Below are 68,489 nucleotides of genomic sequence, written 5' to 3'. Positions count from 1 at the left end.
TCAGAATTTGGCACCAACAGCATGAACCCATGGACCCAACCTGCCTTGTGTCAACAGTACCGGCTGGTGGGGTTGGTGAAATGGTGTGGGAAATGTTTTCTTGGCACACTTTGGGCCTGTTAATACCAATCAAATACTGCCTGAATGCCACAGCCTGTTTGAGTATTGTTGTTGACTATGTGCATCCCTTCATGGCCACAATTTACCCATCTTCTAATGGCTACTTCCAGCATGATAAAGTCATCTCAAACTAGATTCATGAACAGGACAATGAGTTCAGTGTTCTTCAGTGGCGTTCCCAGTCACCATATCTGAATCCAATAGAACACCTTTGGGATCTGGTAGAACGAGAGATTCGCAGCATGAAAGTGCACCTGAAAAAAACATGATTGTGTGATGCAATCATGTCAACATGGACCAGAATCTCAAAGGAATATTTCCAACATCTTGTGGAATCCATGCCATGAAGAAATGAGGCTGTTTTGAGAGCAAAGGGAGGCCCTAGCCAGTATTAGTATAGTGTTCCTAATAAAGTGCTTGCTGACTGTAGGTCAGGGGTGCACAATTTCAATTTCAAAAATTACAAGTTAATTCCAACCAAGCATAAGCACACCAACTATTAAGGATGATTTATGCTTTCAGTATTGTGTATCACACAAATGAGACTGGAAGGATGCGGCCCTTGCAATAAAAAAAGCATTTACACACATTTGTAAATGAACATTTGCAATAAATAAATAAATAAATAAACATTCACCACTTTGTAAATAGCATAGTTGTATAATAGGCAATAGGCAATGTGTGCAAGGGCAGGGTCAAAGTTGGAGAGAAGAGTAATTGCTTATCAGAAAATGGCTGTTAATGATCTGTTATTTGAGGAATTGGAATTGAGGTGTGGCTACTTTTTCAGGTTAAACAGAAGAAGAGATGATCTGTTAGGCCAATTAACAAATGGAGATGAGACAATGGAAATCATAACTTTCTTGTAATGTCAGTCTGCAGAATAGATTGTTGTTATAGTCTCTCATGGAGACTCTGTGCTGTCCACGTCCACACAGCCATCTAGTTATAAAAATGACAAGTGCATTGTGGTGACCTGCTTGTGCCTGAAACACAAACTGAAAACACCCCCATTTGTAGATGGTCCAGGTGAACACTGTTGCTCCCTCACCCGTGATATTGTCAAAGAGCTAACTGGAAGCTTGTTCTCATACGTCTTGTCCATAAGCGAGGCCAGTTTAGCTGAAAACGATAAATGAAAACACTGAAGATAAACAGTACAACATAATCAACTTGCAAATAAGTCAAGCTCAAAGAACACCTCCAAAAAGTGAGGACTAAAGTCAAAGCTTTAGTATCTGCAATGACATGAGAAGAGACGACTAATGTTTTTAAAAGTCTGTTAAACAGTCTTGCATGGATGAATACTTCTGAATGTGGAAGAGCTTACCTAGGTTTTGGGGGTCGTGTTCTCTTTGCTCCCAGACTCTGGTGTCTGTGTATGCTGCTGAGAGCAGACATCTTCTGCCTGTAACGTACACAAAGGTTCATACCCAAATGCATGACCATACAGTGATCCACAGCTGGAAAGCTATTATTAAAAACCATGTTTTAAAAAGGGTTTAGGACAGGAGTCTTCAGTCTTATCCACAAAGGGCTGGTGTGGCTGCAGGCTTTCATACTAGCCAAATAGAAGGCACATTTGACAGTTGATTGAAGACCAAGATGAACTGATTAGCCAAGTGGAATCACAGTGGAAGTGGCCTGCAGCCACACCAGTTTTTTGTGGATAAGACTGAAAACCCCTGGTTTAGTTAATGTTTGGGATTCAACGACATTGTGGCCTGATGCAGCTAGCAACTGTGTCTTTAGCTAACAAGAACTACCTTTCCAACCAATTGATCGAAAATGAGTCTTTGGCTAATAACTGGGGTTCGTATTTTCCTAGTTTAGCATTTAACAGATTTATTTGCCTGTTCTTCATTGGAGATGCTTTAATAACTACATATCAGTAGCAATGCCATATTCTAGTATAACATTACTAGCTAGCTAGCAACCTTGGCAACCAAATCATACTCTATCAAAGTATTTACAATGAATAAACGCTTACAGATAAAAGAGAGAAAAGCCAGTTATCATAATGAAACTAAACGCTGAATTTAAAACTCACCACTTAAGCACGGAGTTACACATTTCAGCGGAGTCCTGACAGATAGGAGAAAGCGTTGCAGGATGGAGGCAGCCATGTTTGGGTTGTACCATCTCACGCTAGTGGGGGGGAGCTGTACGCTGTTTTTATATTTCTTAGCTTTTCTGTTTGTGCCTCTTCTGTTTTCTTATCGTATCTCATCCCAGACAACGAAATACATAGAGCCAATAGATTTTAAATGTGAGGGCAATTTATCCAGGGGAATTTATCGCGGTTTATTTTAAAAGTGAAATACTGCAGTGTGCCAGCAGAGGGCGCTTTTAGCCCGCGTTCGTAGCCTCAGGCTCCAACGTACACGTGTGGCGCCCTAGAAAAACCCTTGACAGCGTTTTACAGTGGAAAGGAAAAAGGAAAACATCGAAAGATCCCATTCCAACTCCACTGAAAGCGCCTGCACATTAATTGTATAAACATTTGACTGACAAATGCAACTACTATTTATTGATTTAACTTAATAGTATTTTTTAAATACCAACCTTTATTCATAGCCTACAGACTAATAAGTTATTTATCGGTCCAGGCCAGCTAGTAATTATTCCATTTTAATAACAAAAGCCTTCATGTTATCTTTAAAAAAGAGCAAATAGCCATTATATACTATTAAAATTCACTGTATTTACATTACAAACTAGATTATGAATCCTAACTTATTCTTTCATCTGTATATTATCTCATATTTAATCTTATCCTCAAGAAAATCTCTGCATTTCCCATTTTTAATTAAAGAATTTGTTTCAACTTTGTCTGCTTGAGATTTGTGTGGAGTATAAAGATTATGTATAATTTAATAGCTGGTATTTATACCGTTTACCAATGAAATCTATTATGTTTATGCTCATTTCGCTATTCACATATCCAAAAACGTGAAAAAGCATGACATTCAGTGCATAAGGAAAGCACACTAAATATGCAAGCTAGCAATTTAAACATCTTTAGGCAGACTGAGCATTTTTCCAGCCACATTTGTTAAACTGTCTCCTTATCTACCAAAGGTGATAGATGGCCATAGCTCTACAGATATCTGTTTTCACTCCTCTAACACACCAAATTTAGCCCACAAAGGCGTAGAAAATTAGCTGATGATTTGATATTGTAAACTGTGCGGTGCTTTGGACCCCATTTTCTTCACTTTGTTAATCTAATTGAGCAATAATTTTAACAGTGAAATGCAAGATTATAATGCTGATTAGCATATGTGAAAACATGTTAAAGACTAATGCAATTCTTTGACAATATCAAACAGGACTGAATTGTTTTCAGAGCTATATAAAATAAACTGTTCCACTTGTCTAAATGAAATACTGTAGCTGCTTTAGGCAGGAAATACAGTTATTTAGGACTTAGCTACTGGATTCTGCCAGTGCTTTGTGGCTTAAGGATAACTCGTCCTTTTATAGAAGAATTTTGTTCCACAAATGGAGAGTGGAAAGGAACATTACAATTTACTTCAACTAAGAAAGTGTGAATGGTCAACTGTTTTAACAGACATTATCACGAGTCTCGTTAAGACATATACATTTCCTGTGTTTAAATGATTCTTCTTTTTTTTTTTTAATCAGCCTCATTAAAAGTGCCTCATAAACCACTCGAATATAACAAAATGAAATGAAATCTTTACTGCATGGTGAGTAAGGCCAGTGGACGTTGTCACAGAAACAGATTTGCTGTAAACAGATAACAACAGCTTAGAATGAACAGGGATATAAATGACCTGATAGAAATAAAACACATGACACAAATAGAAAATATTCAATACAGAATGAAAACGAGACATCAGACACACTACACACACACTACACAATATAAATTCCTATGCAAAACAGTTGAGCAGTAAAAATGCAGGCTACAAAATGAATGAAAAAAGTGTACATAATAAGAGCAGTCTAAATGTAACTCAGTGATGTTTTATTCAAATGTTTACTGTAATACATTTTAGCTGTAATACAGGTCTGCTATTTTAAGAACAGTGTGTTCAAATATTATGTTTGTGAAGCCTCTCATGTACCTTCCCACTTATGTAGCAGAAGTGGAACTAGTAGGAGGAGAAAAAAACAACAGTGGTTTTATTTTCCACTTTGTTGCACCTTTCTCATGATGAAGACAGTTACAGATTATTCTTTGTCCTGACTCATCCAGAGGTTTCACTTCAGCAGACCTGAGTCGCAGTACCTGATTCTGCGGTGCTGCGTGCTTCCCGTTGGTCTTGGGACTGAAACATTGAGGTGGATGGAAGAGAGGATGAGGATATGAGTACTTCCTTTCCAGGTTCATGGTTTCACAAAGGGCTACCACCCAATAGAGGTGTGTGGATAGCCTGAAAGGGCTGAAAAACACATACAAAAAAGGATATTTAAGTCTGTGAGGAAGAGTTGAGTGTGGTTTTACACAAACCTTGCGTGAGATTATGAGATTTGTAAAAATGGAACTTTTTGTGTGTTTTTGGCGGCTTGTGCAGATAACACGCAGAATTGTGTTATCTGCATGTGTGATGGAGTATTAGAGTGTAGACAACACCAATGTCATAACAGTAAATAACTAAGTAAAACAAAACAAGAATGGTTTTTTGTGTTGCTTCTCCTCAAAAAATCTCAGTAACATATTGAGAAAGAGGACCTCTGGCAGCAGATATTTGTTTAGAAGGCTTTACGTTTAAGCTTTCATTATAGATCCAGTATTATAAGCAATCTACTAGTTTAGACGCACTCTACTAGTTTAACTAGTTTAACTAACGAACTTAACATTTCAGAATACAAGTCCTGATGGAATTATGGAATAATGTGCTCCTTCCAACAAATTTGCATAGTAAGGTATGATGCAGTATTTGCAATAAATACTGCTATCATACAGCCATTTCTCCCTTTCTAATGCTTCCTTGATACTGTCAGTGCTACAGGTGACCCAGGCCCAGACTGGCCATTAGGGAGATTCAGGAGAAATTCCAGAGGCCTGGCCTGCTCACTTATTTTTCCCTGAAATGCCACAAAGTGGCCTTCAAAGCCTGCAGTTCCCAGAAAATTTGGTCCATATAGTCAAACATGATTGGTTAATAAATCATGACCCCATAGTCATGCAACACTATTGGTCATCATTCACCTCATCTCTGTCCAGCTTCTGTAAGTAACGAGAAACAGCAATGTAGACACCCTAAACAATGAATAGCTAGAAAAAAAAGAAAAGCCCTGCAAGAGGAAAATAACAGACATTTTTAAAGTAACTCAAAGAGCAGTTAAGTCTGATCTGCAAACACAACCTGAGTATCACTATCTAGCAATTAAAGCTGCAACTGACTGCATAATTGACATTATTAGGTTATACAGCCTAACATATTTTTGTTATAATTAAATACTGTCTCTGAGAAACCTTGCTTTAAAAATGAAGCTCTTTCATAAGCAGTAAGCCCTGTCACATCCCCATATACCGCAGGGTTATCTAGCTAGCACCAATCACCTAAACTGAAAATAGTAGCCAACATTGATAGTCAGTGAGTGGTTAGCTTGATGGAAGTTTGCTAGCTGTGACAGAATGATCAGCCAAGAACAGGAAGTGAAATTACAGGTACAAAACAGACAGAAAGAAAAAAATAATAAGCTATTTGTCTAAGGGTCAGTCTCAATATTTCAATATTATGATAGTGATCTTGCACTAAAGAAATTCCATGATTTGATTTAGTAGTGTAGCTTATAACCTTATTCGCATGGTGCTGTGGCTTCTGTACACTGCAGTACTGGTGTTATAGATTAGATAGATGAGGGAAACTGAGACTGAGATATTGAGAATAGTATTTCTAAAAAAAAACCTGTGCATTCTGAAATGAAAGAGTGGTTATTTGGGGTACTGCAGCCTTCCTGTCAGCTCAAACCAGTCTGTCCATAAACCCTATAGACTACTGTGCATGAAAATCTCAAGATTTCTGAGATACTCAAAACAGCCCATCCAGCACCAGCATCCATGCCATGGTCACTGAGATTACATTTTCCCCCCATATTGATGTTTGATATGAACACTAATTAAGATCTATTTGATTAAATAAGCAGCTGTACAGAAGTTCCTAATAAATTGGTTGATGACTACATTGCAGTAGGTGTCACCCCACAAAGTCTGTGCTGCTGCTACCTGGGTGTCCCCGTACACTTTCTCCACCCCTCATGGTGGTGTGAGTATGGCGGTCATCTCTGATCACCTTACAGGTTAGTTCTAAGGTGAATCCTGTTCCTCATGGCACTGTTGGCATACATTGTCCAGGTGATTAACACCAACCCCTGGTGGTTAGGAAGTGTGAAATATAACAGTAGTTATGTATGTAACTGTAGTTTCATGAGCACCCCATAACTGTCAGGGTTCCTTGTCATTTGGAAAATGTGCCAGCTCCATGAGAAGGTTCAAGGAAAAGGTAGCTGCATGATGGAGGTATTTAATGCAAGTACTGTCATATGTCACTGCATTACTTCAGGTCTCAGCAAGCATATGCATGTGTACAAGTGTTTCACACTGCCCCTTGCTGCTATCCGGGGTTAATATATGTAACTAGGAATAAAAGTATAAAAAGATGAGAAAATGCATTTTTTCAAATAATTAGTTGTGAAATCAGTGCATTCTTTTAGCTTAATAGACCACTGCTGACAAATAGTGTGATGAATTGCAATGGCAAGTGTTACAATTATCTTTGTATGGTGAACAATTGCATATTTTCTTTCCCATAAGAGCATCAATTACGATAAACAATGGCAGATACCAAGTATTACAGAAATGACTGTGATCTAGACCTCCCACAGAGTTCAGACAAGGCTTGTTTGATCAGGTTATGTGATGCATTCTGTTGTACTTCCTTTCTTTTTCCAAGAAGCTAAATATGTTTCAAGAAAGTTAGAACAAATAATATTAATATAAAGAATTAGAAAGACAGTTAAAAAGACTTGTCATCTTCATTTTTTTGTATTATTTAGAAAAGGAATGAAGGATTTATCACCTTTATTACACCTAAATTACCCAACTAATGTTCTTAGATATTAATGAAACTGAATGTGGTTTGCCTTCGTTCTGAAATGCAGTAGGTGGTCAGTCAACTTTGGTGAAGCTTTTTTTTTTTGAAGCTCTATACGAAAGTTACAGGAGTTTATTCAAAATTAATAGGCTGGTTTATAATGTCTTGAACTGAAAATACATGCATGTAAATGAAAGGTGATGGCAGAGCTAGACAGTATTTTTAAAACTTATTTATTATTTATAAATACAGATTAGGATTCACACATCACAGAAAAAAACACAATCACAGCAACTTCCTTTTAGAATTATTTACATGTTATTTCTCAAAAAACGTTATCAAATGTTATGAAAATATCAGTACATAAAACATTGATTTATCAGTCATTTCTGAAATCATGTTCTTTATTAATTGTAAATCTCCTTCTTACAAACTATACAATAGGTTAAAGCATGCACACTGTTAGAGATTATGTATTAAGTAACATTTGGGGAAACAATTATATTAATTACTTTAAATAATATGCTGTTATTAGCAAATTCATTCATGCTACAACACTACTGGAAATGAAGACTGTTTCACAGATTTATTTCACTTTTTTTCTTTTCCAAAAGACATTTTAAGGATATCTTTATAAGACTTCATTCACAGCTTAATTTTCTATCCCGATATGTTCGACTACAGTAGAGCTCTCCATCAGAGACTGAGCCTTGCTGACTCTCCCTGTAACGTATGCACTGGAGCTCCTCTTTGCTCAAGTTGAACTGCTTTCCACTCCTCTCCTCTTCTTCTTCATGGATCATCCCATCCTCTTCCTCCTCATCTTCATCGTCTGCCTCTCTGGCTCCTCCCAGTTCTGTCTGGTAACGGTCAGGGCTGTACTGGCTCATCCTGTACAAGCTGTCCTCATCTTCCTCACGGCTCTCACCATCTGACTGAGAAAGACGGAGTTGGGGATGGCTCTTCTGGGACAGATCGAAAGGCTTGTCCTGACTGAAGCGAGACAGGAGACGGAGAGGGCTGGAAAGACATAACCGTCCTCTGCGCCTGAATACTTCAGAGAGAAGACAATATTGGATGCAATATTATAATTGTAATTTGTAATAACTGATAATTATTTTAAAAAACATTCTTGATTTGCAATGAAAAAAAAAATAGGTAGCTTAAAATGACCCAAATGCTGTTGACTGTAATACTCTGTACCTCGTGCATCTAGTCCTCGGTCCATGATGCCGTGTTTGACCTTCATGTGCCGGGTCAGATTCCCTTTCAGAGTGAACTTGCTGGGGCAGTACAGGCACTTGAAAGGTTTGCTGTCTGAGTGCAAGTGCATGTGTCCCATCAGATTATGCATTCTGTTGAACTCCTTCCCACATAGCTGAAAAGAGAATATAACCATTCAGGCTGCAGATAATTAATATAACTGGAACTTTATAGACATAGTAGTAACAAAGCTGTTATTTCTGCATTGTACATTGAAAGGAACACACAGAAATTCCTTCCACCATTTGCTCCACTTGAGTTACAGATTTAAGTAGAGTTCAAGGAAACACAGAGAAAACAGTGCAGTAAATTTAGCTGTTATCAAACACACTTGGAGCTAAGAGTAATCATGAATGGGTGAGCAGAGCAGCAAAAGGAAGAGGCCAGCAGTAAGGGCCAGAAGCCTACTGGGAAGGGCACTCCTGTGCTGTCCTTCCTCTACATTATTTTTTTCATTAGGGTGGGCCTTTCCTTCAGGAGGAGAGAGGGACTGTAAACTGTCCAAAAGGACCGTGAGAAAACAGGAAGTACTCCCAAGCGCAAGAGAAAGCGAGATGAAATCTATTTGTGGGGCCTTTTCTCAAGGGACAAGTGCGCTATTGTTACAGGGGCAGTTTGTGAGGAGATATCCTTCCTATGAACAAGGAGACATAAGGTTGCCAAAAACGAAGCTATCTGGTCATCGCCTCAAGCCGCCCATCTCAGCCTAAGGTCAGAAGCATTCCAAAACAGCAAGGACCCCTAAATGACTTGTTTTGGTATTACCTGTTCAAGGATTTGCATTTCTGCAAGTATGTCATATTCAATATGCTACCAATGCATGTCAGTTTGCTTCAGTGAGTTAATAAGAGCAGGTAGAAATTTAACCAAAACTGAAATGTATTCAACTCCTAACACTTTTATGATGTCAGCTGAAATGATGCTATTCATGTTGTAATGACCAAATACAGCCTCATCTGGAAACTGAAGATTTTACCCGACCTTGGCCTTTACTAATTTTCTTTATTTCCCATGTTATGAGAGTCAGGCTCGCATAATAATATCTCTCTTTGGGTTTGGTTGGGTTATGCTGTGACTCACCTTGCATTTGTAAGGCTTGATGTCTGAGTGGACAATCATGTGGGCCTTGAGTGTCTGCTTCTGGACAAAGCTCTTGTAGCACAGGTGGCACTGGTAGGCTCGGATGTTGGTGTGGATTAAAATGTGGCGCTTCATGTTAGCCAGCAGGGTAAACTCACGGCCACAGATGCGGCACTTATGCTCCTTCACTCCCTGCAAAACATGTTGAAATTACTTCATGAAAAGAGGAGTAGGATATGTTAAAGGTCCTTATACATCATGCAGTTGATGTGACACTATAATGAATGCCATTATCTTAATCCAAAATGTTGACTTTATTAATATCTAAATCCAAATTTTAAAACTGCAAGGTTCTCAGTCTGCACATTATAAGGCTTACTCACTTTATACATGGTCTGATACAACTAAACTGCAACATTTTGTTGTATTCTGCAACTACTTCATCTTGCCCTTATCTATCCAAGAATATTCACACTTACCTTGTGGGTAAGGGTGTGCTGCTTGAGGTGATGGGACTGCACAAACTCCATACCACACTCACTACAGATGAATGGCCGTATGTCCTTGTGCTTCATCATGTGGTTTTGCAGCTGACTTGGGTACTGGAAGCTCTTGCCACACTCGCTGCAGTTGTACTGTGCTGGTCCACGGTGGACTGTCAGATGTCGTTTCAGCTGCGCAAGTGTTGGAAAGTCGAGGCCACACTCAACACACACATTTTCTTGGCCCCTCTCATGCTTAAGCTCGTGAGCCTTAAGCTCACTGGGATAGGCGAAGCCTCGAGCACACACACTGCAACTGTATGGTTTGATATCACTGTGTTGCATCATATGTCTCTTCAGGTGACTTGTCTGAGTGAATGCCTTGTGGCACACCTGGCACTTATGGGGACGGGCACCTTGGTGGGTGAGCATGTGTGTGTGCAGGTGGCTCAGCTGCTTGAAAAGCTTCCCACAGAGGCCACAGCCATGTGGCTTGATGCCACTGTGGCCCAGGATGTGCGTAACAAGATTGTACTTAGAAGTGTAGGACTTCTCACACATTCGGCACTTCCAGCGTTTCTGTTCACCTCCTACATCCACATAGTAGCTGTCATCTATGTGGATGTTCAGGCCAAACTTCTCAGCACTGCTCAGCCCAGCTCTGGAGCCATCCGCGGTTCTTCTGTAGTATCTTGGCACCTCACGTTGGTAGAAGGAATTGGGAGAAAGGTGCATGACTGGGCCTGGCATCAGGAACGGGAAAGGGACCAAGCTTGGGCGGAGGGGTGGGAAGTATGGAGAAGGAGGGTGCAGGAGAAGAGGGGATGAAGGCCATATTGGCATGGGTTTCACTGTTTCTTGTTTGACCTGCACTGTATCGTATCTGCCCAGGACTCTATGAAACTGAAGCTTGTTGAGATCAATCATCTCTGGGATATATTTGTGTGGTAGAGGTTTGGTAGGGACAGGTTGAGCAATAGGGTAGGGTAGATGGGAGAGGTCAACAGTTCTGGTAATGGAATCATCTGCCCTTTTGGGCTCATAATCATTGAGGTCCATATTGAGAGGGTTGAGCAGCTGGTCTGCCAATAAAAAAACCTCTCAGATAGAAAGATGTTATGGTTATGGGTCTGGACAAGTCCTCAGATTAGTGTCAGTTGGGTTCTTTCTTTTACCATAAATTATGGATTTGTCCATCACGTGCCTGGGAAGATAAAAATCAAAAGTCATTTATGTAAATGTAAATTCATAGTAGTTGACATGGAGTAGAGATTCATTATATTTGATATTGACAATAGATATTTTTTAAAAAAAAATCAATATTAAAGACAAACTGTATTGAGAAAGTATCAATGCTCATGACCAATATTCAAACAGGAAGTGTATACAGATTGATGAACCACTTTTGTCACTTTTTTGTCACATTTTTCGCTTCTCCATGTTGGTTTACTGAACTCATCTTTCACTTGGCCACACCAAGCACTTCTCTCTTTGCACCAGACTTCTCAACAATCATCTGTTTGAATTTTTTTAGGTGAAATGTAAACGTACCCTATCTCTTTTCAACAGCGTATAGCAGTTTGCCTTTGGCTAACATTGCTAAATAGAGGGAAAGTGAATGAGGAAGATATAAAAAAATATAAAAGAGAAATACCGGAACTTCAGCAGTTCTTCTTCGTGTTGGTATTTTGGGTTTGTGACATTGTTATTACTCTGAAAAGAATTTCCCAAAAATACCACAATTGGTTTTAAACTCATGATCTTAACTGTAAAATAAAAACCTAAAATCTGGCCCCAATTAAGCAGAAAATGCTGTATATGTAAAGAACACATCATACACTTTTGTCCCATAAATAGGTGGTTATAATGTGAAATACATGTGGTGTTTTGAAGTCCAAGTCATGTCCAGTATTCACCGAATGTAGACGGGGGTAAATAAAATCGACCTTTTTTGCGCCTAGCATTAAGCAGATAACATACATGACATGAACAGGGAGACAATTTACTAAGACACAGTGAAAATCTACATTATATGAAAGTATACATGCTTAGCATAGAGTATATTGCATGGCCAAACAAAAGGAGCAACGACAAACAACTCATAATACACCCATCAACACCCACATAAACACCTGTAAAAACTAAATAGACTCACTTCAGTGACCACAAGGACTCTGCCCAGCTTGCTGTCCCTGATGGATTCAGGTAATAAACTCAAGCTCCTCCTCGCTCAATGTTCCCCGATTAAACACTACACTAGCCTCTGTCTGCGTGTGAGTGTGTTAGCGAGCCATGCGCTTACCTGTCGCTTGCCCCGTGCTCTGGACAATGAGCCTCCAACACAGCAGACAGCATTTGAAGTGACTTAAGAAAGAGAACAGGAACAATCACTTTGTTCCCATTTTTCAGATGAGTACCTTCGGAGAGAAGGAAGGAAGGGAGGGGAGAGGAAGTCAACAAGCCTGTGCCTTCCTGTCGAAAAATAAGGAAACATTAGATAGACATCTCCATTCCTCTTCAAACTTTTACACTTGTGTGGCTTAGAAAAAACTAAATATGTTTATTATTTACAGATGAGTAGATTTAGAGTTGATCGTCATAGGAATGTTGTACACATTGTGGATGCTTTAGACAAGCACTGAAGGAAGAACCTCATAGTGCATAGGGGTTTAACTCCTCTATCGGTTGTCTGTTTTGATGGGAATGGAGAAAGCCTCAGAGTTCCAGTAAAGATACAGTGAAGGAAATGTTTTACTCTTTGCCTTAAGTGCAGTATCATCACAGTTTTATTCAGGAGGCAGAGTACAAAACCTGACAAAGGAACTAATTTAAGACTGAGAGCTCATTTAAGACTGAGAGCAAGAGTAGTATATAAACCATATAAGATTAAAGCTGAATTAGATACAGTATGTTATCACAATACAAGGTCTTTTACAATGCATTCTCTGCTTCTGAGCAAGTTTACTTCTGGGCTCAACAGAATTTTTTTTTTTTAAATCAAGTTTTGTTAACTGTAGAACCGAATGTCATGTTTTTTGGTATTTCACAAACTGCGACATATCTGCTGACAGCTTCACATTTTCAAAGAAGAAATTTAATGAGATGTACTAGAGGTGTCCAAAGTCCACCCCAGGGTCAAACGCGGCCCACGGACAGGCGTTAATTGGCCTGTGGTTTCTGTCTTAGAATGTATGATATGTGGCCCGCCGACCATGTTGTGATTTTTCCTTTCACCTGACAGTGGCAGTAAACTGTAGCTTAACTGCAAGAGCCTTTTTTTTCTCTGACTACACCTGCAAATTAATTTAGCAAATGCGTGCACAAATGCATGTGCCTCATATGTCAAGAGACTGTTGTGGCAACTAAGAAATTTAATTTCATGAGACATTATGATATCATGGGCATTGCAAAAAACATTCAGAGGATGAGAGGGCAGAGAAACAGCAACAGCTGGAAGCTATAATGACAGAAGTAACTTTTTATCAGAGCAAATGGGACACAAAACATTACTAGAGCTGATAAATGGCAATGCTTCCAACCAGTAAGCATGGAAAACCTTTCATGAATTCTTGAAATAGTCCTTAACTATGAATATCATCTTGTGTCTCACAGCTACATCTGTCAGGTGATACCCTGCTGCAGTTATTCCACTAAAATTAAATTCACTATATTGAAACAAAAAAAAATTATTTTGGTGACTTCCCCCTTGGGTCTTTTGATGGGTTTTTGATGTGTCCCCCTGTGAAAAAACTTTGGACACCCCTGAGGGATACCACTACAAGAGCACTATGTATTACTAAGTATTAGTACTTTGAAAGGTGCTAGAATTAATTTTAATGTTGTAAAATATTACTCTCGGCCTTCAGTAGTTAAAGTAGTCGATCAGGGTTTAAAGTTGTATTATTGGCTCCTATTATTGTTCTTTAAAAAATAGCATCTTCTGTTTTAAAGTACTTGTCACATGTTAAAGAATGCGCTAATAATATAACATCAGTAAGTATATCGGTATAAACTAGTGGTATAACTGTTTCAGATTTCCTTTTCACAGCCATACTAGTTTATCAGAACAGACATATTCTGGAACGTTTGGCTAACGTATCTATATTCTTGCATTTTACTCAGCGGAAGAAGCTAACTGAACAAATCAAATGGTAGAAGAAACATCTTTAATTATCATGATCATCATCACATCATGTCATAACTCTTATTACACCAGTTAACCTGCTGACCTGACAGAGGAACAATCATTTCGATTAAAGATTTGGTGTGTGTGTGTGTGTGTGTGTGTGTGTGTGAGTGAGTGTGCATACATTCACAGTGCGATTCATAGGTAAAGGGTTCAGTGACACCCATGTTTTAAGTAGGCTCATGTGTATATATTCCACATACGTGTAATGTGCTCAGTAGATTAAAAGTCACATTCTGAGTGCCTTTTGCAAGAACATTCTTTTGTACAGCAGACTCACAGAGCTTTTGCTGATTACATTCAGCTATAAATCACCATGAAGCAATATGTTCAGACTTGGTGATAGATCATTAATGAACTAAACAGCTTTTGCCCAGTTACTGATATTCTTAATTATCATTTGCCTCTTCTTGAATCTGAGACTTCAGCCATGACAAAAATAGCAGACAGTTCATGTCTACATATAAGACAATTTGAAAGGGAAGAGCGAAACTACATGAAGTCTGTTTTTCATTTGACTAAGCTTTCCTTTCTCGTCATTATACTGGTCCCCTCCTGTGGTAAATGCAGGATCACGCACACGAGACACAAGTCTGTAGTGACCTCTGCTTGACATTAGGCCATGGGGCCTAATGGTTCAAATCATTCACCTAATTAGATTATTAACTGCTGTGATTAAGATTAAATCATTAGATGTTAGATGTAGCGGTGTACATGTGGCACTTGCTTTATTCATCAAGTGAGTATAAAAAGCTGCTCTTTGTCTCCAACCTCCAACATCTCTTCTGCTCTCTTTCTCAACGGTCAGCGTCAAAGGCTCATCAAGCAGTAAGTAACTATGTTTTGCTGGATATGTTGCTAATAATTTAGATATGAGGTAGTTTATGTGTCTCTAATTGTGTATTGTCTTGTCTTCAATTGTAGTTTATGTTTACATGTTTACATTTTGATCATTCCTTTCTTCTAATTTCTGCAGCTATGTCTGGGACTGCACTGTATGTGTCTTTGCTGTGCTTTCTTACGGTCTGCTCAGCCTGTTACATCTCTAACTGCCCAATAGGTGGCAAAAGATCCTTGATAGATGCACCAGCTCGCAAGGTATAGATAAATATGTCACCTGAGGTACCATGAAATCACCTAATGATCTAATAGAGATGACTGTTTTCTTAGACTTGTTTTGGGCATGGTGAAAATATCCCACTTAATGGTTACTACCATGCATTTCTTTATTTGTCTCATTTTGTAGTGTATAGCATGTGGTCCCAGGGACAGGGGCCACTGCTTTGGTCCCAGTATTTGCTGTGCAGCAGGTTTAGGCTGCTCTGTGGGCTCTCCTGAAGCGGCAAGCTGCATGGAGGAGAACTACATTCCCACTCCATGTGAGAATGGAGGAAGAGCATGTGGATCTGAGGGGGGGCGCTGTGCTGCTCCAGGTGTCTGCTGTAACTCAGGTAAAAAGAATGTTTAGATTTTATATATTAAATGTCTTAGACTTTGTCTGAGTCTATAAAACATTTTAGATTTCCAAACATCACTTTACAAGAAAAAAATGTAATGTTACAGAAAACCGTTTGTATGTCAGCAAAGAAAGTAGCATATTACATAATAGACATTTTTTTAGACAGAAAGGCTGTCAGGTTTTATCTTAAAAAACACAAGTGTGACAGTCAGACTCTCCAGAAGAGCTGTGGCAAATTCACTACAATGCTTAGTAAACCTTACCAGCCAATTTCCTTACAAAACTGCACAAAATATGTTAGAAAAAAAAAGTTTACCTGAGACTACGGATGAGACTACTGATGCCTAAAAATCAAAGGGTTGTTGCACCAAATATTAACTTTGTCACATCAAATATTGACTTTAGTTTTTATATATATATATATATATATATATAATGTTTGAGACCACTCACAGAGTTTATAGCTGGAGCAATTACAGCAATTACTGAAGAATGTCACTTTGGAGTAAACTAGCTGGTTAGCTATGGACTAAAACACCTATCGTGAAAATTATTAAACTGTAGGATCTCAATTCACGAAAAAAAAAAATGTTTTCAGGCTTGGTAAGGACCAAGACAAGCTTGAGACAAAATGGGCTTGAGACAGAACAGAACAAAATCAGGGTGCAGTGATCTTAAGAATCCTCCTATGACCTTGTCAGAAAACCAATATAGCCATCAGGTCATTGGGGCTTTTGGTGCTTAACTGAGTCATCTACAGAGATAAGGTCAACTTTATTTTACAACTCCTAATAAACTGTTTGGATTGCAACATCGGATAGATGATCGGTTTGCTGACACAAATTGTGTAAGCTGATGAATGATTGGGTAAATTTCCTACACTTTGATAGATAGATAGATAGAGAGCCTTCATTTTATTATATGTTTGGATTAATTGCATGCATTTTCTTTTACAGAGGGCTGCAGCACTGATCTGACATGTCTGGGTGATGATGAATCTGATCCAGAGAGCAGTGATGGCCCTGGTGGAGATCTCCTCATGAAGCTGCTGCATGTGACCAGACAGCATTTGGCCAGCAGAATTCACCAGTGAGCCTCTGTGAAACCAGCGCTGGATTTGTTTGATTTTTATATTATTGGCGCTCTTCACTAGCTCTTATACACTATAATGCACTCCTATTTAAAATGGCTTTGTGTCCACTATAATTAGGGTATCATTTATGGATTAACATGTAGTGGCTATGATGGTTACTGACTGATTATGGTTATGCTGATAATAAATGTAGAGAAAACATGTTTTGTGTAACTAGGTTTCTAAGAAGCTGATGTCATTTTGATTTGATGGCTGTAAAAATAACTATGTTGTAAAAGTACACAATCACTTGACGAGGTCGACTTGTTCATGTGTTATCTTTCTTAACACTGTTATCTGGGTTAATGAGTTTAGGTCAGGCAGTTCACCTTAAAGCGTTATTAATTAATATATTTTATATATGTGAAATTTTGATTTATGCTTAGGTGGGATGTTTTAGATGCATGTCATGTACATCTCAGTATCACTTTTCAATCTGCACATTCATGTGTGCACTAATTTATATATGAAACAAGACTTGTTTCTGATAAGGCAAAGTAATGAAGAACTGATAACCATTGACTGAGAGGAGAAGCTTTAAGTTCAGATTCCACCACCACACCAGTGAAAGAATACAGATTTACTAAAGGCTGACCTCTATAATAATCTTTAAGATGATTAACTGAATGATAAGCTGGGAGTTTTAGGGGTTGATATAGAACTGTGGTATAATTAAAAGTAAAAACACAGACAAGCAGGATCACCATGCTGGTGAAATAGTAGTGTTTCATAAGCTTTCCTGAAGAGGTGAAAATGGGTAAAATGAGTGTCACTGAGATGACTGACTGGAGAAAAAAAATTAGACATAGATTAATAGATATAGATTATAAATTAAGCATAGTTAAAAGCACTTACCTTAGTGCTGAATCATAACAGCATTTAAACTCAATTGTTTTTGGCATTAAAATGATGTGTAGGGTTTTTTTTGTATCTTAGTATGATTTGTGCCACAAAGTCAAACAGAAATATGTGTGCATACATTCTTAATGAACACTGAAAAAAAGATTATAATCCAGATAACATGAAATAAGGTGAATAATGTTGATATAATGCACTACAAGTAAACCAGTTGTAATTAAATGTTTTAATTATCTTGAGATGAAAGATAAGCTGAGTAAAGTGAATGCTGGGCTAAAGGTCAACATTGGATCTACATAAGGCCTTGGCCAGTATGACCAGAGAGCCACATTCACTCTACAAACCTTAATAGGCATTGTGTGTACTAACATGTTAACCAATAAGAGTCATTGTAGTACAAACATCAGACGGAATCTCCGCCCTCTTCGGTTAATCATTACAGCACTCTATGATATATAAAAAGTCAGAAAAGTTGGAATTTCCCCTGTCATTGGTCCTGTCACAATGTCCTTCTCTGGAAAATATCAGCTGGAAAGCCAAGAGGGCTTTGTGCCTTTCATGAAGGCTATGGGTAGGTGTGCTGAGGAAATGCTTTACACTTGATCCATGTAGCTGATCCATTAGAAGATATGCAACATGTCTGTTCTGTTGTTCATAATATTTCAATCAAACAAACTAAACAATTGTTTTTTTGTTTTTTTTTATTAAGAAAAAAATGGGGGTGCTAGATTTTGGGTTTAGACTGAGATGTAGCTGGACTGAATTAATATTGAAAAAACTCTTCTTCTAGGTCTTCCTGATGACCTCATCGAGAAAGGCAAAGACATCAAGAGTGTCTCCGAGATCGAACAGAATGGAGATAACTTCAAAGTGACAGTAACCACAGGGAGCAAAGTTATGGTTAACTCCTTCACCGTAGGACAAGAGTGTGAACTGGAGACAATGACTGGAGAAAAAGTCAAGGCAAGACCATCATATTTCTGTAGCTCTGTGTCTCTGTGCATGCATTCAGTGCTTCATGCAATAAAAGATCAGGTTTTGCACTATTTCATGCGTTAGAATGTTCAGGGCCGGCCCAGACTCTGTTGGGCCCTAGGCGAGATTTTAGATTTAGATGACATAGCTAAACTTAAATGATTGCAATTCATGAATGCTTTAGACTACAGGCCTAATCATTTTAAAATTTTAAAAGAAGACACTTAAGAGTTTTTTGGTGAAGTGAAAGCAAGCAGCAACATAACTGAAATTAAAACATTTAAGTTTATTTTAAAGAAAATACACCTCACTTAACTTGCACTAAACTTAAACCCACTCACAATCACACACACAAACTCTTGTGCTGCGTTCCTCTGTCATTTTGCACCCTAGACAACCACCTATGTCGCCTATGCCATTGGCCGGCCCTGAGGATGTTGGTTCAAGCACTTATTACTTTTCATAAACAGCCCGTCATGATGTGCTTATTAAACATGGCTTGCTATCTTCTAGGCCATAGTGACGAAAGAGGGCAACAAGCTGAAGACAAATCTGAAGGGTATTGACTCAGTCACAGAGCTTGTGGACGCCAACACAATTGTGCATGTGAGTACAGATTGAAGATATCCCTTCATTTAATACTGAGACATAATTTGATATTTTCAATGGATAAAGTAAAATTGAGATTTCGCTTTATTTAACAGTCAGTTAAATTATCAAAGTTTATTTTTCTCTAAATGTCTACTTACATTTCTTAGGTGTGCTTAATTATTTACCAAAGAGTCATCTGACCAAAATGTGGTGCTCTTTTTTCCTTTCAGACCATGACTGTGGGCAACGTGGTCTTCAAGAGAACCAGCAAACGCATGTCATGATAAACACTGGTCTTTTTAAATAAAATTGAGTACATTTTTCCACAGCTGTCATGACACTCTTTCATTTATAATTGTGCTATGTGACACTAACTTAACCACTGTAGATTTCAGCTGAATTAGACACATTGAAAGTGACATTTGGGTTCTTAGAATAACACACTTTGAACATAAATCTTTCAACTGGTGATGACTCTTTATTTACAAAATACACAATTCAAAATGTGTAGGCTATTAAATCAAAAAGAATTATATGACCTATAAAATACAGCCTAAAACCTATGCTTTTGATTATATTAACTAATAAAATCCAGAAAAGTACTGCATGTGGTTTTAAATAGCTGTCAGTTATACTGATAACTGGTCTGAGTATCTTAAGTCACAGTGATGAAATCCATACTGAGTAATAGTGAGGATGGTAATGTGTGAGCTGTGTGAGGTCACTTCTTGCGGAAAAGACTCTTGATTCCCTCCTCAACTGGTTCTGGCATCATCTGCATGGGCTGGTTTTTAAGCGCTGCCTCACGCATGGTGTGGTAAATGTACTCATTCTGCTTAAACATGCGCAGCTCCATCTCTGTCTGCGTGCGCATAGCCTTTAGAGGAAAAGCAGAGGACTTAGCTGCACCAAGCTGATTACAAAGATCGAAAGTTTCCAGTTTCATGGGTTTTGCACATGTGGCAATGTTGCACCAACAAGTAAATTAAACAAAAGTTAACGCTAATCAAGGATTTGTTGGGCTAAATTTAATTTGAACCTTAAGCTATGGTTAAAATCTTAACCCCTAATTAAAACCGTGATGTATTAATAATTCTGATTGGCCACTATGAGGAATTTGCCCATCTAAACATGTAAATCCACAATGTTACCTCAGAACTCTTTCCTTTTCAGTGAAAACTAGCAGAAAAACTCTTTTTGAGGATTTCTTTTTCAGCAGTCCATCTAATATATGCTGCCATTTTTGAAATTTAATCTACCGCTGGTGCAATATTAAAATTAATCACTAACTGAAATTTAAAGTAATATAGTAAAAGGATTAATCTACATTTACTGTAAAACTAAAACCAGAATTAATGATGGCATAAGTGCTTAAATAAATCCTGATTATTTTAAACAAGGTTTAAAGTTAGTGCAAATGGATTTATAGATAATCTTTGATTTAATCCAGATTAAAGCTTAACATTTGTTGGAGCAACCAAATCATGGAGAACTGTAACAGGTTATAGGTTATTTTGTATAACATAGGATATACGTTTACCTCTAAGTCCTTAGTAATGGGATGTGTGGGCCCATGAGTCACCAGGAGAATGGCATATGCTTTGCAGATCATGCCATGTGCCACCTCTATATGTCCAGCCTGCCAGTGGGTCACTCCTGCTCTCATTATAGCCATGCCTAGCTGGGCATTGTTTGGATTGTATAGTTTCCTATTTTGGGGTCACAAGAAAAACATTTACAAAAGTACAAGAATATAAGTGCACATACACTATTAGTGTTTGTCATGGACTCTCATTTCACTCCCAAAAGTCTGTACTTACGTGTATCCGTCCACCATCTTGCGCGCATAAGTAGCTGCAGTAGTTGCATCTATACGGGCCTTCTCCATCTTCTTCAGCATCTCCTGACTATATTCTGTTATTTCCTTCACCTTCTCGTCTGGTACCTTTGATGAAGTGAGGTATTGATTGAACCAAATCAGTCAAAATGGAACATGTTGAGACCCTTGAATTATAAGGTTCCATCAATTCTGTGATATAATATATTGGGTCAAATCAGATAAAACTTTTTATTTGTGTAAAAAATCTTACGTATATTCAGTGGTATGTACACAACATATTTATAAGAGTAACAGTCTCAGTCTTTGTGTGGGGAAACAAGTGCACCATGGTGCACACAAATTTAGGATTTGCCATGTCTGCAATATGCCTTTTTGTCATAGCCTAGTACACACAGCCACAGACATAACCCCATTTCCCTCTCTTAATCTTTACAGTATATTGTACAGAAATGGTTCTGTACATCAAAGATGTCTGCACTCTGCATCTGTGTTTGCTATAGCCTATGTTTGCAGAAAGTGGTCAGATATAATTCTGATTATTTACTTTAAAACAAGATGTTGGTGACCACAGACTATTTTTAATGTGGCCCAAAAAACACCACTCACAAACTAGCCCAATTGAGTGTAAATTGGGTATGCTTGTACTGGTCCAGCATAATAAAGATAGAGGGTCTAAATATAGCACAAATGTGCCTGGACATCAGGCCCGTAGGTCTACAGATATCTACTGATAGTAAGGCTATTTTCTCATCTCTCACTCTGTAAGTCAAAGGAGTCAATATGCATTTGTATAGCAGAGTTCTTGGAACTTTAAAGAATGGGAAGCCCTGGGCCATTCACCAATGAGTGCAATTTGGATCAGATAACTGACTGACTCTTTTTTAAATAAAACAAATATCTGTAGAGTCAAGCTCAATGAGCTATTACCCAGGGCACGTAGCTGGAATTAAGTGATGGTTAAGAGCATGATGGAAACAGATGATGGAAAAATGGACCAACCACCCAACAGCACTAGCCATCTTGGTTAAAACAAAAAAAGTATTACTAGCTTTGCAAGCTGGGTTAATACAAAATCAATTGGATATAACCTAGAAGTACCTATTTGTGTTAAACTGTACTTTCAACAAATCAGTTACCATTTAGGCTAATCCTGAGCTGAAAATTGAAGCGTTTTCATTTTATGCTGTTGTTGGTTACTTGAAGATAGCTGCATTTGGGCAGCTGATCATCATATAGTGTGATTAAGTATGTGATAGTGAACAGAAGATAACAAGAAACGAAGAACTTGGCCGATTAATTGTGGCCAAGCAGACCCACCTCTTCTGAGTATGATACATAGTATTGGTGGCAGAGTGACTGAAAGACAAAGTGAGAAGCAAATTGCAGAACCTGGCTATTTCAGAATGCCTATTCAGAAAACCCTCACTCACTCAGCTATTGAACTGACTACACTTAAGCTCAACTAAACTGCAAAGGAAGAAATGTATAACGTTATTAAAATGAGTAATAGTACAAGTCAATATATACATGACAGTTTAGTTCTTTTAACATGGTTACCCAAGAATACCACAGCTTTAATGTAAAGGAATATGATACAGTCAGCAGATGGTGATCTCTTGGCTACATGCTGCACATGATTTCAGTGGACCACAGGATTTCAGTGATACATAATATATACTCCATGGTTAATCTACCACATCACATGAGCAATTTTTCTATTCTTAAAACTACAGTAGATTTGTTTCAGTCTTCCCCTAAATCCCCTTCCCCTCATGTTCATTTCACTTTCTTACGTCCTTTAACCATCCACTTCCTCATCCATTATCCACAGCCACTGACTTGTGTGTGCTGTCTTTACACCTACCACTAATGATATTTTGTGATGCAGATAGATAGTTAGAGATAGTGAGCATTGATTGCACTTACTTGCCGTTGTTGAGGATGACTGTGCAATTTGGCCAGCAGTCATGGTTGACCAGACAGAGGTTGGGGAAGAGACCAACACCCACCGCCTGCAGACCTTTATGATCACTTACCATGAAGCCATTGCAGTTGATCTAGTGTAAAGCATGTTAAGTAGTGGAGAGAGTGTTATTTGTGGATCTAGTAAGGAATGGCAATTGAAAAGGAACTGGGATTTCGAAACCAAGTGTCCACATTCTTACATACCAATCCAAAGATGTGTGAGATGCTGTCAACGGTGTGTTGCTTGTTTGTTCTGGGCCAGTAATCCAAGAAGTTGTGAATATCTACTTTGAGCTCCTTCATGTCCATCTCAGGGAGGTCTGAGATATGGTCTTCCAGGTCATTCAGTTTAGTGAGCTGAAGCTCTGAGATCACATCTCCATCCTTATCAAGACGCCACATAATACGAGCAGCAAGTCTACCCAAAGACAACAAAGAAGGGAATTCGATATTGCTATTTTTTCTTTCTATTTCTGATAAACATGTACCCTCTCATGTATGTAAATTAGTACTAAAGCCAGTTTTCTCACTAAATAGAGATAAAAATGGGTAAAATGAGTGTCACTGAGATGACTGACTGGAGAAAAAAAATTAGACATAGATTAATAGATATAGATTATAAATTAAGCATAGTTAAAAGCACTTACCTTAGTGCTGAATCATAACAGTATTTAAACTCAATTGTTTTTGGCATTAAAATGATGTGTAGGGTTTTTTTTGTATCTTAGTATGATTTGTGCCACAAAGTCAAACAGAAATATGTGTGCATACATTCTTAATGAACACTGAAAAAAAGATTATAATCCAGATAACATGAAATAAGGTGAATAATGTTGATGTAATGCACTACAAGTAAACCAGTTGTAATTAAATGTTTTAATTATCTTGAGATGAAAGATAAGCTGAGTAAAGTGAATGCTGGGCTAAAGGTCAACATTGGATCTACATAAGGCCTTGGCCAGTATGACCAGAGAGCCACATTCACTCTACAAACCTTAATAGGCATTGTGTGTACTAACATGTTAACCAATAAGAGTCATTGTAATACACACATCAGACGGAATCTCCGCCCTCATCGGTTAATCATTACATCACTCTATGATATATAAAAAGTCAGAAAAGTTATTAATTTCCCATCTCATTGGTCCTGTCACAATGTCCTTCTCTGGAAAATATCAGCTGGAAAGCCAAGAGGGCTTTGTGCCTTTCATGAAGGCTATGGGTAGGTGTGCTGAGGAAATGCTTTACACTTGATCCATGTAGCTGATCCATTAGAAGATATGCAACATGTCTGTTCTGTTGTTCATAATATTTCAATCAAACAAACTAAACAATTGTTTTTTTTGTTGTTTTTTTTTTGATTAAGAAAAAAATGGGGGTGCTAGATTTTGGGTTTAGACTGAGATGTAGCTGGACTGAATTAATATTGAAAAAACTCTTCTTCTAGGTCTTCCTGATGACCTCATCGAGAAAGGCAAAGACATCAAGAGTGTCTCCGAGATCGAACAGAATGGAGATAACTTCAAAGTGACAGTAACCACAGGGAGCAAAGTTATGGTTAACTCCTTCACCGTAGGACAAGAGTGTGAACTGGAGACAATGACTGGAGAAAAAGTCAAGGCAAGACCATCATATTTCTGTAGCTCTGTGTCTCTGTGCATGCATTCAGTGCTTCATGCAATAAAAGATCAGGTTTTGCACTATTTCACGCGTTAGAATGTTCAGGGCCGGCCCAGACTCTGTTGGGCCCTAGGCGAGATTTTAGATTTAGATGACATAGCTAAACTTAAATGATTGCAATTCATGAATGCTTTAGACTACAGGCCTAATCATTTTAAAATTTGTTCTTTTTTCACATATTTTTGAAACGTATGATGTTTATGCGTAGAGTATAATAGCATAGCACTAGCGGCGTAACTAACGCGTTATCGTGATGTATCATAATCACGTCATGATGCAGGCAGTGTTTAAATTAGTCCAACGTGATATGTTGTCAACTCATAAGTTTTTTTTTGTTAATGTAAACTTGATGTTAATGTTACCATTTAAATTTAATCAGTAATGAACGGATGCTAATTGGCACAATTAATTTTGCTCAGTATATGGGTGCACAGTCATCATGAGAGGGCGCACTACGGACACACACACGCATAAACGCACTCAATCACACACACACAAACTCTTGTGCTGCGCTCCTCTGTTATTTTGCACCCTAGACAACCACCTATGTCGCCTATGCCATTGGCCGGCCCTGAGGATGTTGGTTCAAGCACTTATTACTTTTCATAAACAGCCCGTCATGATGTGCTTATTAAACATGGCTTGCTATCTTCTAGGCCATAGTGACAAAAGAGGGCAACAAGCTGAAGACAAATCTGAAGGGTATCGACTCAGTCACAGAGCTTGTGGACGCCAACACAATTGTGCATGTGAGTACAGATTGAAGATATCCCTTCATTTAATACTGAGACATAATTTGATATTTTCAATGGACTAAGTAAAATTGAGATTTTGCTTTATTTAACAGTCAGTTCCATTGTCAAAGTTTATTTTTCTCTAAATGTCTACTTACATTTCTTACGTGTGCTTAATTATTTACCAAAGAGTCATCTGACCAAAATGTGGTGCTCTTGTTTCCTTTCAGACCACGACTGTGGGCAACGTGGTCCTCAAGACAACCAGCAAACGCATGTCATGATAAACACTGGTCTTTTTAAATATGATTGAGTACATTTTTCCACAGCTGTCATGACACTCTTTCATTTATAATTGTGCTATGTGACACTAACTTAACCACTGTAGATTTCAGCTGAATTAGACACATTGAAAGTGACATTTGGGTTCTTAGAATAACACACTTTGAACATAAATCTTTCAACTGGTGATGACTCTTTATTTACAAAATACACAATTCAAAATGTGTAGGCTATTAAATCAAAAAGAATTATATGACCTATAAAATACAGCCTAAAACCTATGCCTTTGATTATATTAACTAATAAAATCCAGAAAAGTACTGCATGTGGTTTTAAATAGCTGTCAGTTATACTGATAACTGGTCTGAGTATCTTAAGTCACAGTGATGAAATCCATACTGAGTAATAGTGAGGATGGTAATGTGTGAGCTGTGTGAGGTCACTTCTTGCGGAAAAGACTCTTGATTCCCTCCTCAACTGGTTCTGGCATCATCTGCATGGGCTGGTTTTTAAGCGCTGCCTCACGCATGGTGTGGTAAATGTACTCATTCTGCTTAAACATGCGCAGCTCCATCTCTGTCTGCGTGCGCATAGCCTTTAGAGGAAAAGCAGAGGACTTAGCTGCACCAAGCTGATTACAAAGATCGAAAGTTTCCAGTTTCATGGGTTTTGCACATGTGGCATGTTGCACCAACAAGTAAATTAAACAAAAGTTAACGCTAATCAAGGATTTGTTGGGCTAAATTTAATTTGAACCTTAAGCTATGGTTAAAATCTTAACCCCTAATTAAAACCGTGATGTATTAATAATTCTGATTGGCCACTATGAGGAATTTGCCCATCTAAACATGTAAATCCACAATGTTACCTCAGAACTCTTTCCTTTTCAGTGAAAACTAGCAGAAAAACTCTTTTTGAGGATTTCTTTTTCAGCAGTCCATCTAATATATGCTGCCATTTTTGAAATTTAATCTACCGCTGGTGCAATATTAAAATTAATCACTAACTGAAATTTAAAGTAATATAGTAAAAGGATTAAAGTTAATCTACATTTACTGTAAAACTAAAACCAGAATTAATGATGGCATAAGTGCTTAAATAAATCCTGATTATTTTAAACAAGGTTTAAAGTTAGTGCAAATGGATTTACAGATAATCTTTGATTTAATCCAGATTAAAGCTTAACATTTGTTGGAGCAACCAAATCATGGAGAACTGTAACAGGTTATAGGTTATTTTGTATAACATAGGATATACGTTTACCTCTAAGTCCTTAGTAATGGGATGTGTGGGCCCATGAGTCACCAGGAGAATGGCATATGCTTTGCAGATCATGCCATGTGCCACCTCTATATGTCCAGCCTGCCAGTGGGTCACTCCTGCTCTCATTATAGCCATGCCTAGCTGGGCATTGTTTGGATTGTATAGTTTCCTATTTTGGGGTCACAAGAAAAACATTTACAAAAGTACAAGAATATAAGTGCACATACACTATTAGTGTTTGTCATGGACTCTCATTTCACTCCCAAAAGTCTGTACTTACGTGTATCCGTCCACCATCTTGCGCGCATAAGTAGCTGCCTCTTCAAAGAACTGCAAGTAGGAAAGGACCTCACTGAGTGTACTCCACATCCTTAGCTGGTAGATGTGGGTATCAGCCAGGACGTTTTCCTGCTTTTCCACACACTCTCGGCAGATCTTTACCACCTACAGAGAGCGGACCAGAAGAAAAACATGAAAGTGATGCTCATAGCTAAATGACAGCATCTTCATAAAAATAACCATGTTTTATGATGGCTAGCTCCTTATAGAGTCATTTATATTGTTAATGAAGTTAATGAAATAAGGAAACACTTACTACATGTTGAGGTAAAGTTGCACAGAAGCCAACTATGTCATTCAATTTAAAATAGACGTGATTAAGCAGAGCTTTTGTGCAAAGAAGCAATACACATGTGTAAATCTGACAAACCTCATTGTAGTTTGCATCTATACGGGCCTTCTCCATCTTCTTCAGCATCTCCTGACTATATTCTGTTATTTCCTTCACCTTCTCGTCTGGTACCTTTGATGAAGTGAGGTATTGATTGAACCAAATCAGTCAAAATGGAACATGTTGAGACCCTTGAATTATAAGGTTCCATCAATTCTGTGATATAATATATTGGGTCAAATCAGATAAAACTTTTTATTTGTGTAAAAAATCTTACGTATATTCAGTGGTATGTACACAACATATTTATAAGAGTAACAGTCTCAGTCTTTGTGTGGGGAAACAAGTGCACCATGGTGCACACAAATTTAGGATTTGCCATGTCTGCAATATGCCTTTTTGTCATAGCCTAGTACACACAGCCACAGACATAACCCCATTTCCCTCTCTTAATCTTTACAGTATATTGTACAGAAATGGTTCTGTACATCAAAGATGTCTGCACTCTGCATCTGTGTTTGCTATAGCCTATGTTTGCAGAAAGTGGTCAAATATAATTCTGATTATTTACTTTAAAACAAGATGTTGGTGACCACAGACTATTTTTAATGTGGCCCAAAAAACACCACTCACAAACTAGCCCAATTGAGTGTAAATTGGGTATGCTTGTACTGGTCCAGCATAATAAAGATAGAGGGTCTAAATATAGCACAAATGTGCCTGGACATCAGGCCCGTAGGTCTACAGATATCTACTGATAGTAAGGCTATTTTCTCATCTCTCACTCTGTAAGTCAAAGGAGTCAATATGCATTTGTATAGCAGAGTTCTTGGAACTTTAAAGAATGGGAAGCCCTGGGCCATTCACCAATGAGTGCAATTTGGATCAGATAACTGACTGACTCTGACTGACTTTTTAAATAAAGCAAATATCTGTAGAGTCAAGCTTAATGAGCTGTAGCACACCCTAGCCTTTATTATACCAGGACAAATATATAACTGATTAAATCATTCTATTAAGCAATCTATAAAAAAAAAACGTGTGAAAACCGACCTTAACTCCATCTACTACTGCACCAGCCATCTTCAGGTCATCTTTTGTTTTGTTGGTGCAGTGATCACAGGTGCAGTCAAAGAAGTATTGCTGCTTAAGCATGCGTTTGCGGTCCTCAGACAGATTCAGGTAGTCCACATATGCCACGGTCAATTCCTCCCCCACACTGATCTTACCCAGGGCACGTAGCTCAATTCTGAGACAAGAAACGAATCAGGTGAGATCCAAAAGCTATTTCTGCAAAAGTGCATATCTTGGAGTGGCTTTTAGTCCTGCTTTCAGCCGTCCTCTCGTCATTACAGATGAAAGTGTTAAATCTCTCACAGTTCAGTATCAGTCATCAATGCACACAGCTTATCCCATATACCAGGGGTTCTCAAACATTTTGCAGCCAGGGACCCCTTTAACTGTAAAATAAAAAAATTAAAAGTTCCGCTGATGCCCTCAGTACAGATTTATTGTATTTTTTTTAGGTATATAATCTAGCCTTTCAAATATTGGTTTCATTGTTTAAATGTGCACAATAATATTTTGGTTATTTATTCAAGCCATTATTGAAGAGCTTTTTTCTTTCTGAACTTTTTTGCTCAAAGAACACATTTTTCTTAAGATTGCCATAAGTCTAAGTTGACATTGTTTACAGGCACATAGAAACAGGCAAATAACTATCATAACTCAATAATATATAATGAAAACTTTGATCATTCCATTTTTTTGTGGTGATTTCTACATCTATAACAAAATAAATAATGCCAGATCCCCTGGCTCTGCTTCATGGACCCTTGAGGGTCCCCAGACCCCATTTTGAGAACCATGGCTATATGCACTGTCATTCAGTGAAGTTCTCCAGATATTTTCTACAGTAAAATACAAAATTTCAAACAGCAGAGATGTCAGTTCTGCATGTCAATGAAATTTGTGTATTGATCATATACAATGTGTGACTTTGATATGAAAGTAGTTGTAAGTAGACATAAGGAGTAGCCTTCAGCTACTGTGAAAGAAGTAATGAAACATATAGAAATGCAGAAAGGATGCTACAGTAACAATAGTAACAAAGGATGAAGACAGGAGACAAAATGTGTAGTTTTGCAAAAAAGCCAAGACATCCACGTGTTGGCAAAATCTGGAATTAAGTGATGGTTAAGAGCATGATGGAAACAGATGATGGAAAAACAGACCAACCACCCAACAGCACTAGCCATCTTGGTTAAAACAAAAAAAGTATTACTAGCTTTGCAAGCTGGGTTAATACAAAATCAATTGGATATAACCTAGAAGTTCCTTTTTGTGTTAAACTGTACTTTCAACAAATCAGTTACCATTTAGGCTAATCCTGAGCTGAAAATTGAAGCGTTTTCATTTTATGCTGTTGTTGGTTACTTGAAGATAGCTGCATTTGGGTAGCTGATCATCATATAGTGTGATTAAGTATGTGATAGTGAACAGAAGATAACAAGAAACGAAGAACTTGGCCGATTAATTGTGGCCAAGCAGACCCACCTCTTCTGAGTATGATACATAGTATTGGTGGCAGAGTGACTGAAAGACAAAGTGAGAAGCAAATTGCAGAACCCGGCTATTTCAGAATGCCTATTCAGAAAACCCTCACTCACTCAGCTATTGAACTGACTACACTTAAGCTCAACTAAACTGCAAAGGAAGAAATGTATAACGTTATTAAAATGAGTAATAGTACAAGTCAATATATACATGACAGTTTAGTTCTTTTAACATGGTTACCCAAGAATACCACAGCTTTAATGTAAAGGAATATGATACAGTCAGCAGATGGTGATCTCTTGGCTACATGCTGCACATGATTTCAGTGGACCACAGGATTTCAGTGATACATAATATATACTCCATGGTTAATCTACCACATCACATGAGCAATTTTTCTATTCTTAAAACTACAGTAGATTTGTTTCAGTCTTCCCCTAAATCCCCTTCCCCTCACTTTCATTTCACTTTCTTACGTCCTTTAACCATCCACTTCCTCATCCATTATCCACAGCCACTGACTTGTGTGTGCTGTCTTTACACCTACCACTAATGATATTTTGTGGTGCACACTTTTAGAGATAATGAGCATTGATTGCACTTACTTGCCGTTGTTGAGGATGACTGTGCAATTTGGCCAGCAGTCATGGTTGACCAGACAGAGGTTGGGGAAGAGACCAACACCCACCGCCTGCAGACCTTTATGATCACTTACCATGAAGCCATTGCAGTTGATCTAGTGTAAAACATGTTAAGTAGTGGAGAGAGTGTTATTTGTGGATCTAGTAAGGAATGGCAATTGAAAAGGAACTGGGATTTCGAAACCAAGTGTCCACATTCTTACATACCAATCCAAAGATGTGTGAGATGCTGTCAACCGTGTGTTGCTTGTTTGTTCTGGGCCAGTAATCCAAGAAGTTGTGAATATCTACTTTGAGCTCCTTCATGTCCATCTCAGGGAGGTCTGAGATATGGTCTTCCAGGTCATTCAGTTTAGTGAGCTGAAGCTCTGAGATCACATCTCCATCCTTATCAAGACGCCACATAATACGAGCAGCAAGTCTACCCAAAGACAACAAAGAAGGGAATTCGATATTGCTATTTTTTCTTTCTATTTCTGATAAACATGTACCCTCTCATGTAAGTAAATTAGTACTAAAGCCAATTTTCTCACTAAATAGTGATAAAGTAATGCAAGTATATATATACTACTGATTTAACACTGGTGTTTTTCACACCCTTCTCCAAATCCACAGACTCTCACCGGATGTTTTCATTGGGCGCTTTGCCACAGCTCTTAATGGCAGCACACTCCTGTTTGTGCTCTTCCCAGGCTGCACGCTGACATGTGCGATCACAGTACTGGGCAAACCGACATTGGCCACAACGCTGCAGCTTCTGCTGCCGACGGAAACAGCTGTGACACACATGAGCTGCAAAACTGGAGGCCAGAATATACAGAGAAAGAGAGAGAGAGAAAGAGAAGTTATTTATTTCATTTATTTATCTCATTTCCTGACAAGATAACAAGAGTCTAGCACTCTTTAATATGCACTATTAGGAGTCTGTCTATCTCGGTAACTGTCTATCTCTGTACCTTCAAGTCATGTGAAGTCTAAGTTGATATGAATAACTTAAATACTTTTTAAGTAATAACAACAGCAACAACAATAAGCATGTTAACTGTAATAATAACAAAGCTGATCAGGAGTCAGAACCAGGGTGAACGTGATAGTAGGACATTAATTAAATTATTTATAAATCATTGATTGGTGGGTCAAGATGGGTTCAGTTCCTTAACTACAATCATTCATCATCACTACAATCATCCTGATCAGGCTGGTGGTGGCTCCGGAGTCTATCCAAAGCACACTGGGTGGAAGGCAGGAATACACCCTGGATGCTAGTCTCTCACATGACACAGTGAACACACATTCACACATTCATTCAATTTCATCTGTGTATAACCTTGCAGTGTGGTGTTGATTTTATGATGAACAATTAATAATTAATTAAGAAATCTTGCTTCCATATTCTGGCTTCCATTTTGAAATTTAAATTTTATTTATTTATTTATTTATTTGTTAATTTCAACAAGGTTTTTCTGGGAGGTAATGTGAAATATACAATGGCAGACATTTGAGCTACAATATCTCTCATGATACAGGGAGAAATTAAACTTATATATTCCAGCATTATTTTTTCATATATAACATTTTCAATATACTGTAACTATACTCTAAATTTATAAGAATAAATCTAGAAATAGTCTGATGTAAGAATGAAAAAAAAATGCCATCATGACATCATACTATATCCAATGACCACATGTTTGTTTCTGCACTTACAGTAAGGCCTGATGTGGGTGGTGGTGCTGCTACATCTGCCAGTTGAAGCATTGAGTGAATCTGAACATGTTCAACCAGTCACATAAAGACTCATGCTTTGTAAAAGTTTTCAGTTAATATAAAACATAAAACTACTTACCTATCAAAAACAACAGCCGCAAAGCAAGGCTCTGCAAACAGTACATCCCCAGCCCATACTTCCTTTGTGGCCCTTAAACCACGTCCCTTTCCTGGTGAGTCAAACACTTCCACGTTCTCCATGTTTGTAGTTGTGCAGTCTCTGTAGATCTATATTCTCTGTTATAATGGCAGAGTGTCCTGTAGGTCATCAGCTTAACAGCTGGACATTCCACTACCACCTTCTAAAATAGCCTGCACCCTCAAGTCATACCATCTTGTGCTCAGAAGTGGGGGGTGAATTTTTTAGTGGTTAATCTTCATGAGAGTATTCTAATGCCAGCACATACCATAAATCTATTGAAAAAGATCACAGACAATGTCTCCTGACTCTCCTGGTTCTTGGGTGGGTTTCTGTTATGTTAAATAACCTCCTATGATGTAGCAAAATGGAACATCTCTATATGGGTGAATGGCCATTCAGGATCCTGGGGGATATTTTAGTCTCTCAGTTGGGCCTGTCAGTCATAGATTGGGTGTAGAGACGAAAGACAGCTGCTCCCACCTGGGCACACACTTGGCTTCATGTGATTGGTGTTTGTTTCCAGCACTTTCCCAAGACCACCTTCTTGTTTCTCGACACTTCTCGACATTCCACAAACCTTGTACAGCAAATTTCCTGTGTTTCTGTTTCTTTTTGATAGTTCACATTTATTCCCACTCCCTCAGTTGAAACTATAGGATGTTACAATTGCACAAAATACAGAATTTGCTTTCTTTGCGTTCTTTCTTTCTTTTTTACATATAAATTTAATACTAGTTAATCAATAAATATAATACAGCAAATCTTAACACAGAGTCTGAATTTAGAATAGTTTGTATTCACCTTTTTGAAATTCAGTGGAAATTTCAACATTGCCATGAAAACTCAATTTGTAAACACTTAAAAGTTCCATAAAACTCAAAAAGAACAAACAAACCTGAATTTAATTAAAACAAGCACAACATTATAGTTCACAATTATTTAAATGAATGGGAAGCCTACCACTGCTATACTATGATTTGCTCTGTGAGTAGGGGAGAGTGGGGCACAACTTAACACATTTTGGTTTTCTCTAAGTAATTTAACAAATATTTAAGTTACAATAATCATGTTTTTATACAAGAAACATATACATCTCTGCTACATGAACACTTGAACTTTGTTTCCAGCACCTACTGGTCATGTACAATTCCACCAAAAGTGACAGGATGTGCAATGCTACAACTTACCCCATGGGTGGGATTAATTGTAACAGACAGAGTGTTAGCTGTAACACTTGCTAGAAAAGTGTAATAAAGCCTAATAACAACACTGATTCAATATAACCAAACCAAGCATTCTCTCTCTCTCTCTCTCTCTCTCATTACAATTATCTCATTACTATATATTATCTCATTACAATGGCACCTGTCAATATTAGGCAGCAAGAGAACAGTCAGTTCTCAAAGTTGACGTGTTGGAAGCAGGAAAAATGGGCAAGCATAAGGATCTGAGCGACTTTGACAAGGGCTAAATTGTGATGGCAAGATGACTGGGTCAGAGTAGTATATACAGCCAGAGGTCTGGCTCCAAAACAGCAGGTCTTGTGGGGTGTTCCCGGTATGAAATGGTTAGTACCTACCAAAAGTGGTCCAAGGAAGTGAACCAGCAACAGGGTCATGGGTGCCCAAGGCTCACTGATGCACGTGGGGAGCAAAGGCTAGCCCGTCTGGTCCAATCCCACAGAAGAGCTACTGTAGCACAAATTGCTGACAAAGTTAATGCTAGCTATGATAGAAAGGTGTCAGAACATACAGTGCTATGGATGGGGCTGCATAGCCCAAACCGGTCAGAGTGTCCATGCTGATGCCTGTTTATACACTTTATTACACAGTTTATGTGCAATTAACTTGTATTTTCTTGTTGTCACTGTTTGCAAAAGGCGGCTTAGTTGTAATACCTCGTAACAACTACCCCCACAATATGGAGGTTGTACTTTACCCTATCTAACAATTGCTGTGAGTTGGTCACATGTTTCAAAAATATTGCTACATTGTAGGCAAGAAGACTGTGATAAAATAAAATAAGGTTGGATTTCATTTACACTTACAGCTCAGTAAGCAAAAAAAAATAGTGATGAAAAAAATTACTTATATGCCCTGAAAACACTTTTTGACACAGATTTCTTGAGAACACAGGTGACTTGTTCTGAAACTTGACTGCAGATCTTTGCTAGCAAATGTGGAATTGTGGCTAGAAGTGCACGCTGCTTGACACTGTGTAATAACATAAAAAGTTCATGTTATATTTTGCCCCACGTTAGTTTGTTCCCCGCACTCCCATACAGGAGCTGGTCAATTCACAATGTACGATTAAGACTTCACATACAGTATTGACCACCACAATGCAATACTTGTAATTTATCATACATCGGTGACTAATATAACACAACTACCTTCTTTATGATCAGTGAGATTGTGTTTTTCTAGCAGGTACTGCTTTCTCATCCTTGGCTTAACTCCACAGCACACCCTAGTGCTACTAACTGTCCCTTGCTTTATCACATGCCACTGAACACTCTGAGGTCAAAGGTTTATGAGCATGTGTCTATACAGTCACAATTATTGTGTTTGATTAAGATTTTCATGAAGTTTGTTTATGTTGTAAGCCCGTGTTCAAATTTGTTTAAGAATAATTGACTGTTTTAGCTGAGCAGTGCTATTATGATGTTTTGGCCAAAGTATACATAATGTATCAGAATCTACTCAAGTGGAAATATCCAGCCAAAAATTTACATAAGTGAAAGGAAAAAAAAAACAAAGAAGAAGAAATTGTGGCTTTTACATGTACTTAAGTAATAAAAATTAAAAAGTAAAAGCTTTTAACTCGTGAAAAAAATTAAGTGAATGCCATGTTTTCTGTGAAAAGTAGCTTTTATTACTCATCTAAAACAGATTATTTTCATTTTAAAGCAACTTCACTATTTTGCCTGAAGACATCAATCTCTGTAAGTTTGCTGGTCATGTGCATTTTTTCTTGATTGGATGTTTACACTGAAATGACTGCATGCTAAAATGAGCCCATTTGATTCATAGCCATTGGGTGCATGAGAGAAGAAGAGACCTTTGTGAGTTGTAACAAGGACTTTGAAGGTATAAATAAAAATGTAAGGAAGAAAAAGTAAGTTCTTTTCTTGGAAATGTAATTACCTAAGAGTACAAATGTTCAATTTAAACAATAATCAAGTAAAGTCTAAATACACCAGAATAATACTTAGAAGTATTAGTAGTAGAAGTATAGTAATGAAGTGCAATTACTCAAAGTATTTCCACCCCTGCCTCTTAGACAAGAGCACTGGCACTGTAGTTCATAGCATGTTGGGGAAATGATGTTTGTAAACATGTACTGTAACCGATGCAGTATTTCAGCATGAAATTATAATATATAAATGCAATTATAATTCTTGTATTTATTCTTTTTTTTATCTTAAGTAACTGCTTTTTCCTGGTCAGGGCAGCAGTGAATATGCGGATCACTCTTCACGCCTAGATGAGCATTTTAGTTTAGTATTTGGCAAAATAAGAATAGTAATTAAAACAGACACTTCTGAAATTGAGTATAGAAAATTAGTTGATTTACAATTAAGCCTTCACAATCAGTATAGACCACCATGGACAAATACTGTCCACATCTTGGTAATATCTTTGTAGGATTATACCATGCTACAAGTAACAAATAAGTACTTCACTAGCAGGTTATTTTACTGCCTCAACAGCACACCCTGGTGCCGTTATAACTTCTACGTGTCACATGACATTGTACGCCCTGAATTTGATGGAGCCCGTTTCCATGGTAACTGCTACGTGTTGATGTCACCAGTGAATTTGTGAATGGAGTCTGAGACCTGTTAAATGATATTGTCTGTGTGGATGCATCAATCCTTACCAGATGTTTAGAAATGCCCAAATAAAGGTTTTAAGAGCTGAAAATCATAAAGAATATAGAAAACAGGAAAACATATCTGTGGTTATCATTGATGAACGGTCCGCCATGCAGAATATGGCTATTTTCCCCTGAAATTCTAAAATATTTTATTTAAATATTGCTACTGGTTTGCTCATCTTGCAAAAATATTTGACTAGGCTTGATGATCACGCTCGAGTTAACGTTTTATTCTCAAGATCTTAGTAGGCCCATGTCTCATCAAAACTAGCAGGTCTATTATAACTTTACTCCTGATCATAATAGGTGTCGAGAGTGTCCCACTGTGCGTCATCACTGTTTTATTTCTCTCTAAAGTGGATGCCCAAGTCAATAGTTAATTACTGGGAGGTAAATCGCTCACTCGATCGTGCGTTAAGAAGAGCGCCAGCTGGATGGTAGCCACCTGGCTGCGGGTGATCTACTACTCACACGCGTGTTGCCTCTCACGGCCTCCAAGGGGCGTTTCCAGCGTGCGACAGAGGGGCGGGGTCGAGGTGGGCGTGTGGCCCAGCTGATACGCGCATCCGCCGCTTCCATCATCCGATTCCAAACCAAAGGCGATAATAAGAGATTTTTTTTTTTTTTTATCTCAATGAGCCTGCGGTGTCCGTGAATATTTCGCTCATCGTCGGTGCTCTGAACAGTAAGTACGCGGCACACGAGCATGGCTTGAGACAGAACTGGTAAACCTCACACAGGGATTCATAGCTACGTACCTACGTGTCACGCATAGCCTATCGTTCTCTTCGAGCATCCTTCTTTCAATGCCTGGAACGGCATCGCATGTAGACGACCCACTGCGGTTTCAGTCGCTATTGTTACAGAGACGCGCGGGCTGGAAGAAGTGGAGCGTTTACAGTCGCTGAGCCTCAGTGGAGTGGGAGTAAAGCGGGCGAAGGAGCGCGGGAATGGCACACAAACGCTCCGAGGAGAAAGAGCGAGCGATGCGCCCTTTCTCTCCCTTATAATCCTACAGAGGACGGATCCCGACGCGCATTATGTAATGCACATGCAAGCGGCGAAGAGAATAAAGAAACACAGAGTGTAAAGGGCCAGGTTATCGCTCGTGATGCTCCTGTAAGTGTTTTGAGCTCACCATTGTGAGCACTGCTGGGTCTCTGTGTGTGATAGCAACAAAGTGATAGCACAGTATCACTAGATCGGCCATGGAGGCCTCATTGGTGGAGGGTGTAGAAAATAATGTGTGTATGGCGCGTTTCATAATGCATGGATAGTGATGAAGAGAGAAGCAAATATGAGAGCTATAAGAAGACACCTTTTCTTGATTTTCCGAAGCATGTGGTGTCTAAAGAGGTGGAGATGTTGATTGGGATGTTAGATAACTCTGGGAGGTAATAACAGCTATGAGTTAAGTATTCTTAAGGGCATTGTGCAAACACTTGTCTCCTACTGTCTGTGCTTATATGATACTGTAGTTAGTACAGGCAATTCTTCATACTTCATACAAGACAGTCAGTAATCAGCAGTGTTAGACTGATTTCTGCAGAAGGACACTGAAGCATATAGCATGTTAGTAGGAAAACTAAAGTTTTAAGGCCTCACTAACTTTCAGGAAACTGAAGTTTCTTGCAACTATGAAGGTACAGGCCCGGGCAGAGCTGCTCAGCAATCCTAAAAACAGGGATCAGAGCTATATTTGGTATTGTGGTACTGAAGAGTCTGTAGCTGACTGTAAATCAGAGTCTGTATGCACACTGGGGTTTGTGTGTGTGTGCTTGAGAGTTTAGAGGAGAGGTGAGAGATGAGGAAATGTAAGGATTCAGGAAAGTGTGGCGGGGGGGGGGGGGGGGGGGGGGGATGTCATGTCTTACAGTTATGTATATTACATCTTCATCAATTAGAACATGTACATACAATATATGTACATCTGTCTAATCTGCCAGGAACTGTCATTCATCAGCACAGATCTTACCCTGCAGGGAGCTAAATACGTTATCCAATCTCTCTCTCTCTCTCTCTCTCTCTCTCTGTCCAGTGTATGTGCCCACTAGCTGATGGTACATCCTTCACTACAATGGCCCGTGTAAGGGGTTGTGGTGCTGAGTGAGAGGCAGACTTTGACCACGATGGGCAGCGTTGGCAGTGGGGTGGCTGGCGAGCAAGAATTCGCCATGAAGAGCGTTGGCACACGTACCACCCTCCCTCGTGGGCCACCCCTATCACGTAGAGGCCCCTCAGATCGCAGTTTCAGTGCTGAGCGTCTCAACCCTCCACCTTCCATGTCTGAATGCACAGGCTCCAGCGATGAACGGGGGGGTAGCAGCACGACCACAGACCGGCCCCAGCTTGCTGGCTGTGAGTCCACCACTGCCTCCTCCAACCTAGAGAGGGTGCCCTCCATCTGTGAACGCCTGGAGAGCAACGTTGCCAGCCGCAGGGTGGCACCCCGGCCTCTAGGGGACATGAGTGTAGATGCCCGCAGGAATGTAGTTGTGCACACTGGAGAGAAGAGTGGTGACAGCATGGCTGCCGTGAAAATCAGAGAGGGGAATGCTACAAAGGCAAATGGCCGAACGCCACCCAAGATTCTGCCCATGTCTGGAAAGTCAGAACAGGTACTTGTGAGCTGAAGAATGTCATTTCAAAACAAACGGACCACTATAATTATGGAGATGTTTTTGGTTGTTATGGCTGTTCACAGATGAGAAAACAAGAAGAAACAAGACTAGGCAGGCTTAGTGACCTATGACTTTCTGCCAGTAGTTGTTTCATTATTGCAAACCTTAGTAAACCCAACTGGATTGAACAGCCATCTTATAATATTTACTATTTTCTGGCAAAAAATATGCATTTTACTGTTACTGTTTACTGAGTTAATTTCTTATATTGTGTATTAACCTGTGCCATCATCTTTACACACACTCTCAGAACAATTCCGGATTGGTGCGGCCATCTGCCTTCAAACCTGTAGTGCCAAAGAGCTTTCACTCCATGCAGAACCTAGTGGCACATGCTGGAGGTGGAGGTGGGGCTGGAGGTCAATGTGCCGGAGGCACAGGAGGCTCTGATGACCCCCAGCCACTTAGTGAGCGAGACAGTCCAGAGAGGGAGCAGGGCAGAGAGGATGGAGGCCAGGGTGTCATGTCTGACTCGGGAAGGAACTCCTTCACCAGCCTGCCCACGTACACAGGCCCTGGTTCCAGCTACGCTCCTGCTCCGGCCCTCGGACCCTTCAGTGCCTCCACCAGCCATATCAACAGATTGGGCACGGACAAACTGGACAAGCCCAACTACCAGAATGGCCTGAGTGCTTCGGACAGTGGCCGTTCATCCTCGGGGAAGAGCTCTTCATCCTATCACAGACTATGTCACCTGGCTGATATGCCAGCTGCCATTCACCCCTCGCCCTCCTCGGATGATATAATACAGGACTTGGAGGACCGACTGTGGGAAAAAGAACAAGAGGTGAGTGAAATGACCTGGGGTAGATGTTGGGGGTTACAGTTGGTCTTTTCCAATACAATGTGATCTGGTTGAATAACTGATACTACTCCTAAAGCTGTCTATACAACAGATTATTTCCCAAAACTTAAACTTAAAAAAATAAACTGTTTTTATTCTTTAAATTACACACAACTGAGATTTGACATAGCCCTTTTAAAACCAGAGAGAACACAGACATATCAGATAATAAGATCACTTTAGAATAAATTTCACAGAAAGTTAGATATTCTCATGCCATCTTTTCAAATTTGTTTTTGGTCATCAAGTTCTGATAGTACAGAATTACATTAAAAACAAGTATAAAGTGATTGGAATGTGATTGTATTAGGTAATCTGTGTCATTTTAGCTTCCTAAAGGCTTTTACTTTGCTGTACTGAACTCTGCTGTAGGGTTCTACATAGAACCTGTAAGAATGTGTAGAGGTTCCAGATTAAATTAAAAGTGTTGGAATTAGGAGTGGGGAATCTGGCAAAAATATCATATCACAATTTTTTTCTAGCTGGATCACGAGCCATGATATTATCACAATTATTTTTTTATGTCAGTTTTTAAGACTACTTTGCAAGTTAATGAACAGAGCAGCCAAAGTAATTTCCCCATTGATGTAAATAAAGCTTCATTAGGAAACATAACCTCAAAGAAAAAGAATAACGAGACCACTTAGGCCAGAGTGGCTTTTCAAACTAATTTTAACAAAGTGCACTTCTCAACAAAATGTAAACAATCAAGCTTGGGTAACATATTCAAAAAATGTTAAATACAATGTACATCACTTCTTCACTATTTAAAAGTGCATTGAATGGAAGGGTGATTGACAGGCGAGTGAGAATTTAAATATGTTTAAATACTGAATACATCGGCTGAGTTGGTTTACATTTTTACTTAACATTTTAAAATAACCGATTCATGTTTCATTGTTTTGGTTTTTATTACACTTCTTTCAGAATTCTGTGTATAGCTGAGGAATAGTGGTGTTATTTGCAACTTGGTAAATGATAATGACAGTTTTTAGAATTCACTTAAAACCCTCATTTTCAATCATTTTGATGGGTATTATATCTTCGGCTAGGTAAACTGTCATGTGATCAGTGATGTCGTTCCAGTATTCACTTGTTTTCTCATAATTAGTGCCTTTTTCAAAAGCATTCACATGTGCTCGCCATGTTTTTCGGCATACTATTTGGAGTGCTTTGTTGCTGGTTAAACAAATTAAAGCAATCTTACATGTTTTACAAACAACTGTTGTTTGCGCCATGTCGATTGTGTAAAATCCAGCAGTTCCTTCTAAAATCTTCATATCGCCCACCCCTAGTTGAAATTTCAGGAAGGTATAGACACAATTTGTACAATTTCGTCACATCAGGTTGGAATTAGTGGTAAAAAAATAATCCATCATCCATATACAAAAACCTGGAAATGATAATTTACTGTTTTTGATGCTGTGTGCTGCCACCCAAAGAACAGATTTAGTCTACATCTAATGTCTGATTTATGCTTTCTTATCAACAGGCTTCCCAGGTTGAAAGAGCACTTCAGAGCGGGAGTAAAAAGTTTAAAAATTCACATGCCAAAAAATAAATAAATGAATAAATAAATAAAATAATAAATAAAATAAAATAAAAAATAATGAATAAATAAAATAAATGTCACAATGGGCCTACCATCTCTAAGGAAATTATTTAGTGGTATAAAGTGTTTGGGGATTGGTGGAAGCTTCATCTCTGCTGCTGCAGTGAGATAGAGACATTGGAGAACAGGTTGTCCAAGGCACATTGTTTGGCTGTAGCATTGCAACAAGTTGTTTTAAGCCATTCTCATATCACTTCTGAAGTTCACTTCTGAGCCAGCCTTAATACAGATATTAACTGTTTCGAGCCCAGCCCAAGCCCAACAATATTTCAGAAATGATGTCCAAACCCAATTATACCTGACCTGAATAGCCAGGTCCTGTGGGATTTGGTTAATTCAGTGGTCACGTATCACTAATCACAACACAATAATTACATGATCCTGCTGATGGGACGTTGTTTGATCACTCACTGCTTGATTTCCACTAAGGTTCTTCACATGCGCCGTAACCTGGACCAGAGTGAAGCTGCCATCATGCAGGTGTTCGAAGAGAAACAGCGGGTGTGGGAGCGAGAGATGGAGGAGCTGAGACAGAACTATGCTGGAAGGTTGCAGCAAGTCACCCGGCGGGCACAACGTTCCCAGCAGGCACTGCAGGCTCAGATCAGCCGACTACAGCAGGACAAGAGCCGGCTCCAGGAGGAGATCAGTGCCCTGCTGGCTCAGCGTGAAGAGCTGGAGAGAAAGTGCCTGGACTACCGCAAGGAGCAGGCTGAAATCTTGCCCCGTCTGGAGGAAACCAAGTGGGAGGTAAACAGTTATATGTAATGACAAATTTAAGACATGGATAGGCAGTGGGATAACTATCCAAATACTTCAAGATTATTATTTCCTATACCACTGGTGTACACAGATTTGTAATACATATACAGTACAGTGAACTAATACATTACTGCCATTAAAGATGGCACCCCTATAATTAAAAATGACTTTTCTGGAGAGAATGCCTGACAAGGTTGTAAAACACTTATAGAGGGATCTTGGGCCACTCCTCCATGCAAAACATTCCAAGCACCTTTATTCTTGTGTTCTCTCATATCTCTCAACTCTCATGTTTGTGCACGTGGATCCCCCTTCTTCAGAAAAGTTTTCAAAATGGATTAATTACAATAGTTCCTTGGTGAAGTTCACAGTGTAAATCTGAAACACTGATCTTGGAAAAGAAATTTTCAGAGAAGACAATTTGTTTATTTTATATAATCTTTAGGGGTATCAATAATTTTGCTGTATATGTTTTATGAAACAAATCATATTATTATATATTATACTATAAGTTGTTACAATAATTTTATTATAGAAAACATATGTCTTCTTTACAGTCATTTGAGTGGGAATTTTACAATGGGTGTAAATTTTATAGTTAGTTTTGCCTATTCTATAAAAGGGTGCCAATAATTCTGGTGATAACAGTACATTGTCCTTGGCAGTAACTATGTGCTGTTTTGTGTTGGGCAGGTTTGTCAGAAGGTGGGAGAGATATCTCTCTTGAAGCAGCAGTTAAGGGACAGTCAGCATGAGGTGACCCAGCGAGCAGGAGAGATGGTAGCACTAAGGGGTCAACTTAAAGAGCTCAATGCACAGCTGAAGGAGAGAGAGGAGGCCATGCTCGGCCTGAAGGATTCCTACAGCAGCAAGAGCCGTGAGCTGGAGAGATGTGAGGGAGAACTGAAGAAGACGCTGACAGAGGTAAATACATACTTAGAAACACACATGCACACAAGAAGAAACATGAGACTCCATCACAAGTTTATTTTAACAGTCCAGAATGCATTGTTATACAGTACTGAAGAGGCTACACTCTCTACACATATCAATTGTGAGTTTAGTAATTGGTCAGTATCAGACTTGCCTGGAGGCTGTGTGTATGAAGCAATCAAACGGGTTTCACATTTTTCCTGTTATCACTAGCTTCTGGAATCAGTGCTCCTGTGCTCATGTACAACACCAGTGTGTATGTATATGTGTCTATGCACTGATGGATGTAGTCTCCCTAGCGAAGAGGAATTCCATGGATTGTTCAAACTTTCTGCATTATTCGCTAGTCATGCAATGTTTTAAAGAGTAATTACACACCAAAATGTTTTTTAATTAAAAATTGAAATGAATTGCTTTTGTAAGTATAAATCATGTCAGTCTTGCTAAATATTATAATACATCCATTCACAGTGTTAAAATATTTGTAGTACGCCTCTGTAGAGCCCCATTGGTTCAGCCAAAGAACTGAGATGCGTCGCATTATGCAAATCATTCAGGCAATGTTACTGCTCTCTGGTGATGCCTCTCTTCATCATCGTCGCATTCATATGGCACATTTGGTATAATGTATTACAATAAATGTGCCATATGTAGGCAACAATGATTTTACAATAGGAAGGGAATTTTTTTGTGTTTTTGCAATATCATACCCTGGAATCTTGATGTTAGATGAATAACATTACCTAATACCTACAGTGAAAGCTAAGAACTTCTCTGGTTTCCCATGGCATCCAGTTTGTACAACAACTATAAGCACACGTGTAGAATAAAGAGCAGTGGAAAAGCTGAATTTGTGTTATTATAAATACTAAGATATAATAAGTCAGGATAAGAATATTTTTATAGTAATCAAGATAACGTTACTAGTGCTATAGCAATACATATCAGTGTTTAATGGCTCATGAGCAGAAAGATGTAGCTATCTATGCTATTACTGTATTAGCATTTAACCTTTGGGCACGTATCACTGTAACAGTATATTTAATAAATACTACAAACAGCTATTAGTGGGACAATTCTTTTATTACTATATAAATACCTAAGTTAAGAACAACACATGGTTTGTTCTATTCACTGACTACAAGTCTCTATTCCAATCTTCCATATAAATCCCCTGTTTGAGCCAGAGACTCAAACTGCTAAATCTCTGAGCTGACTGTTTGCTCATCCACATCATTATAATTATTGTAAAATGGCAATTCTGGTGGAGAAAGAAAACTTCCACTTCAGATAACCTCCCTATCACGAAACTACTCTGTGACGCATGGCTATCTCTGGCCTCACTGTCCATTATTAGCATAAAGCTTTCTTCGTGTGATTGCTAGACAACACCTCCCTCCCACCTGCCCCGTTACACACGTCATGCAATACACCCCACCTCCGCACAGACTTGCAACACCTAAAGTGCATTTTCAAGACTGCAAAGAGGGTGAGAACATAACACTCATTTCATCAGGGGAAAAAACTGAAAAGTTTTAGACTGGCCAAGTCAATCACCAGACCTTAACCCAATTGTGCATACGTTTCATCTCCTGAAGAGGAAACTGAAGGGAGAATCCTCCCAAAACAAGCAACAACTGAAAGACGCTGTGGTACAAGCCTGGAAAAGCATCACAAAAGTATGCAGCAATTTTATGATGTCAGTGTCCTATAATTTTGCTCACCTAAAAACTGGGCAGCCACCACCAAAAAGTGCCATGTTCTAAGTTGTTTAACACATCTAGATGTAAATATCAGAAAATGAAAACTGAAATTTTGATCTATCGCCTCACGTTCATCTTCGGATCTTAAATCCAAATGTCTTCAGGCATTAACATCACCAACTGACTTTTCACAGGGAAAGTGAGCAAATATACAGGCATATAAATAAAAATGGTGGCCTACTGATTCATGTTAGTTACCTAACAAAACATAGTATAACGTTATTCTACATATGTTGGCTTACTTAATTTCGCTGTAGTTCGCTGTAGCAAACATTATGAAGTTTAGTGTGATTTCTTTCACATCTGCTATTATGGGAATTTTAATTTGGTCTGTTTTCAGAAGAAAGCAGATTGGTTGAGAGTGACCAATCATAGCCATGGGAACAAATGTCTTATTCCCACCTCCAGAGTCTCAAAATTCAACTTGAAAGAGAAGCAGGAGGCTGCAGGCTCATGTTGGCTGCCCTCTCACTCTGTGTTAAAGATAATGTTTAAACACTGAAAAAATACTTCTTGTCAAACTTTGTGCATACAAGAAAAACAGACAACATGAACAATATTTCTACATACTGACCATGTATAGCAAGACCACTGCCCATGACTGAGATAAGTATATTTTAAAAATGCCAATAATCAGAGACATGTCCAAGACAATAGAGAAAACATCTCGAGACCAGACATGAGTCCAAGACCAGACTCGAGTCCTATAGCCCTATATACACGTCACCATTTTATGAACACCTGTACACCTGCACATTCATGTAGTTATCTAATCAGCCAATCATGTGGCATAAAATCATGCAGAACAGTCTCGAGAGTTTAGACAGAATGGTGTGAAAAACAAAAACCATTGAGTGAGAGATAGTTCTATGGGGGAAATGCCTTAGTGATAAGAGAAGTCATTGGAAAATGGTTCGAGAATCCCAAGAAGGATATAGTAACTCAAATAATCACTCTTTACAACTGTGGTGAGCAGAAAAGCATCTCAGCATGCACAAAAACTGAGGTGGATGGGTTACAACAGCAGAAGACCACATTGGGTTCCGCTCCTGTCAGCCAAAAACAGGAATCTGAGGCTATCATGGGCACAGACTCATCGAAACTGGACAGTTGAAGATTAGGGGGAAAAAATCACCTGGTCTTTTTCCAGTCTTCATCTGTCCAGTTTGGATGGAGTCTGTGCCCATGATAGCCTCAGATTCTTGTTCTTGGCTGACAGGAGCGGAACCTGATGTGGTCTTGTGCTGTTGTAGCCCATCCACCTCAAGGTTTGATGTGCTGTGCTTTCTGACATGCTTTTCTGCTCACCATGGCTGTAAAGAGTGCTTATTTGTGTTACTATAGACTTCCTGTCAGCTCAGACCAGTCAGGTCATTCTTCTATAAACTCTCATCAACAAGGGGTTTCAGCCTGCAGACCCTCTGCTTACAGGATGTTTTCGTTTTTTGTACCATTCTGTGTTAACTGTAGAGACTGTTGTATGTGATCCCAGGACATCAGTAGTTTCTGAAATACTCAAACCAGCCCATCTGGTACAAACAAACCATGCCATGGTTAAAGTCACAGAGATCACATTTTTCCCCATTCTGATGTTTGATGTGAAAATTAACTGAAGCTCAACACCTGAATCTTGCATGATTTTATGCATTGTGCTGCTGCCACATGATTGGCTGACTGGATAACTGCATAAATGAGCAGGTGTACAGGTGTTCCTGTTAAAGTGATAGGTGAGTGTATAGGCATTATCTTTACCAAAGAACTCTTGAAGGAGCCTTTTTTGTAAGACAGTAGGAATGTATTATTTTGTAGATTTTTTTTTTAAACTAACATTTCACTTTATCAAAAAAGTTGAATGTGTGACTTTATTTAGCTGCACAAAGCCACCACAACTTCACTCACTTCTCTCTTTTCCTATCAGGTGTCCATCCTACGGGACAAGTTGGTGGTGTTTGAGGCTGAGGTCCTGGGGCTAAAACGAGCTCTGGGGGAATTAAGCTACACCGGCGAACGTGCAACAGGACTCACCAGCAGTCTGCCTTGGGGTGGCCTGCACTCACCACGCACCCCTGAAGTTTTGACACCTCTAACCCCTCTCAGTCCCATGGTAGATGCCCTACTGAGCCTGCAGAGCGATGAGGCCAAGGCTCAGCGGCAGGAAGCAGGAGAGCTGCGGCAGCAGCTAGAGCGACTGCAGGGTGAGCTGCGGTTGGAACGGCAGCAGCGTGAGCTCCAAGCACTTGCTTTTGCCCAAGAGCGTCACACCTGGAGGGACGAGAAGGAGCGTGTGCTCAAGTACCAGGCACAGTTGCAGCTCAGCTATGTAGAGACGCTGCAAAGAAACCAAGCTTTAGAGGAGCGTGTTGGTCAGCTTGGGGCCAAGCTATGTGGAACATCCAGTTCACCTCCACCAGCAAGTGTACCCAACCCTGTACCGGTTACCGTTACGCTCACTCCAGCACCAGACGACTCCAAAACCCCTTCCCCCAACCAGCTGGCTCCCCCATGGGCAGGACCCTCTCGCCTGGAGAGGATCGAGTCCACTGAGATTTAGATTTAGATGACACAATACAAAGACAATCGACTTTTGCTCAACATGCATTATTGAAAATGGTTTGTTTCAATAGGTGTCAGAAAGTCCCAGATATTCAGTAAGGGGCTCGACATACTACTTTAAGGGAACAAAAAAGATGCAGTAATAAATCAGTGTGCTGGAATGATGAAAGACCCACTAAGACAAAGAGACAAAGGCTCATGGTTTTACATACACACACACACACACACACTCACACACATTAAACACTTGCACTGACATCTAACTATATAACTGAAGGTATTGAGGGTATCGGTGAATTAGAAAGAATAAGGATTTGGAAAATATTGAAAGTCTTGTTATAGAATTCAGTATTAAGAGAGTGAACGTTGTTTTAGATATCTGGTATCTAATATGAAGAAAGGCATAGGCACGTTTCAGTGATGTTTCAGGGATACTGGGGAACCTGGTTCTCCATCACTGCACAAAGACTGCAGTGACTAAAAATGATTACAAAGGGTCATCAAAGAGAGTTGGGAGGGTTCCCACTCCTGAGCAGAATTACTTGAAAAAAGGTTTTCCTTTTTGGTTTTGTTTGGTTTGAAAATGGGAAGCCACAAAAACAAACCTGAAAATTTGCTTTAGTACTCTGTGGCTTTATTTGTACACTGGGATTAAGAGAGCATATACAGTCAGTTAGACAGTAAGCAGAAAGAGCAGATAGAGGAAGATTTGTCCAAAACAGCACAGTACTATACTCAATAGTATGTAAAACACATACTGTTGCATTAAATAGTCAACATACACCACCTTTGCCATACTATATAGTACAATAGTATGATCTGAACCTATCCAAAGGCTGCAGGTGAAGAACGTTGCCTTTTCTAAAGGATCAGAGTTGCTGCTAAGCTCTATTGTGCGTTCTTGGAAGAAAGGCTACAAATTTGGTTGTTAATTGTTGTAATCTATTTATCTATTTATGTAAACATGTTCATACATCAAGGCACTCTGTGTGAATATTTTGAAAAGATGATAGTTATTATTTATTCTAATTGTGAACCAATGAAGCAATTCAACATTGCTTTACTTTCTTAAACATGAGGCACTTGAGCCTACCATTTCTTCTAGGACACAAGGCAACCGTATCCAAACCCAAGTTCCTTTTAAATGTTGTTGTTGTTGTTATAAATGTAATTATGGTATTGTTTAGAGCAAAATGATATGTTTTTATACCCATTTTTATTGTTTGTATTTATGTTAGTGTAATGGCTTGATGAAAAGCATACCCAAACAAAAGTAAAAAAATAAAGACACAAAGTGACATTGAAATCACAGACTATATAAGCCTAATGTCAAATTCTTGTTTTGATCATAAAATACCCATTTTCTAAAATCTGTCAGATGTATGGTACCCCATTTGTGCTGAATCAAAGTCAAAGTTAAAATCAAAGTTAATAAGCCAAAAGTTAATTTAAAAAATATACTAAACTATTTAACAAGAAATAATGAATTTTACACTGTTACAGACTAGTTTTTCCAGTTCTGTTAATACTTAGCTACATTACTAATAACCTTTTACAGTTTAGCTGTTTGATTTCATATGATGGGCTTGTGAAGCCTTGTGACCCAGTTTTAATGTTAGACTCAAAATAATGTTGATGTCAACATTTGACTTTTACCACCATTGACTAATGTTTCAGGAACTTGTATTTCATACAGAGGCTGATAATGAGACCCTTAACCTCATTAAATCAAGGACAAAGCATGACAACAAAAACATTTCAGGTAGTAGGCACTTATTAGTAAAGATTTATGCAGCCCTTAATAATGTCTTCTGTAACTGTTAATACCATAATTTAACTTATACACTTACAACATTCTTCTCTCAGATGTAGGTAAATATAATGTTTGTTATGAAGTGGAGTCAGTTGGATGTAAGTGTGAGCCTTGGTTGAGAATCAGAAATCAGGAAGGGGAATGAGGAAGAAAACAATTGATCAGATATAGAGCAAAGATAAAGAGCAAAATACAACATCAAGGACAGAAGCAAAAGACAAAACAGGAATAGCAAACAGAGAAAACAGTGTATACACTGAACTAAATGAGGATTTAACAGGTAACAGTTGCAGTCAGTAATCAGGTAAGTGTGAGTGTTGATGTACTGGATTCAGGTGTGAAGTTGTTGTGGCTCCTGGATTGGTGGTGGACATGGATGTGACAATGTTATTTGAAAAACTCTCCTAATAATATAAGGCACATGGATATAAGTCTTGGTCATAAACATTTTGACACTGTACATGGATCAGTACATATTGAACATTATACAACAATTAGTTCCGGTCCACCAGTTTGACTGGTCAAGCAGCGTTCTAAGAGTGCCTAATTTCTTATAACTGCAATGGGACTGTGTATATCACTCTGCTTGTCCGTGTTCACCATATAAAATTCAAATACCTAGTTCGAAATGGTTACTACAGTAGTGTTAGCAGCATCATCATCAGCAGACATGGCAAATGATATTTTTAGGAGTATAAATTTTGGCTTAAAATATGAAAGCTCACCAGTTGAAGATGAAAAGGAAAAAGGGAAGCCACTTTTGGCGGAATCAATCAACGTCAGCTAGCTAGTGAGCTAGGCGACAGGCTATAAAGTGAGCATGGCTCCTTCAGGATCTATTTCTGCTAGTGGAGAAAAAATAAACAAAACATTTGGCCATATTGTGTCCATAATGTCACTTACTCAATATTAATTTCTTGTTTATAGAACTGTTTATAAAACCAATATCACACAAGCAAGAGTGCGGTTATACTGTACACTGGTACGGCTGTGATTACCTACAGCCAAATCACAGCTGTGCTGATATTCAATATAACCGCACTCTTGTTTGTGCGATATTGCTTAAGTATAATTACAATAATATTTCTAAGGTGACATCATGTTGGGCTTTTATAAACAACCAAATATCTGTATAAACAAAGAAATATACAGCCCCATCCAAAAATATTAGAACAGCAAGGTCAATTCTGTTGTTTTTTGCTGTACACTGAAGACATTTGGGTTTGAGATAAAAAGATGAATATGAGACGATAGATCAGAAATTCAGCTTTCATATCCTAATATATACATCTGCATGGGCACCTTTTTTTTAACCTGCTCATTTTTGAAGTGATCAAAAATATTGGAACATGACTGACAGGTATTTCTTGTCCAGGTGTGCTGTATTAGACTGATTGTTTAAACGGTTAATTGCTCTGAATGTCTACTCTTGGTTTGAGCCCTGGATTTTGCCTGTTAAGACTGCATTTGTTGGTAAAAAAGGATAAACCAACATGAAGACCAGAGAGCTGTGGGAGAAAAGCAAGCCATTTTGAAGCTGAGAAAAGAGGCAAAATCAATCATAGTCATTGCACAAGCATTGGGCATAGCCAGTACAACCTCCTACAACCTCCACAGGGCAGATTTCACAAGGTCCATCCACCATTCAAAGAAGCCTTTGAGATCAGAAGTATAGAGGCCATACCCAAGATGCAAACTACTCATCAGCAGTAAGTAATCAGAAGGCCAGATTGGAATTTGCAAAGAAATAGAGATGAGTCAAAGTTCTGAAACCAAGATTAAGCTCTACCAAAGTGATGGAAAGGCCAAAGTGTGGAGAAAGAAAGAATCTACTCAGGATCCAAAACATACAAGCTCACCAGTCAAACATGGTGAAGGTAGTGCCATGGCTTGGGCTTGCATAGCTGCTTCTGGAATGGGCTCAATAACCTTTACTGATGATGTAACTCATAATGGTAGCAGCAGAATGAATTCAGAAGTCTACAGAAACATTCTGTCTGCTAATTTACAGAGAAATGCATCCAATCTAATTGGGAGGAACTTCATCATGCAGCAAGACAATGACCCAAAACACACTGCCAACACAACAAAGGACTTCATCAGGGGAAAAAGTGGAAGGTTTTAGACTGGCCAAGTCAATCACCAGACTTTAACCCAATTGAGCATGCATTTCACCTCCTGAAATGGAGACTGAAGGAAGGAACCCCCCAAAACAAACAACACCTGAAAGAAGCTGCAGTACAACCCTGGAAATGCATCACAAAAGAAGAAAGCAGCAGTTTGATGATGTCAGTGGGTCGCTGGCTTGATGTTATTGCAAGCAAGTGATATGCAGCCAAATATTAAGTGTTATTTACTTTAATTTACTTTAAGACTATATGTTCCAAAAACTTTTGTTCACCAAGACATTGGGTGGTCTGCTACCAAAGGTGCCATGTTCTAAGTTGTTTAACACATCTAGATGTAAATATCAGGAAGTGAAAGCTAAAATTCTATTGTCTCATATTCATCTTTGATCTCAAACCAAAATGTCTTCAGTGTACAGCAAAAACAAAAGAATTGACCTTGCTGTTCCAATACTTTCAAAGGCAATGACAATACCTACATTTAGTAAAATACATATTTCTAGACTCACTGGACCCAAATACAAATCCTATAGCAGAGCTATAGGTTATGTTTTTAGTTATGTATGTGGTGGTTCTATGAACCTCAGATAACTGGTAGAGACATTGAGAATCACCTGGATATCTTCTTGTGGGCAAGTGCTTACATGCTGAGACCTCTCATCAAAAAAACTTTGTGATACATGATGCCAGTTCAGGTCAGCAGCATTTTTGAAAGACAAGGAAATATTGTGGTTGTCTGGAGTACATGAACCCACATTTACATACATAACTCATGTTCAGCTTCACCCCTTCTAACCACCAGGGGTGGTGAGAATCACTATCATGAGGAAGAGGACTAACCAGCAAGTTGCTCAGAGACGACCGCCACATTCACACCACTCGGATGTGATGTGAGTAACCATGTGGAACCTGGACATGTGCATGGTGATGTCCAGGTAGCAGCAGTCTTCCTGGAGCAAAATGTATCTAAATAATGCCCTTGAGGAAGAGACACTCATTGTAGAGTGTTACTGGTGTTTAGTCAGCCTATCTATAGGCCATTGATGCTGTCAACCACCCAGTGATCCAGCATCTGCTTAGACAAGGGAGCCCCTAGTATCTTTCCTCCATGACAGATGACGTGACAGACACTTAGTCTGAGAATCAGATGGCCACCGTCCAGTGTAGGGTGTGTCCCAGGCAGCGCAAGCAACGCTTTGCACTCCAGCATCATCTGGCCACCAACACCTGCAAATCAAGCTACATGCACTTCTCCCACTTTCTTGATCAGTGGCAAAATGGCAGCTTGCAGAGACATTCATTACAGTTCTGTATCTTTCACACCCCGCACAGAGGGGCCTTAAAAGACTCTAGCACAAGATACTATGCCAGGCTCTTCAGAAATCATGGCACATGGAATCTGAGTGTCTCACCCCTTTCAGAATAGTCACAAGAAGTTTGTGTACTACAGAGAGATGCTATCCATGATACTGAGGTGAGCTGTAATGGCTGCCATTTACACCTGTAGTGTAGATGATGCTGCTGCTGTCTAGCAGTGCTTACAGAAAGTTGATAAGGTCACCCCTTCACGGAACTTCTACCTAATATAAAATATAATAAATGAATAAACAATAATATAATACATACACAGCCTGCTACAAAAACAAGTTAAAGAAATTAAATAGGCTATATATATCATCAGCCTGGTTCTAGTTAGCGCTTTAGTGGTGTAAGGCAGTCCTACATTTCCCATGAGCCTCTTTTCCGGAAACGTCATTTTCCCTCGCCAGCCTGAAGCTAACTGAGGAATCAGGAAAGCAGCAAAGAATTTATAATTCCGTAATGTACGTGTATAGTAATAGTTTCTAATTTTTTTTGTCAGTTAGCCTAGACTTCAAAGCAGCTATTTCAGTTTGTAAAGTTTAGTGAGTTACTTCGGTGCTTCATATATCCTCTGTTTATCCTCGAGTGGAGCTGTAGTTAGCCTGTGAGTGTCTACTAACAGAAAAGAGCAGCACAACAGCCTATGGAGAAAACACCTCTGAGAAATACATTAGAGAATGAAACGCCTGAGCCAAGCGGGCCCAGTGTGGCCAAGGTAAGATAGCTAAATTTAAATTAATCTTTAAAGATTAGCATAAAGATAATCATAATCCCCCAAAACCATGGAAATAAAAGGCATAACAGAAATGCAGTTACAAAGCCTCAAATTCACACTTTCCAAAACTCTTCACACATTTCTCAGTACAACCTGAAGCTGCAAAAAAAAAAAAACAAACCTCACTACAGCTACAAAAAACTAGAATTAGAATTAGCAGATTTTTACTCCTTCTGATTTGGCTTTGGTAATTGAAATGGCATCTTGTCTCTTCTTATACTACTCACTGGGGAAATGTGTGCATGACTGATTCTTCGCTGCCAATCTTCAGCTGATATATGCAGAAGTCCACCATTCAGGAACTCAGTATGTATAAAGGCACTCAGAGTAAAACTTAAATCAGGTCCTGAAAAGTTGGGGTTAGTCCGGAGGACCTACATCACTAAGACTGAATGAAAACAGGTATGCTGACTCTAACTGAAGCACGTTCGTGGTGAACATAAAAAACCATCATCAATGAACCCCCAGATAAACAGACAAATAATTTGTTTTGTATCCATTATACATCACAACTGCAGCTTAAAATAGCAAGGTACGAATATGCAGACTATATACATATCATATTTTGAAGCTATTTTATGTTTTCAGAGGAAAAAAAAAAAAACAAGAGCAGTTGCTGTAGTCAAGGAAGTCAGTGTCCAGGTTTATAAAGTTGTATAAGACCTAATTTATTTATTCAGTGTTTATTAGATTATATGGTGTAATATTTTGCCTCAATTCAGCGCTTTTAAACGCCATCTGCGTTTCTAAAATAAAATTTCGATTAATTCAGTGGTTGTAAAAGTATTTAAAACAATAGATAATGATCTGATATTTTTGTGAATACATGTTTTGCTTGTAGTTACACCATTTCCTTATCTGTAACTGAATCTTTCACCTGGGCAAAATCTAACCACCGTTCTTCCACAGTGACTCACAGTGTTTCTTGTGTGAAACTGCCTACCTGTCTGTGTTAGCTGTGCCTTGATTTTGCACCATGGCTTTAAGTAACCCACCTAGCTGCCTATTAATAAGTCATATAAGCTCTGCCTGAAGGCCCAGATAAATAGGAGTGATCTCCATGTGGAGCGATTTAATCTAAAAAGAGGAAAATATGTCTGGAAATGGAAATATCTGAGCACCAGTTAAGTGTACCTAAGAATGAATGACTTCAAATAAATGTTAAATGATAAACATTTCTGTTGCAGGAAATCAAGAAATCTTGAAACACAGTGGGTTTTTAGTCTTTATTTAGAACATATACAAGTTTTGAATTTGAGAAATTTATTGTAGATTGTACTGTAAAATGAGCCTTTAATTTGAAGCCAATATTACATTGTTACTTACACCTTAATGCTATGGAATGATTTATTTTTTCACATAATGCCCTTCATTTACAATAGAAAATCGTGAAATATGAAGCAGTTACAAATGGTGTTACATTACTCGCCTTTACGTCCATTTTATAACTGACAAACTTGTTATTATGTGGAACTTATTATTAAGAAGAAGAAAATCTTTTGAGAAAGTACATGGCATATATTGTATGGTCCAATCTTTAATTGCATAAATAAGAAAATTAGCTCTAGTAACTGACCCAGACTGACTTTGGGTCGGCATATATAAAGCCTTAATTAGCAAAAAATTTTTAGAAATCGGAAAATTTAATCCTATACCAAGGCCTAAGAATAAGAGCAGTGTACAAAAATTCTGTAGTCTTAAAGGGGAGAGTATTTCGGCATGCTCCAGAGACACAGACGACTGAAACTGTTTGTTATTTTTGTGTATAAGAACTAAATGTATTAGAACACACACATAACGTGTTTCTTCTAGCTGGAGATATTTGATTACAAATTAAATCTGTGATTAATTATCACTTTGGGATAACCTGAAACATGCACTCTGTACTATCAGTCAGTTGCAGTACAGAGCACAGAAGATGAAGGGTGTATGTCTTTTCTGACTCAGTGCTGCCATCTTTTGCTGCTCTTAACAGTCTGAAGCACCTCAGAAGCACTCCTATATACTCACCAGTTTAAGAGTGCTCTTAAGGATAAAGAATTTTTGTAGGAGAATTTACTGATTTCTAAGAATTTTCTGGCACCTAAGAACTTTTTTTACTTTGTTTTTACTTTCTTTTGATATTTTTTATAGAATTAGGACTGGTGGCAGGTGAAGAGAAATGTGAATCTTTTGAATGGACTGGTGCACTTTTGAAATTGAACTGTAGACTTGAATTGACTTCACTGAGTGTATAATGTGAAAGTCTTTACAGTTTGGTCCACATAGAGTGCTGTGCTGACTGTGTAAAGAGTTTAGAAACTCTGTCCTGAAAAATGTTTAACAATTTCAAAATTCTATAGGGTATAATATCAGCATTTAATCTTTTTTTTTTTTTGGATAATGAAAGCATTATATATATGTGAGAGCACATATATGTACAAAAATATATACTGGCTAACCGCAAATACCCTCCTGCCCAAGTAATGAGAGATTTTTAAATACCCATTTACAAGCTTATTGGAAGCAAAGTGTCTGTAATGGTGCACTATGAATATATGGCGTTCCCATTTCATTTGAAGGGTTTATTTTTCTACTATGTAATGTTCTAGGAAATAAATATGGTTGAAATGCTAAAATTTATTTTTCTGTACATAAGTTTGCCAGCATATTTTAAAACCTGCTGTTTTTTTGAAATGAAAAGTAATTAACAGCTATAACAGTGCCACAGTTTTACAGATTACCTTTAAACTTCACTTTAAATGCCTATGGTAAACTTTATAATCAATTTGATACCATCAGTTTTTGTTGTTTTTTGCTCCCAGCCAATGAGTGCTGCACTGAAGGACAGATTAAAAAGAGCACGGCGTTCTTTTACTTCCCCACTCAGCGTGGTTAAAAGACTTAAAATTGAAGAGGACGAGTTCCCACAGGCTTCAAACAAAGAGACGACCCCGGGTGACGAGGGTGGAATTGATGTCAACAGAAATGAGTCTGGAAGAGAAGACTGTCTGAAGAGCTTTGGGTCGGATTACCCTCAGCGCTCTCAATGTGAATTACTTCAGCTTCGAGAGAAATTAAAGAAAGATGTTAAGGAGAAATCTGAAACTCTACGAAGGCTTAAGATGGTCAAAATGTACAGAACGAAGGTAAAGATGCTGACTAATAGCCCAGTGTTTACAGTAATTACTGTTTGAGTTGTTTTCATCACTAAAAAAAATCTATTTTTCTCACGTCATTAGAATGACCTGACCCAGCTGCAAGGACTGATAGATAAATGGAGACAATGTGCTCAGGCAGTGCTGTATGAACTACAGACAGAATTGCCTACAGATGGCCAGAAGGCCAGTCTCTCCCAGCTCATTGACCACTTTGGACTGGAGGACAGTATACTTCACTTCAACAGGACAGAGGAGGAATTCACAGACAGCTGATGTACAAATAGTGTTTTTTATGTTGTTCATCATCAGCCTTCGGGTGTTTGAAACGGGCTCTTTAAAGTGTTTTAAGTGGCAGCAGTGAACCTTCATTTAAACACTGCAGGAGGTAAATGAAATTGTTCCATAATTGTGGTTTTGTTCAGATGAAATACCGCTGCATTTCTAAAATTACAAATGGAACCTCCTGATGAACCTTGTGTTAGCTTTATTTAACTGTTTTGCACTTTGTGGCACATTTGTCTCTGTGCTCTCATATAACATGGATGCATTTTTGTGCCTGTTCTATATTTAGTTAAAATGTGATTGTAAATAAAGGTAAATAACATTCTTATTTAAAGTTCTGTTTTAGTGATGTTTATGTTGAGAGAGAGCAGAGATGGGTATTGCATACTCGGCTCTCAGTATGGTCAGGTCCTTAACCTCCTCTACATATTATTGATCGTAACCCTTTTGTTGTGATGTACAGTTTTTCAGTTCCCCTCTACCTCATTTATCAGGGGAAAGCAGCCAAGTGCAACAGAGACACTAACATGGTTGTATGTGTGGTGCTGTAGAAGATTCCCCCTCTTTCCTTTTCCATTCCATTTCTTTCTACTCCATCTTAAGGGTGTCGAGTAAAAACGTAAATAGGGCCAGTATGTATAAAGGGTGAAAGTGACTAGTGGCATGTAAACATGAGCCTCATTTTTACTCAACTGTTCTCTGTTCACTCTAACAATGATGGGTAAATAATTGCTGATTATTTCAGTGGGTTTCTGTTCATTTGGCTAAATTTCTTGTTATTATTGTCTATTTATTAAGTCATTTACATATTTTTAACACATTGTCCACTGTCTTCTGTACAGAGTGTAAGCTCTCTTCTGTTTTGATGTGATGGCGCAGGAGCATCGCTGACATTTCAAAGCTGGCATCTGATCACAGACTGAATTTAGTAGGCGTATCTTGCTTATCATAGCATTCACTGTGTGAGAAAATCACACTTGTCTAGATTGCAAATGCTTTCAGATATGTGTACTGCAAGATACAATGAAACAGTTAATATCCTACCATGGTTTCAACCCAACTGAACACATGTGTTAGTGCTTTCCACCACCATCACCAAAATACCAACTGAGGGAACACCTTTTGGAAGTGTAATGTTCATCAATCCAGTACAGTTCCCAAGACTTATAAAATCTATTAGATTATATAGATTATATAATTATTATATAATCCATAGATTACAGTTTACACAACACTAAGTGGAAGTACATACACTCAAGTCTGTGCTCTGGTTTAAAGAAGTAGAACTAAGCACTCTTTCAGAAGGATTGTGAAACTGGTATATGAAACCCCAAGCCCTGGAGGTGCAAGGCCACTGTCCCCTATATATATATGTAAATATATATATGTATGTATGTATGTATGTATGTGTGTGTATATATATATATATATATATATATATATATATATATATATATATATATATATATATATATATAAAACCAAAATAAGAGGGATCATACAAAATGCATGTTATTGTTTATTTCAGGAAGAATTCTTTAGTTCAGAAAAATCCTTCAGGTCCCACAAATTCTTTGGTTTTCCAGCGTATTTGAACCCTTTCCAGCAATGATTGTATGATTTTGAGATCCATCTTTTCACACTGAGGACAACTGAGGGACTCATATGCAACTATTACAGAAGGTTCAAACGCACACTGATGCTCCAGAAGGAAAAACCATGCATTAAGAGCCGGGGGGTGAAAACTTTTGAACAGAATGGAGATGTGTACATTTTTCTTATTTTGCCTAAATATCATATTTTTTCATATGAGGCTACAGAAGATAGTTACATGTTTCCCAGAAGACAAAATAAGTTAAATTTACCCTGATCTTCAAATTCAAAAAGTTTTCACCCCCCGGAATTTGTGGGACCTGAAGGATTTTTCTGAAGAACAGCAGGCAGTTTAACTGTTCAGGACAAACAAGGGACTCTTGAACAACTATCAGTAAACAAAAAAACACAGCTGTGGATCATTCAGGTAACAACACAGTATTAAGAATCAAGGGGATGTAAACTTTTGAACGGGGTCATTTTTATAAATTCAACTATTATTTTCTCTTGTGGACTATATGTAAACATCTTTTATGTGAAATATCTTATTCAGGTCAGCACTAAATAAACAATAACATGCATTTTGTATGATCCCTCTTATTTTGGTAAAATAATTAATATTTTTCAGATTCTGAAAGGGGTATGTAAACTTTTGACCTCAACTGTATATGTATGTATATATATGTATGTGTGTGTGTGTGTGTGTTTTTGAATACATTCTGTCCAGTTGTTCATTCATATATATATATATATATATATATATATATATATATAGAGAGAGAGAGAGAGAGAGAGAGAGAGGACAGTAAATCTATACTGCTATACAAGCTGCACATTGACTACTCTAAAGTATATCTAATTTTCATTTCTATAGTTTTGTCCCTTGAGAACATATAATAAAATAGTTGCCGAAATGTGAGGGGTGTACTCACTTTTGTGAGATACTGTATATATATATATATATATATATATATATATATATATATAAACAAGGTTTTAAACCACTCACTTCAATCACATTATGTGACATATCCCTGAGAATCTTGTTTGCTATATTCTGACATGTTATGTCAATTTACATGTCATCATGATATAGATATCAGTTTCTTATATTTTTTTAAGTTCCAATACAAAATATACATATAGGAATTTCAGCAATCAAATGGCACCCATTGTGATAGATGTTATTTAAAAAAGCTTCTCTATTATTGAGTGGTGACTTGATAGGATTTTAATATTTTAATCCCCCTTTTATCCTCTTAAGTGATACTAGAACAGTAATTAGTGATTAGTAGTAAATTTTAAGAAATAGCAGGGCATCACTCCGTACCAGTAGATGGCGGTAATGCACTACACTGTGGCTTGCGTCCATAAAACTCACGAAGAAGACGACGACGACGACGGAGAAGAAGAAGAGGGTTTGTGATTTTGTTCTTTATTACACATACTTAGCGACTATTTAGCGACTTTATCAGATTCTAATTTGTCTCTGGAGTATGCATGTTCAGAAGTCCTCGTGAAAACGCCTGTTATTATATGTTAAAGGCTGGGGCAGTGTCTTGGCTGTTAATGCTAATGGCTGATGAAATGGCTGCTTGTAAAAATTATGAAATGTCATCTGTGCACTATATCAATCTGTAGTCCAATATACAGCAAACAACCTAGTTAACATTAACATCAGTTTATAAAGATCAGTTATTAATTACAGTGAAATAAGCTAACACACAAGCAGGTCCATAAACAATGTAGAGTCCTGGCATCCTGCTGTTTGTGTTTGTGTCATTTCCTCCTGAGCCACACATTTATTCAAAATAAAGACATAAAATTTTGCTCTTTAAACTACTTCCATTTCTTTCTAATTGTAATTTCCATTTCATACTGTTTGTATGATTTATTGCTGTTATTGTTACAGACATAGTAAATATGTTTGTATAACACTGCATGACAATGGGATGAGGAAGGAATTGCTGGTTTGTGCCATTCATAATGTTGGTTAAAATACTTGTTTAAAGTTTTATTTCAATGAGATGTTATCATTTTGTGAATATTGTAGCTCCTGGATGGGGTAAGCATGGTGGTCAACCTCTGCCTGCCACACTTTAAAACCACTGCTCACTGCAATAAGGCAAGTTAAAGCTCCTCACACTAACATGTCTCACTTACACAAGTCTACGTGTGCTGAGCTGAAGCTGCAGCATTAACACTCAGATTTATATTCTGTTTTAAACAACTTGCCCTTAAACTAGCTTGTAATCCATTCAACTAGTAATAGAATACTTTTTAGTGGTTAATGTCATTTTATACCACAGCACTGTAGACTTCTTGAATCTGATTGTTCAGAAGATGTTGATTAATTTTCTAAAACAGCAGCTCTGACAGTAGTGCCAGCTGTAATTCAGATCATAGATTTATATTAATGCACTCATTTTAATAAGCTATTGTTTACAGGGACTTGTATCTACATGCTCTACAACTACATGCTCAAATTTGTTATTTAACAAGCAGGATAAACATATTCATTGATATCATGAAGCTTTCTGGTAGGCATTTATGTAATTTATGGGAGGAGGCTCAATGTCAGCACTTTGTTTCATGTTTCTTGGTGGCATGACAAGTTTTTTTTTTTTTTTCTGGTTTTTTTAATCTTGTCTTAAAGAGAGAGTGTAGAAAACAAGGCTGGAAAGAGAACATTATTAAATGCAATTATAAATGGTTCAGAAGCATGATGTTTTGTTCATTAATTAATTGTAATTATTGGCAAATTGCTTTAGTATAGGAGAAATCTAACACTTCTAGACATGCTGTTATAGGAAAATAAACTACTTCTGGGTTGTTACAGTAAATATGCTTTGTGCAAGGCTATATCATACCCCACTGTGGATAATTTTCCTGCAACAGCATATAACTCGTTGTGTTTTTTTAAATCTTGTGTAACATTTTGATGGCTGCTTGTACTTTACATCATCATGTATGTTTTGCCATCACTGTAATATTTATATAGTATAATAAATATAGTAATGTTTTTTCAAAGTGCAGTCTCAGTATTGTCAGTTTCTTTAAGTAGTTGGTATCTGTTTGGATATGCATTCAGACTGTTGAGATTCTAGTCCAGCATGTGCGCAAGGTCAACTTCTATTTTTAATTTTTCATTTCATTTTTATGCTTTGGAGCAGGAAATAGGAAGGGCGTGTGGGCGATGTTGTTTTTGCTGACCGTATCGTGTTCGTTTTAGCATACTTACATCAGAAGTCTGTTATTTGCATCTTCCAGTGTCTCAGAAATCTAGCCTGCCGTTTGCTCTTTCTTCTCTCTTTACAGCTATGTGCAGATGGCTGTGATGTTTCCAATCTTCTGTCTGGGGACCCTGCAGCTTTGCGGCGAGGTTGCAGGCTGGAGTACTTCCTCCGTCCTCCACTACATGTGACCCTGCACTTCCAAGTGAGGGTCGATTTATACCGTGTGGATGTTGAACTTTTGCCCTGTGGTAATGCCCCTAGGAGACTTGAGATTCTTACCTGCTCTGAGGTAAAACCTGCTAACACCTCAGAAAATGATCATGAGAGAGGACCGTTTAAGCTTGTTGGACGTTGTGAGCTGAGGGAGGAAGTGCTCACATGTTTTAAGCATCCAAATTTTAAACTCCGAGCTCCCTTCCCTGAGTGCCCATCCGACCCTCCAGCCCATGCAAAGCAGCAGGAGCTCTGGAGCCGTGGATCTCAGTCACTTAGCTCAGTGGCCCAACTTCGGATCACTATCCCCTTTGGTGGGGGTTCTTCAGCGCTGGGAATCAAGTCCTTGGCGGTGTGGGGTGTTCCTGCTCGCTGCTGTTCTCTTTCAGAACTAGAACAATTTCAGAAGGCCCATTTTGACAGCTTGCAACCAAAGCTTTCTAGTTTTTCATTTCTTTCACCAGTTTCTACCTCAGCCAGATCTCCTAGGCCAGACAATCCTTCCTCAGAAACAACTATACCTGAGGAGTTTCTGGACCCTCTGACTCAGGAGCTTATGGTTCTCCCCATGATCTTGCCCAGCGGGATGGTTGTGGACAATAGCACCTTGGAGGAGTACCAAAAACAGGAAGCTGCTTGGGGACGGATGCCTAATGACCCCTTCACTGGTGTTCCTTTTACGAAAGACTCGAAACCGCTTCCTAACCCTCTCCTTAAGAGTCGGATTGACAGCCTGCTGCTACAGACTGGCCACAAAGGAATCAGAAGCAAGAACAGTCTACTGAACAAACCTCAACCATCCAGACTCATCTGTGCATCAGTGTCTCAAACTGACTTGCCTGGTGTTCAAAGCTCGCAAGCTGAGACACAGACCCAGCAGGTTCACTCAGTGAACACAGAGATGCTACAAAAACACACTGTCAATGAAGAAAAAAATCATAGTAGACTAATTAAGAATCAATCCAGAAGTTTTGATGATCGGCAAGGCCTTATACTGGGGTCTTCTGCTGGAACCTGCAGTATTAGAAGGGAGAACTTAATACAGTCGAATAAAAGGAAATGTCAGTCAAGCTTTTCTTCAACTAGTGAACATTTGTTGACCAAAATGCCAAGAACAGATGCAAGCATCACTGTCCCCGCAGGTTAGGAATACACATTTATAATTCCTCAATTAAACTATAATTGTTCTATATTGTATAATATTGTTCTATACTATCTTCTTTATCCCAAAGATTTGCTTCCTGATTTCTTTCAGAAACAAACTCTCATGAAGAGCGTCTGTCTCAGAGTTTAGACCAGGCATTAAGCTCTGCTCTGCATGGTTTACCTACATATACCTCACAAAGCAACCTGGAGCCAGACACCACAGGAGGTAGGAGTCAAAGACAGAGATACAATAGATGACCAGAGAAATTAACTCCTTTCAAGTGTTGGGGAATTATGAAGTTCTTTGTGTGAGAGGCATTACGTTTAGAAAATTAACTAAATTTTCTGTTTCTGGCGTTGTTTCCTTTCCAGGTCAGGGCAGATGTGGCTCATGCTCTTGTTCCTTGACTATTTACTCTCCAAGCCCTGTGGCTTACTCCCTTCCGTGTGGGCACCTGCTGTGCCGGCAGTGTCTGCAGCATGAACACACTTCGAGGTCACAGAGACTGCCAATTACATGCCCTACATGTCAAGCATGTGCCTCACCCAGTACAATCATAAGGGTGCACCATTAAACATCATTTACTGCTTATTATGAAACTCTGTGGTATTATGTCTGTCAGATAAGTTCTCACAGACATAATATGCTGCTCTCAACAGTAGCAACAAGAGGCAATTGTTACTGAATATGTAATTTTTTTTCTTCTTATGGTCCAATAAATTTCCATGAAAAATGAAGTTACTTGTTTTGTTTGTTTGGTTGGTTGGTTTTTTTTTTTTTTTTTTTTTTTTATTGTTGATCATGAAGTCTCAGTATTTTATAAATGTGGAAGTAACCATTTGTTTAGAGTATGTGTGTGCTGTATGGCATTAATCAGTGTAACAGGAAAAAACAGAGACATGATGCAATGTTTTGGATTAAGAACCAAGGCTCAGGGCCCTGACAGTTAAAAGAATGCTGCAGGCAATTATACCACAAACTTTTTCCTTTTGTACACAAAGAGCAAGGACACACTGAACAATATTCTAATGCTTAACATTAAACCCACATCTGCACTAATCACTATAGAAACTGTTATTACTTTGAGCATAGTGAATAATATATTACACAGTGAATAAAATCGGTCATTAACTGTAAGACTTGTACTCTGTCTGTCTGTATAAATTAATTACATTTTCCTTTTATTAAAGCAATTTCTTACTGGACTTGGATGTCTGCTTTGGGTTGTCATCTAGTTGGAAGATGAAATTCATCAGCATTCTTCCAACACCAGTCAGCAGTTTTAGTACACTATTTGGGGCCAAAGATAAGCATGATGCTACCACCATCATGCTTCACAATAGGTTTAGTTTTAGGTGTAGCAGTTATTGAGCTGTGATTTCGGTGTTCTAAACTATTAATTTAGAATTAAGACCAGAAATTAAACCTTGGTCTCTACAGAACATATGACATTTACCCACATGATTTGAGGTGATAAAAAGTTTTTCCCAAAATGGTTATTGGTGGTTATTTTTTGAGAAATGCCTTATAATATTGGAGATTGTTGTCATATGCAGTGAAATGCATCTGTCAGAATTTCCTGCAGCTCTTTCTGTTGCGCTAAGCAGCATTCCTAATTAATCTTCTCCTTGTCTTGTCATAAGCTTTCAGGGGAATTCTGATCTTGGCAGCATCTGATAGTGATAATGTCATAATGTCACACAGATCATTTGAAATCTTTAATGTTCTTTAATAACCCTGTCCTGATACTTGATACTAATCAACATTAATACCCTGAGACCCTGTGATTTTTTTCTTTTTTTTAGTTTCCTGAGGACTATGGCTGTTAACTGACAGCTACAGAGTAATCCAGATCAATATCTAAATCCCTAATGAGCAAGCCACTCTTGCAAGTTTTTCTTTTCAATTTTTTTATTTTCTTATTTGTTTTTTCAACTTTAGTGATTTGAATAGCAAGGTAACACTAAATATGACAAAAAGCAACAGGTAGGTTAACTACTCACTCTCACAGCTAGCAATGAAACGTGACTTTACTGCAGAGGCAAAAGGTTTATGTACACCTAGGATGAGTTGCTTGGATTTTCTCATGCTATCAAGGGCAAAAAAAGACACTGTCACTAAAAGCAGTCCCTTTTATGGCCACAGTAATCCTAATAAGCTATATTATCCTTATTATCCTAATATGGGATAAATTTTAAATCGAATTCTATATCTGGATTTCTGTAAATCTGTTTTGTGACAATGTTGTTCTTCTTTCAGCTTTTCCCATTAGGGGTCGCCACAGCGGATAATTGGTGTGCATATTTGATTTGGCACAGTTTTTACGCTGGATGCCCTTCCTGATGCAACCCTCCCCAATTTTATCTGGGCTTGGGACTGGCAATGGGAGTGCGCTGTCGTGTGCAAACCCAGTGGCTGGCGTTGTTTCCCTGGCTGGGAATTGAACCCGGGCCACAGTGGTGAGAGCGCCATGGCCTAACCACTAGTCCTCCAGGTACACTTGTTTTGTGACAATGTCCGTTGTCATTGTTTCCATATATATTGAATTGAAATTAATCGTGACAACTGGCCAATCGGAATATGCTAAAACATTACCTCAATTTCTGGAACCTTCCAGACCATTTGAAGAAACCATCAGCTTGGTGTATATAAACTCTTGACCCACTGGAATTCTGACATAGTGACTTAAAGCTGAAAGATCTTATGTGAACAAAGTGGATTGACTTAAGTGACCTAACTGACTTAAGAAATGTATGTAATATAACATAATATGTGGGGAGTTGTGAAAAACTGAGATTGAATATCTTTAGCCTGGGTGTATGTAAACCTTTCCTCTCAACTGTATCAGATTTTTTTCTTTTATATACTCATTATCATTTTTATGGTTTATAAACATGAGATGTTAGAGAAAAGAGAAAAAAGCCACCTCCTGAAAAATGTAAGTCCTATATCCTCTGTGTATAAACTGATTTCTTTGCATTTATGTAAATATAATTGCCAGTGGAGGTGTCAATCATAATTAATATTTGTGTCATATAAGATTGTAAAACCTACATATGTTGATAATTATATCCTCATATTAAAATAGGAACAAAATCAGAAGATAACCCAAGTTCACATAAAATAAACTTCCAAATATATTTTGCATCAGATATCCTTCTTTTTGCTTCTGTGTCACCTGCGTGGCAATGAATTATTTGAAAATATTATACCAAATTGTTATTTTATTCTGTTTTGAATGCAGAACATTTCTGTTGTTTTCTTCCTAACCATATGTTGTGCATATGAATAAAATTTGTCAGATTTGAAAGTTTGACCTTTATCCTCCTCTCCCCCTCCTGTCTTTCACAGATTCTCCCTAATGTTAACTGCTCCACTGCCATGTTAGTTTGGGTAAAACATCTGCCTTTATTCCCTTTATATGCTGTTTCTCTTCTAAAGGCAAGACAGATACAGAAACAAACGCTGAAGGTGTTCTTTTTTCATTTTCAGATTAATTCTGAATTACAGCTGGATCTTTCAATGTAGTGCCTTTTGTGTCCCCAGTATTGCTCACTGTATTTCTAATGAACAATGTTGAACAATATCAATTCCAGCGAAAGTTTCATTAAAACAGTTATAAATATTATATTTAAAATTATTAGAAATATATAATATTTAAATAATTATGAATAAATACTTATGTGTTAAACATAATACTGAATATCTTGTATATAATACTGAATAGCACTAAATATCTTTGAGGACACCTTTTTGTTAAGTAATGTTGGTAAAGGCCATTCATACACGCAAGCCTAAACAAGACAGAACTTTGAATAGGCTTCCTGAACATATCATTTTTATGATGAAGCAAGAAAAGACTTCTGTGTGATTTTCTGTTTATCTGGATGACCAATTGCACCAAATCCCTGAGTGACAAAAATCTAGTATATATATATATATATATATATATACACACAGTATATATATATATGTGTGTGTGTATTGTTTTTTTTTTGTGTTTCTTTCTATATATATATATATATATATGTATATATGTATATATGTATATATGTTTGCTCTCTCTGTGTTTCTTTTAATATATATATATATATATATATATATATATATATATATATATATATATATATATATGTGTGTGTGTGTGTGTGTGTGTGTGTATTGGGTTTTGTTTGTTTGTTTTTGTGTTTGTTTCTATATATATATATATATATATATATTTGTATGTATGCATGTATTTGTTTGCTCTCTCTCATGCAGTCTCAATATTTATTTAATAATAATATGAGCTAATGATATGCCCGACAAACTACAGGCTGCTGAGTGATAAACAGCAGTTACAGAGGCCGTGGGTGGGAATACATTTAGTGTTCTGACGTGTGGTTACCCTCAGTGTAGAGAATAAAAGCGCAGTATAAAAGAGTTGGTCCTGATCAACCCTGGTGTGAAAATAGCGCAGAAAGTCATCAGGCGGAAATGCGCGGCTCTTCACTAGCGGTGCGCGTGCTGTGCCTGCTGTCGCTCTCCTGCGCGTGCTACATCCAGAACTGCCCGCGCGGGGGGAAGCGCGCCTCCGCCGATCCAGCTCTCAGACAGGCAAGTAGCACTGAGCACGCGCTGCACGCACGCACTAAGCCTGCCATGTTCACTCTGACGCCCAAATGCAAGTCCTATAGGAACAGCATTAAACCGCTTGGGCAGTCTCAGTAGGTCTGACTGTACTTGTCGGACGTCTTGTGTTGCCTAGTAATTTGTTTGCTTGCTTGTGTGGTTTTACACTTTGCAGACAGGAGTGCAAAAGGCTGAGCAAGAAGGAGACATATGGCTTAGACTGCATATAACATTATGACACAACGCATTGAGTGTGTAAGGAGTGAAACACGACGGGACGTGCTGTTATAGGGAACACCATACCACAGACAGCATCATTCAGATATAATTCAGGCACCGTCAGCTAACTGTAATAAAATTGCCAGATATCCACAAATTAAGAACAATATAAAGTGATAATGATTTTAA

The 68,489-nt window shown here is 38.3% G+C and overlaps 11 protein-coding genes across 15 annotated transcripts in view; 7 read left to right on the top strand and 4 right to left on the bottom strand.

Moving 5' to 3' along the window:
• Nucleotides 1-2,391, bottom strand: part of mrps27 (mitochondrial ribosomal protein S27) — a 7,706-nt gene extending 5,315 nt beyond the window's left edge. Inside the window, exons 1-3 of the mRNA XM_026927175.3 lie at nt 2,171-2,391; nt 1,451-1,528; nt 1,172-1,242 (exon numbers count right to left, since the gene is read on the bottom strand). Coding sequence (XP_026782976.1) covers nt 1,172-1,242; nt 1,451-1,528; nt 2,171-2,246 — 225 coding nt within the window. The 5' untranslated portion in view covers nt 2,247-2,391. The remainder of the gene's footprint in view (nt 1-1,171; nt 1,243-1,450; nt 1,529-2,170) is intronic.
• Nucleotides 2,392-7,433: 5,042 nt separating this feature from the next.
• On the bottom strand, nt 7,434-12,452 carry znf366 (zinc finger protein 366). Of its 3 annotated transcripts, none has more exons than XM_026928384.3 (5): nt 12,318-12,452; nt 10,013-11,219; nt 9,534-9,725; nt 8,394-8,568; nt 7,434-8,244 (listed from the first exon to the last, which is right to left on the bottom strand). In XM_026928384.3, exons 2-5 carry the CDS (start codon nt 11,072-11,074, stop codon nt 7,832-7,834), a joined length of 1,842 nt encoding a protein of 613 aa, XP_026784185.3. In that variant the 5' UTR covers nt 11,075-11,219; nt 12,318-12,452; the 3' UTR covers nt 7,434-7,831. The 3 variants fall into 3 exon arrangements, with proteins under 3 accessions (XP_026784185.3, XP_026784194.3, XP_026784204.3); XM_026928393.3 differs by having other exon boundaries at nt 12,171-12,333; XM_026928403.3 differs by lacking the exon at nt 12,318-12,452 and adding an exon at nt 11,670-12,117.
• A 2,444-nt stretch (nt 12,453-14,896) lies between these two features.
• On the top strand, nt 14,897-17,051 carry LOC113527448 (arginine vasopressin). The gene is made up of 4 exons (XM_026915276.3): nt 14,897-15,029; nt 15,178-15,299; nt 15,448-15,652; nt 16,617-17,051. Exons 2-4 carry the CDS (start codon nt 15,180-15,182, stop codon nt 16,751-16,753), a joined length of 462 nt encoding a protein of 153 aa, XP_026771077.3. The 5' UTR covers nt 14,897-15,029; nt 15,178-15,179; the 3' UTR covers nt 16,754-17,051.
• Nucleotides 17,052-18,066: 1,015 nt separating this feature from the next.
• LOC117597775 (fatty acid binding protein 1-B.1) lies at nt 18,067-19,544 on the top strand. The gene is made up of 4 exons (XM_034306263.2): nt 18,067-18,221; nt 18,441-18,613; nt 19,139-19,231; nt 19,447-19,544. Exons 1-4 carry the CDS (start codon nt 18,155-18,157, stop codon nt 19,498-19,500), a joined length of 387 nt encoding a protein of 128 aa, XP_034162154.1. The 5' UTR covers nt 18,067-18,154; the 3' UTR covers nt 19,501-19,544.
• Nucleotides 19,545-19,674: 130 nt separating this feature from the next.
• LOC117597823 (histone-lysine N-methyltransferase Smyd1-like) lies at nt 19,675-24,097 on the bottom strand. The gene is made up of 7 exons (XM_053236054.1): nt 24,074-24,097; nt 23,226-23,510; nt 22,983-23,113; nt 22,316-22,412; nt 21,037-21,191; nt 20,757-20,925; nt 19,675-20,093 (listed from the first exon to the last, which is right to left on the bottom strand). Exons 1-7 carry the CDS (start codon nt 24,095-24,097, stop codon nt 19,938-19,940), a joined length of 1,017 nt encoding a protein of 338 aa, XP_053092029.1. The 3' UTR covers nt 19,675-19,937.
• Nucleotides 24,098-24,101: 4 nt separating this feature from the next.
• On the top strand, nt 24,102-25,891 carry LOC117597774 (fatty acid binding protein 1-B.1). Its single transcript, XM_034306262.2, has 4 exons — nt 24,102-24,243; nt 24,469-24,641; nt 25,358-25,450; nt 25,666-25,891. Exons 1-4 carry the CDS (start codon nt 24,120-24,122, stop codon nt 25,717-25,719), a joined length of 444 nt encoding a protein of 147 aa, XP_034162153.2. The 5' UTR covers nt 24,102-24,119; the 3' UTR covers nt 25,720-25,891.
• A 2-nt stretch (nt 25,892-25,893) lies between these two features.
• smyd1b (SET and MYND domain containing 1b) lies at nt 25,894-32,903 on the bottom strand. Of its 2 annotated transcripts, XM_026915243.3 has the most exons (10): nt 32,694-32,903; nt 31,471-31,647; nt 31,055-31,268; nt 30,812-30,942; nt 30,207-30,245; nt 28,704-28,899; nt 27,690-27,782; nt 27,261-27,424; nt 26,981-27,149; nt 25,894-26,312 (listed from the first exon to the last, which is right to left on the bottom strand). In XM_026915243.3, exons 1-10 carry the CDS (start codon nt 32,813-32,815, stop codon nt 26,157-26,159), a joined length of 1,461 nt encoding a protein of 486 aa, XP_026771044.3. In that variant the 5' UTR covers nt 32,816-32,903; the 3' UTR covers nt 25,894-26,156. The 2 variants fall into 2 exon arrangements, with proteins under 2 accessions (XP_026771044.3, XP_026771053.3); XM_026915252.3 differs by lacking the exon at nt 30,207-30,245.
• Nucleotides 32,904-37,186: 4,283 nt separating this feature from the next.
• On the top strand, nt 37,187-49,092 carry lzts3b (leucine zipper, putative tumor suppressor family member 3b). 2 transcript variants are annotated; one of them, XM_026915215.3, is made up of 6 exons: nt 37,187-37,320; nt 38,674-39,253; nt 39,567-40,103; nt 42,202-42,522; nt 43,228-43,458; nt 47,149-49,092. In XM_026915215.3, exons 2-6 carry the CDS (start codon nt 38,765-38,767, stop codon nt 47,779-47,781), a joined length of 2,211 nt encoding a protein of 736 aa, XP_026771016.1. In that variant the 5' UTR covers nt 37,187-37,320; nt 38,674-38,764; the 3' UTR covers nt 47,782-49,092. The 2 variants fall into 2 exon arrangements, with proteins under 2 accessions (XP_026771016.1, XP_026771008.1); XM_026915207.3 differs by having other exon boundaries at nt 37,187-37,754.
• Nucleotides 49,093-53,443: 4,351 nt separating this feature from the next.
• Nucleotides 53,444-57,609, top strand: sfr1 (SWI5-dependent homologous recombination repair protein 1). Its single transcript, XM_026915265.3, has 3 exons — nt 53,444-53,799; nt 56,664-56,987; nt 57,081-57,609. Exons 1-3 carry the CDS (start codon nt 53,728-53,730, stop codon nt 57,270-57,272), a joined length of 588 nt encoding a protein of 195 aa, XP_026771066.1. The 5' UTR covers nt 53,444-53,727; the 3' UTR covers nt 57,273-57,609.
• A 2,590-nt stretch (nt 57,610-60,199) lies between these two features.
• ubox5 (U-box domain containing 5) lies at nt 60,200-64,207 on the top strand. Its single transcript, XM_053236516.1, has 5 exons — nt 60,200-60,292; nt 60,928-60,999; nt 62,193-63,465; nt 63,579-63,695; nt 63,842-64,207. Exons 2-5 carry the CDS (start codon nt 60,946-60,948, stop codon nt 64,042-64,044), a joined length of 1,647 nt encoding a protein of 548 aa, XP_053092491.1. The 5' UTR covers nt 60,200-60,292; nt 60,928-60,945; the 3' UTR covers nt 64,045-64,207.
• A 3,721-nt stretch (nt 64,208-67,928) lies between these two features.
• avp (arginine vasopressin) overlaps nt 67,929-68,489 on the top strand; it is a 7,158-nt gene continuing 6,597 nt past the window's right edge. The window contains exon 1 of the mRNA XM_053236262.1: nt 67,929-68,066. Coding sequence (XP_053092237.1) covers nt 67,947-68,066 — 120 coding nt within the window. The 5' untranslated portion in view covers nt 67,929-67,946. The remainder of the gene's footprint in view (nt 68,067-68,489) is intronic.

The sequence above is a fragment of the Pangasianodon hypophthalmus genome, chromosome 8 (assembly GCF_027358585.1).
Source record: "Pangasianodon hypophthalmus isolate fPanHyp1 chromosome 8, fPanHyp1.pri, whole genome shotgun sequence".
Lineage (NCBI taxonomy): Eukaryota > Metazoa > Chordata > Actinopteri > Siluriformes > Pangasiidae > Pangasianodon > Pangasianodon hypophthalmus.
Note: the sequence above shows the minus strand (reverse complement) of the source record. Positions and strands in the feature narration are given on the sequence as shown.

Coding starts and splice junctions, on each gene's coding strand:
- smyd1b (XM_026915243.3), bottom strand. CDS start 32,815: ATGGAGAACGTGGAAGTGTTTGACTCACCAGGAAAGGGACGTGGTTTA. Junction 27,783..28,703: donor CAGTAGTAGATGGAGTTAAG/GTCGGTTTTCAC, acceptor ACTTCATCAAAG/GTACCAGACGAGAAGGTGAA. Junction 26,313..26,980: donor CCATTACTAAGGACTTAGAG/GTAAACGTATAT, acceptor TTTCCTCTAAAG/GCTATGCGCACGCAGACAGA.
- LOC117597823 (XM_053236054.1), bottom strand. CDS start 24,097: ATGAGGGCGGAGATTCCGTCTGAT. Junction 22,413..22,982: donor GTCATCCTCAACAACGGCAA/GTAAGTGCAATC, acceptor TTTGTCTTTCAG/TCACTCTGCCACCAATACTA. Junction 20,926..21,036: donor AAGATGGTGGACGGATACAC/GTAAGTACAGAC, acceptor ACCCCAAAATAG/GAAACTATACAATCCAAACA.
- lzts3b (XM_026915215.3), top strand. CDS start 38,765: ATGGGCAGCGTTGGCAGTGGGGTGGCTGGCGAGCAAGAATTCGCCATG. Junction 39,254..39,566: donor TGTCTGGAAAGTCAGAACAG/GTACTTGTGAGC, acceptor ACACACTCTCAG/AACAATTCCGGATTGGTGCG. Junction 42,523..43,227: donor TGGAGGAAACCAAGTGGGAG/GTAAACAGTTAT, acceptor TGTGTTGGGCAG/GTTTGTCAGAAGGTGGGAGA.
- LOC113527448 (XM_026915276.3), top strand. CDS start 15,180: ATGTCTGGGACTGCACTGTATGTGTCTTTGCTGTGCTTTCTTACGGTC. Junction 15,300..15,447: donor TAGATGCACCAGCTCGCAAG/GTATAGATAAAT, acceptor CTCATTTTGTAG/TGTATAGCATGTGGTCCCAG. Junction 15,653..16,616: donor AGGTGTCTGCTGTAACTCAG/GTAAAAAGAATG, acceptor TTTCTTTTACAG/AGGGCTGCAGCACTGATCTG.
- LOC117597775 (XM_034306263.2), top strand. CDS start 18,155: ATGTCCTTCTCTGGAAAATATCAGCTGGAAAGCCAAGAGGGCTTTGTG. Junction 18,222..18,440: donor GCCTTTCATGAAGGCTATGG/GTAGGTGTGCTG, acceptor CTCTTCTTCTAG/GTCTTCCTGATGACCTCATC. Junction 18,614..19,138: donor TGACTGGAGAAAAAGTCAAG/GCAAGACCATCA, acceptor GCTATCTTCTAG/GCCATAGTGACGAAAGAGGG.
- sfr1 (XM_026915265.3), top strand. CDS start 53,728: ATGGAGAAAACACCTCTGAGAAATACATTAGAGAATGAAACGCCTGAG. Junction 53,800..56,663: donor GCGGGCCCAGTGTGGCCAAG/GTAAGATAGCTA, acceptor TTTTGCTCCCAG/CCAATGAGTGCTGCACTGAA. Junction 56,988..57,080: donor TCAAAATGTACAGAACGAAG/GTAAAGATGCTG, acceptor TCACGTCATTAG/AATGACCTGACCCAGCTGCA.
- ubox5 (XM_053236516.1), top strand. CDS start 60,946: ATGGTGGTCAACCTCTGCCTGCCACACTTTAAAACCACTGCTCACTGC. Junction 63,466..63,578: donor AAGCATCACTGTCCCCGCAG/GTTAGGAATACA, acceptor GATTTCTTTCAG/AAACAAACTCTCATGAAGAG. Junction 63,696..63,841: donor GGAGCCAGACACCACAGGAG/GTAGGAGTCAAA, acceptor TTTCCTTTCCAG/GTCAGGGCAGATGTGGCTCA.
- LOC117597774 (XM_034306262.2), top strand. CDS start 24,120: ATGATATATAAAAAGTCAGAAAAGTTATTAATTTCCCATCTCATTGGT. Junction 24,642..25,357: donor TGACTGGAGAAAAAGTCAAG/GCAAGACCATCA, acceptor GCTATCTTCTAG/GCCATAGTGACAAAAGAGGG. Junction 25,451..25,665: donor ACGCCAACACAATTGTGCAT/GTGAGTACAGAT, acceptor GTTTCCTTTCAG/ACCACGACTGTGGGCAACGT.
- znf366 (XM_026928384.3), bottom strand. CDS start 11,074: ATGGACCTCAATGATTATGAGCCCAAAAGGGCAGATGATTCCATTACC. Junction 9,726..10,012: donor AGCACACCCTTACCCACAAG/GTAAGTGTGAAT, acceptor CATGTTTTGCAG/GGAGTGAAGGAGCATAAGTG. Junction 8,569..9,533: donor TCAAGCCTTACAAATGCAAG/GTGAGTCACAGC, acceptor TTCTCTTTTCAG/CTATGTGGGAAGGAGTTCAA.